Below are 71,747 nucleotides of genomic sequence, written 5' to 3'. Positions count from 1 at the left end.
ACCTAAAATATAAAGATTTATTCATAAAAAGAAAGAAAGAAAGTTAAAATTGGCTAAATTAAATCAAGTAATGGCAAAGTTCTTGGTTCACGTTTGTAGCAGTGATGGAATAAACTTCAGGTTCAAATCAAGTCTCTGGAGTCCATCCACAGCTGGGACTAGATCATTCAGTCCTTTGTTCAGGGCTTCAGTCTGTAGCAAACTTCCTCCACAGGTAAGAAGCAGGATCAAAGACTCATTGTTCCACCTGGGCTGACCTCAGCACTGGGGCTGGAGGGTGAAGGACTGATGGGCTTTGTGAGCCCTCTGCAGCCTCCCCAGTTCCATCCGCATGAGAGACTGGAGGGCAGCTCTGGTTTGAATCAGGATCTGCCTCCCAGCAGCTAGTTGGGGATCCCACCACATCTCCCATAGCTAGATGGGGCTCATACTCCCTGTCAGAGAATAACAGAGTTCTCACTTTTTGTTTGGGTACAGCAAGTCAGATTTTCTCTCTATCAATTGCATAGAGGGAGGGAGCTAAACAGGACTCTCTACAGGTAAACAATTACAGCAAACCTTTGTACCTTTCATTACAGACAATAATAAGCAACAGATGCATTTTGTTTATACATAGGCCATCTTGATATCTTATTTTTCTCACTTGTTTTGACTCTAGTCTACATACAATATTTTCTACACATTATCTACACAAGGTCGCAACAATTTCTCACACAGTTCTTTCCCACTCGCCTCACACAATCCTCGCTTCTACAAATCTCGCATTATTAGGGTAAAGTTAGCCTGACTCTTGCTAACGAACTGTCATGCATTGCATCCCCTTCCTGTCAGTTCTTTCTCTGCTTCCACAACCCCCCCTTTTGTACTACTAGTACAACAAACATTTTCAAATCTCTATTTGCATTAAATCTCGGAATTCAGATTCTACATCAGATGCTTCAACCTTAGGGGTTTTGATTGGATGTAATGACAATGCATGATGAGCATGGACATGAAAGGTATTACTATTATTACGTCCTTTACAACAACAATAACATATTCCTACACTAGCTAACAACAACACAAGCAATAACATTCCCATAGCGATAATATGATGGGGTTGTTGTACAATCTTAGTCATATAACACAATACATCATACTTAGTACATAAGGTGGATACTCTATAAGCTGTCTGAAAGGCATACTTTTCAACTTCATATATATTTTGAAGCATGTGAATTTGCCCTTGTATTTCAGAGATTTTCTGAACCTCTGGTAACAATGAAAGCAAATTTTGAAATCGATCAGGTACTAAACTAGCATTAAAGGGTATCTGGAACCTAAGGACTACTTGCAAAATTCTATCTGCAGGCCAGTAAATAATATGATTGCCTGCAGTGGTAGTGAGATTAAAATGTATGTCTTGCGATGTGGTGGCATTAACATACACACAGCTATCATTAGCTTGAAAAAGTAAGTGTCCTGTCAGGGTAGTTCCTTGTCCCCTACCCTCCCAGCAAACGTAGTCATGAAGAGTAACAACTTCTCCTGGCTTCAGTTTACGGATACACTGAAGCTGTGGGGGTTCTAACGGCCAAAATGTCCATTGACTCCCTAACCCCATCCAAATGTCAGATGTAATCCCAGGAGCACTGACTAAAAATCGATTGGGCATACCAGGAGGTCTAATTTCCCAGATGTCTCGGTGAATTACCCAATCCCACATGCATCCTCCCCATGGACCCGGCAGGATTCGGTATGTGGGAGCCCACAACCCCCCAACCGGTCCATATGCTTGGAAGGAGCACTGAGAATGTCTGCACTTCCACCCAGACAGTCACCAAGTATGTCTCCATGGCCACAGATCAGATGGTACTCCTGATGTGTCTGTAAGGGCAGTGGGCCAAGCCTGATGCTCTAGATCATTCTGAATGGCCATTAGCTGGTCATTCAGGAAATCCTGAATTTCTGAACATGCTAGATCCCACTGCAATGCCTTCCCAGCCTCAGTGATATTCAATGCCATCTCTGTCAGCAACTTCTGGGTCATAGAACTAAGGGCGGAAATAACATGTAACTCACCAACTCCAGCCTGTACCTGGGTTAGTTGTACTCCAGAAACAAGGCCAATGGTCTTCTCTAGTTGCCCCAATTTCTCATCATGTTCTTGGTTCTTAAAAATATTCCAAACTGCTGCTGCACTATTGGCCCATCCCATAGGGATCCAGTCAAGTCTCTCTTCTTTCTAGAAGAAATAACCCAAGCCCTCTGTTGTGCTAATCTAATGGCAGCCCCCTGTGAGCAATTTGGGTATGTAGAGGTAATCTGGAAACTGGATAAGGGCAATGAAAATTTAACAGTCCCTAGTGTAGCGTTAATCACAGTCCATTGATATCCTAATACATCTCTCTTTGGTGTAGTACTATACCACATCTGTTGGTTGAACACCTTTATGTACTTCCGGGAGGCATTGATATTAATGGCATAAGAAGGGGTGTATTGCAATAAGGTACAGGTCACATTATTAGTCACTGGAATAATTTCTATGCAGGTAAAATTTCCAGTGGCAAAACAAACTCTGGGTATTGGTTTAATTGTTCACTAATTGGGTGACCAAATAACAATAAGGGCCTCTCTCATTTAATACAGTGCAAATTCCAGGAACATTCGCTATAGAACCCATCAATTGCAATTACAGATTCTTGGGGTTCACTGATAGTGATATCATATACTTTTATCTCCACTGATCCATTCAATTGTTCGCTTATATGGGATATCCTGAACCTTAAAAATATTTTTTTCAAACAATATTTAAATAAATCACTAAAGTGTGAAGGCCTTAGTCATTGGTTTTATCAAATATATGGCATTGTCTGTATTTGGATGTGTTACAGGGGTAATAGTGTAATGGAGGAGATGGCAGGAGCAATGGCAACAAGGTGCCTTTGGTACTTATCATTTAAAATCCAATTAGGGAGGGCAATACATGCTGAAGGACTTATCCAAAACACAGGGCGCAGCCTGTAGAATAAACCCCAAAATCCAATCAATACCACGTTCCCAAGCATGGGTCCCACAAGTTTCTTCCTGCCAGCATGTAATTCTTTGTTTCTTCACCAGGGTCAGTTCTTAATGTCTCTTGTAGTCAGGAATCCCTGGACTTTGTGGTTTCAATGAAGCAAGTATTCCTTCTTCTCTTTTCCTGAAACAGTGTGGTTTAGCATCATGCAGGGGAGAGGTTACTAGCACATCACCCTGTAATGGTTTTGCTTCTTCTAGAAAAATCCAAAGGCACAGTAGGTCTGTCAGTGGACAAAGGTTACTAGCACTTCACCTTGTCTTTTTTTTTTCTTTTTCCTGCTGTCCAGAAGACACAGCAGAGCTAGAAGGAGAAATAGGCTTATCATCAGTCGGAGAGTCCTCCCGAGGTGGAGGGGTCTTTTTACAGTGAGAAGCATGGGTCCACATAGGCAGTCCTTGGCACTTCACAGCAGTGTTGGTGGTTAACAGGACTTGGAAAGGGCCTTTCCAGCATGGAGCCAAAGCAGTCTTTCGTAGACTCAGTCTCCTGGTTTCAATGAATGGCAGCGCTGCTAGGGTCTTTGGGTAGCACTTCTTTTATCTGTGAGAAAAGAAACCTAACACATTTCATTAATGCCTGGCAGTGTTTTGCAGATCTAATAGTTGCTTGGGCACATTCAGGCCCCCCTTTTCTTGGCTGTCAGCCAAGTCTTAGCTGTGGGAGGTGTCCTTGGATGGCGCCTGCGTCTTATCTTTGGACTGAGCTTGCTAGCTTTTTTTTCCAGTTAACTCGTTCTGTTCTTTTTTCTTTTTCCCTTCTTGGCTTCTTTTAACCTACAAAGGAAACTTCCACTCTTCACTCATACATCTTTTCCCAACAATGAACACATACACATTGCCATTATACAGTACATTAGTCTTATTATTCAATGTTTGCCATGTACACCCTTCCAGTAAAATAACTTTATTACAGAGCTTTGGAGCAACAAACCAGGACAAGCATACCCACTTTTGAGGAGTCCACTCGGTACAACCTCTGGTGTCCAATAGCTTTCCTCCCTCTCCAGCCCACTGGCTAGAAATCTGAGGTAGCCAGAAGGATCCCATGTGCAATATGGGGAGTGGGTTAACCTTCCATGTCCTTGCTTCCAAAGACTGTTGGTATGCAAATTTTAACAACAATTTTTTTCAATTAAAAAAAATCTGGCCAATGAAGTTTCTTTTTCTTACTTAAGCAAATGTATTAGACTTTAGTATATCACATTTTCCTGATTTATCCAAACACTTTATACTCCAAGTTGAATAAAACAAGTATCTGCTTTTTGATTTAACCCTTCTATTTAATTTTGAACTAGACTGTCTTATGAAAATATTAAACCCAACAATTCTGGCCACAAGACAAACACCACAAGACAGGACAAAGAACACAAAAATAATTCCTATTGTACCAGTAAATGCATGGTACATTGAATGCTGTTCAGCTGGCATCCGTTTTCTCTGATGATCTGAAAGACAAAAGAACAGAGGTCTACCCCTTCTGGGTAGTCAGTCATTGCTTAGAATATTTCCTTTATATACACATACTCTTGTTGATTTTAGACAAAACAGAGGAATTACCACATATTTCCTTGTACTTGTTTCATAGGCAGCCCAGGTTTCAGTGGCTTCTACCTTATTAGTTAGAAAATTGCATTAATACAGATGCTTTCTGGCTTGCTTCCAGATCCAAAGCTATCCACAGCTTAAAAATTCTTATGTAAAAAGGGACACAATTAACTTTCCCAGACTTTTGATTGCCTTTTACTTCTAACTCCTGCTTTCAAACACCCAGTGATCTGAAAGAGACAACACAACCTATATTGGTAGGTTTGCATTTCTTTTACCTCTGCTACAATATACACTGCACATGTTCTGGGGAAAATGCACATCCTATCCACAATTCAATTTCCACAACACTAGCCACATCAATTTCTACACAAGGTGTAACTGTTTCTTTTGTGCTTACAAAATCTCCATGCACCCCTAGTAAAGTGACAGCTCGACCACACAGAGCCAGGGGCACTGTCCTTCTCTCTCTTTTTACCAGATCTTTTATCTGCTATTTTGTTACCCAAAAACAAATTCAAATCTTTTATTCTCCTGGCTTTGACTACCCTGCTGCAGCCACAACCTTTGGTCTTTAGTTAAAACATTTTAAATCTTGTAAAGCATTAAGTCACCTTAAGGATTAAATGCTAAATACCATATTAAACAACACTAGTTTCCTGTGTCTGGCAAAAGTATTCTCGGTTTTTGCAACTTTAAACAATACCAATTCATCTCAAACTTATAAAACACAAATCCCACAAAAACCAATCATCTATTTGTCCCGGTGCCTGGTTTTCCAGTACCAGGCGCAAGGGAGTTAAGTAAGTCGGAATGTCAAAAGATCCGGATTCGGGCCAATCAGTGCCCAGGGCTGGTCAATCCTGGGTGCAAAGCTGCAACAAGCGTCTCTTCCACATTCTTTCCTGAACACCGGGTAAAGGCCATTTACTTAACATATAATTCAAAGGGCTATCCTTAAAGGGTTTTACCAGAGACCCACCCATCTGCCTGCTGACACTCGAACAGAGAATTACACAGAGAACAGAGGGAATTATGGCCTAATAGGATCCTATTACAGGAATTTCTACTAATACTGACCGCTACAGGGGACGGGACAGAAGGATCCCAATTCAACCTCAGAGCTTCATCGCATGCGATGGCTTCCACTCTGAGGAATAACGAATGAGAGGCTCAGTTCCATCCACACACCTAACGCCCAAATGTATAAGACAGAAATTCATTAACCGGAGTCGCCAGTAACTGTCACCGAAATATCGGGTCCACCTAGCTGAGAGCCAATAACTGCCAGACAGGGATAAGGAAGAGTTGCTTTATTCTGCAGAAGAAAGGAGAGCCTTGCACCTTGGTACAAAGACTCTGTCTTACACACATTTTACCATTCCAATTATTATCCTGGGGATTTGAAATCCCCATGCTTATAATTACTTACTCCTTTCCTTCCACTATGCCCTCAAAGTTTCCAACCTGTTTTCCAATCTATCTGTTGCCTGCCCGCTTGGGCCCGATCCTGCTTTTCTCGCTGAACCATCCCTTCCATGGGCACCAGCTTTTTCACTACCAATTTAGCTAGGAGGGTGGGCTTCTCAACTAGCCCCCACCCTTCCTGGTCTCTTCTCTTAAACATTCTTACTCACAAGGCTACCCAAGTCCTCCCTCATGAGACTTGCCACTTGGGCAAAACGCATGGCCCATTGGCATTTAACTATTCAATTTTCTCTTGTGGCAAACACACTGCTGTTACAGCATATGCAAACACAAATGGTTAAATTCTGACAAGTCCCTGACGGACCGGTACTTGCTTAGCCAGTGCTTCCTTTTCTGCCTGGAAGTCCTGTCTCAAGGCTTGCAACTTGCCCTGGGTGTAGGTTTGAGTTGCTGCCTGGTTCATGATCTATGCTCTTAATTGCTCAATTCTAGTTATCAAGTACACAACTCTTCCCTTTTCTCCAACTTCTCTATTGCCCAGTCCTGCTACGACTGGGGTAGATCCACCTGACACCCTTCCCGGTCAACCGGGGTGGAGAGAGGAATGCTAAACCCCTCTCCGGTTCTCAGACTTACTGCGGCTGAGAGTAGGCACACTTTCATACTCACACACGTACGTCCAGACTGGCCACGTCTGTGTATAATGTTCAGAGAAGGTGCTGTGCAATCTCCAACTTGCTTCCTCTCTTGGGAGGGCAGTTCTTTTACACCCTGAGGTCTCCTGGGGCGTCTTTTCAGTGATTCCAGTCCAGGCCGGCTGCCTGTGGCTTCTTCAGCGTCCCCAAACCACGCCGGCTCCAGGGTCGCAAAGGCAGACTGTTGGATCTCACTGGACAGTTAAGCTTTGCAAATGTAATCTCAGTCCTGTAACTTGTATTGCCTTTGGTTTGACTATGTCTGTATTTTTTCACAGCCAGCTGGGGCCGAAAGCAGTTTTTCTTTGTACTTAGCCTGGTCTGCATTGATTCTTGACCTTGAACGCAGATTAACTTTCTCTTTATCTCTGGACCAAGCTGAATTTCAAATTAACCCGTTCCTTTCCTCAATAGATAAATTGCTCCCATTGTGTGTCAGAGGCTTTTTGGTGATTAAAAGCTCCTCTGAGATGTATGATCTTATCTAGATTGAAGGTACCTTCTAGTGGGCATTGTTTAGATGAATTTTCACGCATGTAATGATTCCAATTCTCTAAATACCTGCAGGTTTTAGGACCATAATGTACGTACATGAAATAAGCTGGGGTACCCTTAGGGGGTGAGAGGGAATCCTTAGACTGTCCCCCACCCATTTTCCAATCACACACACAGGGAGGATGCCCTGTCCGCTCTAGCGGCACATAAACTAAGGATCTCTCCCTACAGGGTACTCACACAGGAGAGACTAACGAGGATGGCCACGACCCTCCTACACCTCCCTTCAGCAAAGAGCGTCGGCTAGTCTCAGAGAGACGGCGCCGCTTACTCTCGTTGCATCCAGTGAGATGATCAGACTGTCAGTGGCTCACACAGAGAGGAAAAGGGGAGGGAAGATGGGTTCACACACTCCTAGACCCAGGTAGCCTCCTCGCCGGACGATGCCAGGCCGAGTTAGCGTACCGTGGGTCGGATCTCCTAAAAGATCCTCTAGTTACCAGGCTTGCGTTAGAGTAGTTCTGGTCATGAGCCAAAAGACTTCGCAGAGTACTCTGGGCGTCTTCCGGTAACTCTCAATTCACACTGGTGTACACACACACACACACACACACACACACACCAAGGCCTCTATTTCCAGGTACTATTCCCAAGTACCACTATGCATCTAAACTATGAGGCGGTAACAACCCCTCTTGAGGCAGTAAACAACCCCTCTGTCCGGACTCAACACACTATGAGTCGGTAACAACCCCTCTTGAGGCAGTAAAAACCCCTCAGCACCGGTGCATACCCATGCATCTCTCATATGCATATATGGGGGTGGCCAAACTAACAGTTCCCCAGAACTGCATACAACTACCTTATTGGGGGCGGCAAAACAATTCCCCAGAACTGCTCTGCATCTGACCTTGCTGCACAGTCAATAAGTTCGGATGGCATGAGCCCAACAGGGACAGACGGCCCCACGGACAGTCGTCCTCCGACACCCCAATAGAGATTTCAAAAGGCCTCCTACCTCTATTGTGGCGCCATGGGGTTCGAAGGGAAATGATCTGTAGCAGCTGCCGGTACCTCTGCGGGCGTTGCCATCCCGGACGAGCCCCCAAATTGTCGGAGAATAACAGAGTTCTCACTTTTTGTTTGGGTACAGCAAGTCAGATACTTTATTTTCTCTCTATCAATTGCATAGAGGGAGAGAGTTAAACAGGTCTCTCTACAGGTAAACAATTACAGCAAACCTTTATACCTTTCATTACAGACAATAATAAGCAACAGCTGCATTTTGTTTATACATAGGCCATCTTGATATCTTATTTTTCTCACTTGTTTTGACTCTAGTCTACATACAATATTTTCTACACATTATCTACACAAGGTCGCAACAACTTCTCACACAGTTCTTTCCCACTCGCCTCACACTCACTTCTACAAATCTCGCGTTATTAGGGTTACAGTTAGCCTGACTCTTGCTAACGAACTGTCATGCATTGCATCCCCTTCCTGTCAGTTCTTTCTCTGCTTCCACATCCCCCATCTATTGATTCCAGTGGAGAGATGCCCATTGACACCATAGAATCACAGAATCATAGAATATCAGGGTTGGTAGGGACCTGAGGAGGTTCGCTAGTTCAACCCCCTGCTCAAAGCGGGACCAATTCCCAACTAAATCATGCCGCCCTGGGCTTTCGCAAGCCTGACCTAAAAAACCTCTAAGGAAGGAGATTCGACCACCTCCCTAAAACCAGGTGAGTGGGTGATGAAATGGCAGATGAATTTCAATGTTGATAAATGCAAAGTAATGCATGTTGGAAAACACAATCCCAACTATACATTCAAAATGATGGGGGCTAACTTAGCTGTTACCACTCAAGAAAGAGATCTTGGAGTCATTGTGCATAGTTCTCTGAAAACATCCACTCAATGTGCAGTGGCAATCAAAAAAGTGAAAAGAATGTTAGGAACCATTAGGAAAGGGATAGATAATAAGAAAATATCATATTGCCTCTATATAAATCCATGGTATGCCCACACCTTGAATACTACATGCAGGTCTGGTTGCGCCATCTCAAAAAAGATATATTGGAATTGGAAAAGGTACACAAAAGGGCAACAAAGATCATAGAATCATAGAAAATTAGGGTTGGAAGAGACCTCAGGAGGTCATCTAGTCCAACCCCCTGCTCAAAGCAGGACCAACCCCAACTAAATCATCCCAGCCAGGGCTTTGTCAAGCCTGACCTTAAAAACCTCTAAGGATGGAGCTTCCACCACCTCCCTAGGGAACCCATTCCAGTGTGTCACCACCCTCCTAGTGAAAAAGTTTTTCCTAATATCCAACCTAAACCTCCCCCACTGCAACTTGAGACCATTACTCCTTGTTCTGTCATCTGCCACCACTGAGAACAGCCAAGCTCCATCCTCTTTGGAACCCCCTTTCAGGTAGTTGAAAGCAGCTATCAAATCCCCCCTCATTCTTCTCTTCTGCAGACTAAACAATCCCAGTTCCCTCAGCCTCTCCTCATGAGTCATGTGCTCCAGCCCCCTAATCATTTTTGTTGCCCTCCGCTGGACTCTTTCCAATTTTTCCACATCCTTCTTGTAGTGTGGGGCCCAAAACTGGACACAGTACTCCAGCTGAGGCCTCACCAATGTCGAATAGAGGGGAACGATCACGTTCCTCGATCTGCTGGCAATACCCCTACTTATACAGCCCAAACTGCCGTTAGCCTTCTTGGCAACAAGAGCACACTGTCGACTCATATCCAGCTTCTCATCCACTGTAACCCCTAGGTCCTTTTCTGCAGAACTGCTGCCTAGCTATTCGGTCCCTAGTCTGTAGTGGTGCATGGGATACTTCCGTCCTAAGTGCAGGACTCTGCACTTGTCCATGTTGAACCTCATCAGGTTTCTCATCAGGTCTGGCCCCATTGACTCCAATGGAGAGACACCCATTGACACCAGCTGGGGAACTGGCACCATTGACTACAATGGGAGATACCCATTGATACTGATTGTTTCCAGGGCATTTTATAGCTTCTGCCATGTGGAGGGCATCCCATTGTTCTTACTGTGTAAAATTACAGCAACAAGATGGAATTTGAAGTCACATGGGCAAGTCACATGTTCATGCACAATTTCCCTCAGTCATTGCAGGAAGCCATTACCTACACTAAAGACAGGACCTTTACAGGACAGTCCACTCAGTGTAGATGGGCATCTCCCATGGGCCATTGTCAACCAAGTGTTTCTTGATGAGCCACTTAATTTGAACAGTCCCTCTAAGATGTGCTGGGCATTACCTTGTGGGCGTTACCCCAGGAGCAAACATTTGAAATCCAGGTATAGAGCCAATATTTATAACTTCACATACAAAAATGATACATGCATCCAGATAGCATAATCATAACCAGCAAAACATAACCTTTCCATAAACACCTCACTCGACAACCTTTGTACAAGATTTCATGCAAATGTATTACAGTGGTTGCAACAATTATCTATATCATCATATTTTAATCAGATACCATCACACATACCCAGCTATTCCACTCGTTCTCTATGTTATGCCAGGGACTGGCAACCCACAGTGAGAGAGCGTGCATGCCCCAAAGTCCTCCTGGTCTAAACAGAGTTTGGGAAGGGAAACTAAGTCACAGAGGAGGGAAGAGACTCTCCTCACGTCACCTAGATGCACAGTGGTAGGAGAAGAAATCATGGCTTCCAAGTGACCAACCAACTGAAAATCTATCTATCTATCCATCTATCTAGCTAGCTATCTAATCTAGACTGGGGGCATGCTCAGATAGCTTTGCACTGTGGCTATTCCCTGCCCCCCACTGCCCACAGGGGGTGGATCGGGGCCATGACAGGCACACACTGTGCTGTGGTTATGGGGCCCTGGCAATGCCCTCCCTTCAACTGGGTATCTGGCCACGCCCCCTTTCTCTTGACTGGCCGGGTCCATCGGTCTCTCCTCCAAGGGTCTCTCTGGTCCCCAGGGAGCTGGAGCTGAAGATGAAGGGTTTCTTCTTATGCACGGGCTCCTGGGAGAAGCTGGAAGACATCTGGAAGATATTCTGGTGTAACAAGAACCCCACTTCAGGTACATACCCCACCCCGTCTCACGGTGCATGGGCATGTCCTACCCCGGGCTCCTGGCACAATCTGACCCTGTGCCCACAGACATGGGGTGAGATGTCCCTGCAGGCCCCACCACACCCGCTGGGCAGGTCTAAGTGCTAAGACTCATTGTTCCACCTGTGCTGACCTGAGCACTGGGGCTGGAGGGTGAAGGACAAACGGGCTTTGTGAGCCCTCTGCAGCCTCCCCAGTTCCATCCGCATGGGGGACTGGAGGGCAGCTCTGGCTTGAATCAGGATCTGCCCCCCAGCAGCTAGTCGGGGATCCCACCACATCTCCCATGGCTAGATGAGGCTCATGCTCCCCCATCTATTGACTCCAATGGAGAGACACCCATTGACACCAGACATGGAACTGGCCCTATTAACTCCACTGGAGAGATGCCCATTGACACCAGCTGGGGGTCTGTCCCCATTGATTCCCATGTCGAGATGCGCATTGACACTGGCTGGGGGTCTGGCACCATTGACTCCAATGGAGAGATGCCCATTGACACCGGCTAGGGACTGGCCCCATTGATTCCCGTGGAGAGACTCCCATTGACACGAGCTGGGGGTCTGTCCCCATTAACTCCAATGGAGAGATGCCCATTGACACGAGCTGGGTGTCTGTCCCCATTGACTCCAATGGAGAGATGCCCATTGACACCAGCTGGGGTCTGGCCCCATTGATTCCAATGGAGAGATGCCCATTGACACCAGCTGGGGGTCGTCCCCATTGACTCTAATGGAGAGACTCCCATTGACACTGGCTGGTGTCTGGCCCCATTGATTCCCATGCCGAGATGCCCATTGACACCAGCTAGGGCTCTGTCTCCATTGACTCCAATGAAGAGATGCCCTTTGACACCAGCTTGGGGTCTGACTCCATTGACTCCAATTGCGAGACACCCATTGGCACCAGCTGTGGAACTGGCCCTATTGACTACAATGGGAGATGCCCATTGACACCAGCTGGGGGGTCTGTCCCCATTGACTCCAATGGAGAGATTCCCATTGACACCAGCTTGGAGACTGACCCCATTGACTCACATGTTGTTATCGGTGTCCCCAGAGTACGTCTCCGAGCACTGGCAGGAAGATTCTTTCTTCAGGTACCAGTTCCTGAATGGGATCAACCCGGTGGTGATCCGGAAGTACACGGTGCTCCCAGAGAACTTCCCCGTGATGGAGGAGATGGTGGCCGGCTCCCTGGGGGAGGGCACCACCCTGCGGGAAGAGCTCAAGATAAGACGATCCTGCCAGCCTCCCGAAAGCCGTCTGCGGGGCTGAGTTCTGTGGGTCCCTTTCCCTCGAACAAAACCCAGCAGCCTGCTTCATGTGAGAGATGAACCCCTCTCTCTGCCTTGCAGAAAGGGAACATCTTCCTGATGGATTACAAGATCCTGGAGAGGATTCCCACCACCCAGCTGAACGGGGAACAGCAGTACCTGGCTGCGCCACTCTGCCTGCTGTACCTGACACCTGGCGGGCAGATCGTCCCCTTGGCCATCCAGGTAATGAGTGTGCCCGGCCTCTGCCTGGTGCTCACAACAGCCCAGGGAGCCCTTTGGCGCTGGTAATCCAGAACAGAGGAATTGCCCCTGATCCAGACCAGTGGGCCCTTCCTAGTGAGCAGTTCTGCAATAGCCTGTCCACTAGGGTACGTCAAAATTTGGGCGGTGAAACAGTTTCCCATTAGAAACCCCCTGACGTGGATCCTCCCATGCAGGGTAATTTTGACAGAGCGTTTTTCTTACTGGATCCAAACAGGAAGTTGATTGGACTCAAAAGGTTGAGTTGGTGGGGGGTTCAGAAAGTGAAAAATGTTGGATTGGGGGGGTTGCTCCCCCAATTTCCTTTCCTCTTTATTCTTCTTTTTCCTCTTTTCCCTTCTTCTGCATTTTTCACCACTGAAAGATTAAAAAAAAAAAGAAAAGGAAAAGAAAAGAAAGCATCTGAAAGTGGGGCCAGGAAAGGAGAAAATCCACTTTTCACCCTTTAAAAAAAAACTGTTTTACAACTGGGCAGGAACGCCAGACAGTCGGACAGCAGGATGGATGGGCTGAGGAGACCAGAGGGACAGGAGGACGGATGGGACGGTGGATGGGCCGAGCAGACCAGAGCGACGGGAGAACTGACAGGAAGGTGGATGGGCTGAGGAGAAGAGAGGGACGGGAAGGTGGATGGGCCGAGGAGACCAGAGGGACGGGAGGATGGACGGGAGAGTGGATGGGCCGAGGAGACCAGAGGGACTGGAGGACAGACGGGAGGGTGAATGGCCCAAGAAGACCAGAGGGATGGGAGGATGGACAGGAGGGTGAATGGGCCGAGGAGACCAGAGGGACAGGAGGATGGATGGGAGGGATGGACAGATGGGTGGGAGGGAGGGATGGCAGGGACAGATGGATGCAAAGTCACTGAATTCTATTTTTCCCGGTGGCTGCTCCACCCCTGTTCTGTCCTAAGGCCCTGCCCTCACTCCACCTCTTCTCATGAGACCCCGCCCTTGCTCCACCTCTTTCCAGCCCTGCTCCACCCCCTCCCCCAAGGTTCCCTACCTGCCCACCACTCGTTGCTCTCTGCTCTCCCCAAGTGCCTCCCACCAGCCGCCAACCAGCTGATCTGCTGCCCCACCAACCAGCTGTGGCTGGAGGGTGCTGAGCACCCCCTATTTTTTTCTTTGGGTGCTTGAGCCCCAGAGTACCCATAAAGTCCACACCTATGGATCGATGGACTGAGGGACCTGACAGGAGGGATGGATGGACAGATGGAGCGGAAGTCAAATTGGAGGGCTCTGATTTCCTCTTTCCAGCTCCAAGTATTCATTCAGGAGTGGGGCCCTCCTGGGTGGGTGTGACGTTCTCCTCTGGTGTTATCTGGACCGGTGATGTGCTAGGTCACTCCAATCCTCGACTCTGGGAGCCAGCCTTACCCTGCTCTGCTGTGAGAACCCCGACTCCTGGGCTGTTCACGCACAGCCTCTGGCATGTAAGCTGCTCCTTGGATTGTATAACCGAATGACACCTGCCAATATTTCCAGTCCCAGACACAACCCTAGGAACATCTATCTTGCAGTGTTGAGTTATGCCCGCTGGATGCTGCAAGCTTATATGAGTTTGTCAATTTAACAAAGAAATTGATATGTACCAGGCTTGTTATCCCAAGGGGAGTCTCTGACACGCTTCAAACCAAATGCACTGCTTCAGGTAGACTAAACAAACAGATTTATTAACTACAAAGATAGATTTTAAGTGTTTATAAGTCAAAGCATAACAAGTCATATTTAGTCAAATGAAATAAAAGCAAAAGGCATTCTAAGCTGATCTGAACACTTTCAATGCCCTTACAAACTTAGATGCTTCTCCCCACAGGCTGGCTGGTTGCTCTTCAGCCAGGCTCTCCCCTTTGATCAGCATTTCAGTTGCGTGGTGTTGTGTCTGTAGATGGAGGTGGAAGAGAGAGAGGGCATGGCAAAAGTTTCTCTCTTTCATCATGTTCTTTCTTCCCTCTTGACTTTGTTCCCTCCACCCCCGTTCAGAGTCAGGTGAGCATTAGCTCATCGCAGTCCCAAACTGACCAAAGGAAGGGGGTGACTTATTCAAGAGTCCAACAGATCCTTTGTTGTTGCGTAGGCCAGTGTCCTTTGTTCCTGTGAGGCTGGGTTGGGTTTGTCCCATACCTGCCCTGATGAGGTGTGAACTGCACCTCTGCTCTTGGGGAGTTTTTGCCTGGGCTTGCTTTAAGCCATGAGGACACATTTTCAGCCTCATAACTATATACATGAAATTACAACCTATAACATTACTGTAATAACAATTACTATAACATTAGTATAACAACAATGCTCAGTACATCATGAGTCTTCCAAAGACATCCAACATGACAAACTTTGCATTAGATACCACAAAATCATATTATAAGGATGAACGTGGGGGTGTAGGGTGTTCCGATGAGGTACAGAACGTCACAGTGGGGCCCTCCTGGGTGGGGCCCTCCTGGGTGGGGCTGCACACACCCCTCCCCACGGTTCCCACCCACTGGGTGTCTCCGGATGTCACAGCCCACAAGCCTTAGCTCCACCTCCAGCTTCAGGGCTCTCTGTCCAGTCCTGCGCTGCCCCCTGCTGGCAACTATCAGCATGTGGGCCATGCAGGAGGCTGTTTCCTTCTCATCTCCTTTCCCTACCCTCACAGCTCAACCAGCACCCGGGCCCCGACAGCCCCATCTTCCTGTCCAGTGACTCCGAGTGGGATTGGACCCTGGCCAAGATCTGGGTGTGCCTGGCCAACTTCCATGTCCATGAGGTCAACACCCACCTGCTGGAGGCACATTTCTCTGCGAGGTCTATTGCATGGCCACACTGCGCCAGCTGCCCATGTGCCATCCTGTCTACAAGGTGAGGGGGGCGAGGGACTGAGCGGGAAGAGAGAGTCACTCCCTCATGTCCTTCCTGTGCCTTTGGCCATCAGATAGCTGTGCACCAGCTGTGCCCCAGATGTGCCCAGCTGCATCCGTGCCCAGATGTGCCCAACTCTGTTTGGGCCAGTGGCAGAGGCATCTGATAGCATTTCAAAATGTGCCCAGATGTCCGTGCCATGGCCCATCAGTGTCTGTACAGTACGGGGCAGCCCCTGCCCAGATGTGCCCCGCTGTGCCTGTTCCCCAGCTGGGTGTGAAGGTGCCATCTGCAGCCAGAGGTGCCCACTTCCTGCCTGGATCCATGCCCCAGTTATGCCCAGCTGCTTCTGCGGGTGCCGTCTGCACCCAGCCATGCCAAGCTGTCTAGGCCATGTCCCGGACACACCCAGATGTGCCCTGTCCCAGCTATGTCCGGCTAAGCCTGTGCCCAGCTGTGTGTGGGCATGTCTCTGTTTCACGCAGCCGCGTGGGGTCCAGTCGCCCCTCGATGTGCCCTGTTTCCCACAAGGGCTGTGTTGCTGTGCTGCTGTGTTGCTGGGGGTGGGAAGGTTGGATTTAGAGTTAGCACCCAGCTTAGCCCCATGTCTCTCTGCTCCCCACAGCTCCTGATCCCCCACACCTAATATCCAAAATACACCTCCCCCACTGCAACTTGAGACCATTGATCCTTGTACTGTCATCTGCCACCACTGAGAACAGCTGAGCTCCATCCTCTTTGGACTCCCCCTTCAGGTAGCTGAAGGCTGCTATCAAATGCCCCCTCATTCTTCTCTTCTGCAGACTAAATAATCCCAGTTCCCTCAGCCTCTCCTCATAAATCATGTGCCCCAGCCCCCTAATTATTTTTGTTGCCCTCCGCTGGACTCTCTCCAATATGGCAACATCTTTTCTGTAGTGGGGGGACTAAAACTGGACTCAGTACTCCAGATGTGGCCTCCGCAGTGCCGAATAGAGAGGAATAATCACTTCCCTCAATCTGCTGGCAATGCTCTTACTAATGCAGCCCAATATGCCATTAGCCTTTTTAATGTCTGGGTTGGGCAGGGGGGTCAGTATAGGTGACTGGAGTGGGGTTAACTTCCAGGAATCACTGAAATCACATCAGTGCTGTTAGCAGCATCCTGCCACCGAAACAAATATCTCTGTGTGGAATCAACGTGTGTGGCAAACGGCTTACAACTGAAACTCTGTTAGGAAATTTACAATATGTATTCCTAGTCCTGTGGCGCCATCTAGTGACTTTCCCATAACATTTCATTCTCTGTAATTTATTATCTCATTGGGATTTGATTCCTTTCTCACTGCCCCCTTGTGTAAATCAGGAGTAACTCCGCTGGAGTCTCCGGGGCTGGTTCCCTTCTCGCTCACCCCGGTGTGACTCCGGAGTAACCCCATTGCATATGACCTGGCTCACTGGTTTCTCCTTTAACCCTCACAGCTTTGTCTCTGGCATCATTGGGCTGTACTACCTACCAGAGCAACGCCAATGTCGAGAAGGACTCCGAGCTGCAGGCCTGGGTGGCAGAGATCTTCACCGAAGGGTTTATGGGCAGGAAGTCGTCCGGTACTGTCCTCCAAACCCTTTCTCACCCTCTCCAGTGTAGCCAGTGGGGTCTGGTTAGAACTCACTTAGGGCTGGGTGCGGCCTAAAGGGTACCAGGGTGTGGCCGCATTGCCCGGGGAAGGAACCGTGCAGGCCTCTCCTTGTGGCCTCGCTGCTCCGGGTAGAGGCCAAACCAGTGTATAAGGCGCCACGTGGGGAACAACAATTTGATGACGGGCTCTTCTATCTAGCAGAGAAAGCTCCAATGGCTGGAAATTGAAACCAAACCAATTTCCACTGGAATGAAAGTGTAAATGAAGGTGTAAGTGAGTAAAAGATTAAAAAAAAATGTTTGAAATCAAAAGACTTTTTAATGACCTTTCAGTTCCTGAAAAATTTCAGTTTTGGGTGGACCCGAAATAATTTTTTCCCCCTTGTATGGCCAGTGAACCAAAAACTCCATTATTTGCCCCATTCCTCATAGTGGGGAATCATAGAATCATAGATTACGATTGGAAGAGACCTCAGGAGGTCATCTAGTCCAACCCCCTGCTCAAAGCAGGACCAAGACTACCTAAATCATCCCAGCCTGCTGAGCCTTAAAAACCTCTAAGGATGGAGATTCCACCATCGCCCTAGGGAACCCATTCCAGTGCTTCACCACCCTCCTAGTGAAACAGTGTTTCCTAATATCCAACCTAGACCTCCCCCACTGCAACTTGAGACCATTTTTCCTTGTTCTGTCATCTGCCACCACCGAGAACATCCGAGATCCATCCTCTTCGGAACCCCCCTTCAGGTAAATGAAGGCTGCTATCAAATCCCCCCTCACTCTTCTCTTCTGCAGACTAAACAAGCTCAGTTCCCTCAGCCTCTCCTCATAAATCATGTGCTCCAGCCCCCTGATAATTTTTGTTGCCCTCTGCTGGACTCTCTCCAATTTGTCCACATCCCTTCTGTAGTGGGGGGACCAAAACTGGATGCAATACTCCAGGTGTGGCCTCACCAGTGCCGAATAGAGGGAAATAATCACTTCCCTAGGTGTGCTAGCAATGCTCCTACTAATGGAGGCCAATATCCTGTTGGCCTTCTTGGCAACAAGGGCACACTGCTGACTCATAATCAGCTTCTCCTCCACTGTAATCCCCAGGTTCTTTTCTGCAGAACTGCTGCTTAACCAATCAGTCCCCAGCCTGTAGCAGTGCTTGACAAGGGGGGATTGAGGCAGCTGTGTGCGCGTGTGTGTGTAGAGGTGTGTTGTTCCCCAAGGCAGAGATGACTCTTGGTGTTAGCTCAGTGCCTTTCTCAGGTGTCCCCTCCACATTGCAGACCAGAGCTGAGCTTATCAAGTTCCTCACCATGATCGTTTACTGCAGCTCGGCCCGGCATGCCGCTGTCAACAGCGGGCAGGTAGGAGAGAGTTGGGGGGAGCTGGGTTTGAATAGCCCTGAAATATGCTGCTTTGCAGGTGCCCACCCCTCTTTGGCACTGTGGGAAGCTCAGCTGATTTGGTGGGTGGATCTCTGCACTGGTCCAGAGGGTGTCTCCATGGCAAGGGAAATCAGTGTCACTCCATTGACACCAGCTGGGATCTGGCCCCATTGACTCCAATGGAGAGATGCCCATTGACACGAACTGGAATCTTACTCTGGCCCTATTGACTCTAAACTGGAAGTAAAGTGCCCAGGTTTAGCAGGGTGGATAATTCAGTATTGGACCCTAAAGACCTTTACGCAGGGTCGTGCATCTGGTTCTAGCCCCTCCAGAGGTTGTTGGCCTCCATTCAGGGATCACTGTGCTAGGCAGGTCAGACTAGGGGCTCATAATTGTTCCTCCTGGCCTTAAAAACCTACCAGCCCAATCTGCTTGGGGTGACCCCTGTGGGAAACAGACCGACCCAGCCCCCGGCTGAGTGATTTCCCAGGCCGTGTAGAGTGGCTGAGCGCACCCAAGTGATTTAGCCTGTGTCCTCAATGCAAAGTGTGTGTGTGTGGGGAGCTGGGGTTACCAGCCCCTGGATTCTCACCCCCGAGGCAGGCCAGCCAGTTGGGTTTAAAGCCACACCAAGCCCAGCTGGGAGCATCTTATCTGTGGACAGGACGGGGGTTAGAGACAACACCCAGGTGAGAACCTGGACTAAGTCTGCTGTGAAGATATACTACCACCTAAATGCTGTATCTTTAAGGTCTAATCAGGATCCACAGCCCGGCTTTGTAGCCACTAGGGTCCCTTTCTCAGGACTCCTGGGTGCTCTGGGGTAGCTTTCCCTCCCGCAAGGCGAGGCTCTGACCCACCGGGTGTGTCTGTACCACAGTACGATTTCGCCGCCTGGATGCCCAACACACCAGCAACCTTGAGAGCTCCCCCACCCACCACCAAGGGCACCGCGACCTTGCGCAGCATCCTGGACACCCTGCCCGCAGTGAACGCCACTTGCGCCCTCCTCTCCCTCCTTGCCGTTGTGAGCTACGAGCCAGGAGACCTGGTGAGTGGGGCAGCCCCATGGATGCTGACTGAGAGCTCTGGGCATGGCTGGGGGAGACAGAGGGACAGATGGAGTGGGTAGGTCAGCTTTTGTGGCCTGCATCATGCGGGAGGTCAGACTAGATGATCATAATGGTCCCTTCTGACCTTAAACTCTATGAGTCTACGTCTGTGGGGGGTAGAGACAATGGCTGGGGAATGCTGGGAGAAAGATGGCAAACAGAGCTGTAAACAGGGGAGTTTCAGTGGGAGTTCTGTTGGAGGAGAAGGGTTTTGTATTTTGTGTATTGTATTTTGTAGTTTATATGTGTGGAGGCTGGTAGGGGCAGTGTGCTGGGAGAGAAGCTGAGCCCTGATTAGGGGGCGGGGCTTCTCTGCTTAGGGGTCCTATAAAGGTAGCCAGCCAGTCAGGCAGTGGTATAGACAGCTGGAGCGGCACAGGAGCCAGCAAACAGAGCTGTAAACAGGGGAGTTTCAGTGGGAGTTTACGGGGAAGAGTAAGAGACCTAGGCAGAGGAATTGACAGGCCAGTGAAGGGAGGGGTGGTGTCCTGCCGGTGTTCTGGTGCCTGTTGGGGGTTTGTTTTGCTGTAGGTGGTGGTGGTTTGCTTTGGCTTGTGTTTCCTGGACTAACAGGTTTTAGGTGAGAAGGCTATGACCGATACAGAGGCAGCAGTGAAAAACACAATGAGGATGACTGGATGTGGAAGCTGCGGCATGTACGTGATCCTGGAGGGGGTACCTGAAAAGAGTTTTGTCTGCATGAAGTGCCGCCTGATAGAGCTGATGGAAGAAAAGATCCGAGGACTGGAGATGTAGGTGGAAACTCTGGTCGAGTTTAGAAGGGGGTTCGAGCAGATGATGGAGCAAAGACATGAGGAGGCTGAAGGGAAAAGCTCAGACTTGCAGATGGAAGCAGGACCAAAGAATTCTGAGGGGAGACTGCTGGGTGAGGAAAGTGGACGGTGGAAGCATGTGACTAAGAGAACCAGGCAGAGGAAAAGACGGGCCAGTGAAGGAGAAATAGAACTCAAGAACAGGTTTGCAGAGTTGGAAGGTGAAGAAGGTGCACAGCAGGTGGTTGCTGAAGGTGAGAGGGCAAGGAAGAAGAGAAGAGCAGCTAGTCCTATAGGAAGAGGCGAAGAGTCAATGGAGACAACACCAAATATGAGCCCCAGGAGGATATGGGATGGGTTGCGGAGGATTGCAAGGGACAATAGAAATCGAGAGGACTTGAAGCCAGAGGGAACAGGGGATAGACCGGAGAATCGCACTGTCACCAGGAAAAGGCAGGTCTATGTGATTGGGGACTCCTTACTGAGAAGAATAGACAGGCCTGTAACTAGAGTTGATCCGGAGAACAGAAGGGTGTGCTGTCTGCCGGGTGCTAAGATACGGGATGTGGACCTGAGGCTGAAAAAGATCCTAATGGGAGCGGGAAAGAATCCACTGATTGTCCTTCATGTGGGAACGAATGATACAGCTAGATTCTCGCTGGAACATATCAAGGGAGACTATACCAGACTGGGGAAGACGCTTAAGGAAATCGAGGCTCAGGTGATCTTCAGTGGGATTCTGCCTGTTCCTAGAGAAGGGCGACAAAGGTGTGACAAGATTATGGCGGTCAACAGATGGCTAAGACAGTGGTGATATAAGGAGGGCTTTGGGATGTATGGCCACTGGGAAGCATTCATGGACAGAGGACTGTTCTCTCGGGATGGACTTCACCTGAGTTAGGAGGGAAATAGACTTCTAGGATGGAGGCTGGCACAACTGATTAAGAGAGCTTTAAACTAGGAATTTGGGGGAGATGGTTGGGAGATGTCCAGGTAATCTCCACGCCGGAATTTAACATTGAGAGGGAAGAAAACAAAGCAAGAAAGGATACTGTCGTGTGTAGGAGAATGGACATAAGGAAGAAGGGTAGTGTGGATACCAATCTAATAGGTGATACTGGTGGTAGAATGTCTGTGCCTAATTGGATAAATGTCAGTGAAGCCAAATGGCAAAAATTAAGATGTTTATACACTAATGCGAGGAGCCTAGGAAACAAAATGGAGGAACTAGAGCTAGTGCAGGAAGTGAAACCGGATATTATAGGGATAACAGAAACATGGTGGAATAGTAGTCATGACTGGAGTACAGGTATTGAAGGCTATGTGCTGTTTAGGAAAGACAGAAATAAAGGCAAAGGTGGTGGAGTAGCATTGTATATCAATGATGAGGTAGACTGTAAAGAAATAAGAAGTGATGGAATGGATAAGACAGAGTCTGTCTGGGCAAAAATCACATTGGGAAAGAAAGCTACTAGAGCCTCCCCTGAGATAGTGCTTGGGGTGTGCTACAGACTGCTGGGATCTAATTTGGACATGGATAGAGACCTCTTTAATGTTTTTAATGAAGTAAACACTAATGTGAATTGTGTGATCATGGGAGACTAACTTCCCAGATATAGACTGGAGAACAAGTGCTAGTAAGAATAATAGGGCTCAGATTTTTCTGGATGCCATAGCTGATGGATTCCTTCACCAAGTAGTTGAAGAACCAACAAGAGGGGATGCCATTTTAGATTTGGTTTTGGTGAGCAGTGAGGACCTCATAGAAGACATGGTTGTGGGGGACAACCTTGGTTTGAGTGATCATGAGCTAATTCAGTTCAAACTAGATGGAAGGATAAACAAAAATAGATCTGGGACTAGGGTTTTTGATTCCAAAAGAGCTAACTTTAAAGAATTAACGAAATTAGTTAGGGAAGTGGATTGGACTGAAGAATTTGTGGATCTAAAGGCAGAGGAGGCCTGGAATTACTTCAAGTCAAAGTTGCAGAAACTATCAGAAGCCTGCATCCCAAGAAAGGGGCAAAAAATCATAGGCAGGAGTTGTAGACCAAGCATCTCAGAGAGGTGATTAAGAAAAAGCAGAAAGCCTACAAGGAGTGGAAGATGGGAGGGATTAGCAAGGAAAGCTACATTATTGAGGTCAGAACATGTAGGGATAAAGTGAGAAAGGCCAAAAGCCATGTAGAGTTGGACCTTGCAAAGGGAATTAAAACCAATAGTAAAAGGTTCTATAGCCATATAAATAAGAAGAAAACAAAGAAAGAAGAAGTGGGACCGCTAAACACTGAGGATGGAGTGGAGGTTAAGGATAATCTTGGCATGGCCCAATATCTAAACAAATACTTTGCCTCAGTCTTTAATGAGGCTAATAAGGAGTTTACGGATAATGGTAGGATGACAAATGGGAATGAGGCTATGGAGGTAGATATTACCACATCCGAGGTAGAAGCCAAACTCAAACAGCTTAATGGGACGAAATCGGAGGGCCCAGATAATCTTCATCCAAGAATATTAAAGGAACTGGCACATGAAATTGCAAGCCTATTAGCAAGAATTTTTAATGAATCAGTAAACTCAGGGATTGTACCGTACGACTGGAGAATTGCTAACATAGTTCCTATTTTTAAGAAAGGGGAAAAAAGTGATCAGAGTAACTATAGGCCTGTTAGTTTAACATCTGTAGTATGCAAAGTCCTGGAAAAATTTTTGAAGGAGAAAGTAGTTAAGGACATTGAGGTCAATGGTAACTGGGACAAAATACAACATGGTTTTACAAAAGGTAGATCGTGCCAAACCAACCTGATCTCCTTCTTTGAGAAGGTAACAGATCTTTTAGACAAAGGAAACGCAGTGGATCTAATTTACCTCGATTTCAGTAAGGCATTTGATACGGTTCCACATGCGGAATTATTAGTTAAATTGGAAAAGATGGGGATCAATATGAAAATTGAAAGGTGGATAAGGAACTGGTTAAAGGGGAGACTACAACGGGTCATACTAAAAGGTGAACTGTCAGGCTGGAAGGAAGTTACTAGTGGAGTTCCTCAGGGATCGGTTTTGGGACCAATCTTATTTAATCTTTTTATTACTGACCTTGGCACAAAAAGTGGGAATGTGCTAATAAAGTTTGCGGATGACACAAAGCTGGGAGGTATTGCTAACACAGAGAAGGACCGGGATATCCTACAGGAAGATCTGGATGACCTTGTAAACTGGAGTAATAGTAATAGGATGAAATTTAATAGTGAAAAGTGCAAGGTCATGCATTTAGGGATTAATAACAAGAATTTTGGTTATAAATTGGGGACACATCAGTTGGAAGTAACAGAGGAGGAGAAGGACCTTGGACTATTGGTTGATCACAGGATGACTATGAGCCGCCATTGTGATATGGCCATTAAAAAAGCTAATGCGGTTTTAGGATGCATCAGGCAAGGTATTTCCAGTAAAGATAAGGTGGTGTTAGTACCGTTATACAAGGCACTGGTGAGACCTCATCCGGAATACTGTGTGCAGTTCTGGTCTCCCATGTTTAAGAGGGATGAATTCAAACTGGAACAGGTACAGAGAAGGGCTACTAGGATGATCCGAGGAATGGAAAACCTGTCTTATGAAAGGAGGCTGAAAGAGCTTGGCTTGTTTAGCCTAACCAAAAGAAGGCTGAGGGGAGATATGATTGCTCCCTATAAATATATCCGAGGGATAAATACCAGGGAGGGAGAGGAATTATTTAAGCTTAGTACCAATGTGGACACAAGAACAAATGGATATAAACTGGACACTAGGAAGTTTAGACTTGAAATTAGACGAAGGTTTCTAACCATTAGAGGAGTGAAGTTCTGGAACAGCCTTCCAAGGGGAGTAGTGGGGGCAAAAGACATATCTGGCTTCAAAATTAAGCTTGATAAGTTTATGGAGCGGATGGTATGATGGGATAGCCTAATTTTGCCAATTAACTGATCTTTGATTATTAGCAGGTAATTAGGCCCAATGGTCTGTGATGGGATGTTAGATGGGGTGGGATCTGAGTTACTACAGAGAATTCTTTCCTGGGTGCTGGCTGGTGAGACTTGCCCACATGCTCAGGGTTTAACTGATCAGTCAGTGTAGACACTCACTACAGCAACGGGAAAGGTTCTCCCATTAGCGCAGGTCATCCATCTCCACAAGAGGCAGTAGCTAGCTCGACAGAAGCATTATTTTCTGTTTAAAAACCTCCTATTCTAACTTCCCTACATTCCACATGTTTATTTGGATTCTCTTGAAATTAGCAGGGCACATTTTTCATAGACATTCAGGGAAGGGGTAGTGGGTCAAATATGGGGAGATTTGTTAAAGGGGTTCCTAAGATACAGCCCCCCTACCCCCTTTGGCAGCTTTTTACAAAATCATCTTCCTCTTGTCATATTTTCTTACACACAGCTGGGGCTGAAACTCTCATTGTCCCCGGACTGATTTCCATCACTTGGCATTTCTCTCAGGTAGTACGTAGCCCCCACTGCCTCTTTGGGTTGGCTCAAGAGGGTCTATGCTGCGGCCCCTGAACCTAAACCACACCCATGAATTTGAGATGGAGCCCAACTGCTGATAGTTTCAGGCAATGTGTGTTGTGCCTTTTTATTGCATTCTGCAGAAGTTCCTCTTGGAAGTTTTCCCCTCTGAAAACTTTGTCCAGCCCCTCCCTCTGGAGCTTGCCTTGAGCCCCGGGGTTACAGGAACTGGCCACAACCATCCCTGCCCCCAGAGCTGCATTCTTTACTGCTACACAGGAATCTAAGCCCTGGTCTACACTACGAGTTTAGGTCAAATTTAACAGCCTTACATCGATTTAACCCTGCACCCGTCCACACGACGAAGCCATTTTTGTCAACTTAAAGGGCTCTTAAAATCGATTACTGTACCCCACCCCGATGAGGGTACTAGTGTTGAAATCGACATCGCTGGGTCGAATTTGGGGTAGTGTAGACGCAATTCGATGGTATTGGCCTCCGGGAGCTATCCCAGAGTGCTCCATTGTGACCGCTCTGGACAGCGCTCTCAATTTAGATGCACTAGCCAGGTACACAGGAAACTCCCCGGGAACTTTTGAATTTCATTTCCTGTTTGGTCAGCGTGGCAAGCTCATCAGCACAGGTGACTGTGCAGATCTCACCAGCAGAGGTGACCATGGAGTCCCAGAATCGCAAAAGAGCTCCAGCATGGACCGAATGGGAGGTACTGGATCTGATCGCTGTATGCGGGGGGGGGGGGGCAAATCTGTGCTATCAGAACTCCGTTCCAAAGGACAAAATGCAAAAATATTTGAAAAATCTCCAAGCGTATGAAGGATAGAGGCTGTAACAGGGACCCGCAGGAGTGCCGCATGAAACTTAAGGAGCTGAGGCAAGCCTACCAAAAAACCAAAGAGGCAAATGGCCGCTCCAGGTCAGACCCCCAGACATGCCGCTTCTATGATGAGCTGCATGCAATTCCAGGGGGTGCCCCCACCACTACCCCACCCCTGTTCGGAGACTTCTGTAAGGGGGGAGTTTCATGCAACAGGGATGAGGATTTGGGGGATGAGGATGATGATGATGAGGAGGAGGTTGAAGATAGCACACAGCAAGCAAGCGGAGAAACCATGCTCCCCGACAGCCAGGAACTGTTTATCACCCTGGAGCCAATACCCTCCCAACCCTCCCAAGGCGGGCTCCCAGACCTTGAATGTGGAGAAGGGATCTCTGGTGAGTGTACCTTTGTAAATATAATACATGGTTTAAAAGCAAGTGTTTTTAGTTATTAATTTGCCCTGAAGACTTAAAGAAGCCAAAAGACTGTGGATTACCATGGCTGCCTGCAAGCCGAATTCTGTTGCCCGGCTCTGTGTGTGTGATCTCTCACACCAAACTGGCAGGTCTTCACTATAAGAGGCAAAATGCGACCTTGTACTCTAAAATGTGTCTTTTTAAAGACTACTCTCCCTTTTTTTTCCCTTCCACAGCTGCAAATGTTTCAACACTCCCCCTATCATCTCAGTCACAGAGGCTAGCGCAGATAAGATGGCGGAAAAAAACACACTCGCGATGAAATGTTCTCTGAGCTCATGCAGCTGAGGCTACTGGAGGATCATACTGATATGCTCTGGCGTAAGGTTGAGCTGCAGGAAAGGCAGCAGGAGCACAGACCGCCGCTTCTTGTTTCTTGATTGGGCACTTATTTGCACATTCCTTTCTCAAGAAGCTGACCAAATGCTTTACTAAGGCTACTTAGAAATCAAGCAAGTACACAGCCAATATTCATAACTTCGAATACAAAGATGATGCATGCATACAAATAGGATGAATAGATTCAGTAGACCATAAGCTTTACAGGGATATGTTACATGGCATATGTAGCATAAAACATATTCCAGTTATGTCATATATATATATATATTCATAAGCATATTTCCATGAAGCCTTATGGGGTGCACCATCACACTACGATTCTATGAAGACAGGACACTGGGCTAGATGGACCTTTGGTCTGACCCAGTCTGGACATTCTTATGTTCTTATGACAGTCCATCACGGCATGCTATGCAAGGTCTCTTCAAGACCTGTTGGCCTCCAGCTGTGGAATCCCTTCATTTCTGTTCTCCCTGTCACAAGACCTTGTTACGTAGGGCTGAGCTGCATCTGTACCTTCTATTTCGGGTGCTTCCACTCTGCGGTCAAGCATCCTGATATTCACGCTATTTGGTGTCCTGTCCTTTTATACACCTTTTAATAACAATATCCAATTCCATCAGGTTCCCTTTTCGACAACGGTATCTGGGACATCGCATCACATCCGTGTTTGATGTTCATTTCATGGGCTTTTGAATTCATGTACATGTTCGCAGCCAGGGAAAAAGCAGAAATCTCTTGAGCTGCACTAAAAGGCAGCAGCGGCTTTGAGGTAGATGGAAGAAATCTAGCCATTAGACCGGGGTGGTCAGGGGTTTATTTTCTTAGCCCTCTGTTCCAGCTTTCTCAAAGGCCTTGGAGCCGGGGCAGTTCTTCAATCGCAATACCTCATAATGCCCAGGCCTTAATTGCTGATCAGGGTTAATTAAAGCCACAGCTGGCCTTTAACTCCTTCCTGTCCAGTGCAGGGTTTGGACACAGGTTTGTTGCTACCCATTACCTATAGACACATGACTTGGTGTTGGCTGGATGATTTCACTTGAAACTGGTGCCTCTCTAACCCACGAGACCCCTGCTCCTCTCCCAGGGCCGGGGAGAGAACCCAGGAGTCCTGGCTCCCAGCCCCCCTGGCTCTAACCACCAGTCCCTGTGTAAGAATGCTGGTTCTTGTGGGACACTTCTGAGAGTGTCAATTCAGGACAAATTGCTTAAAGCAATGCAGTTACAGCCCAAGGCTGGGTTTCCTTTAATAATAAGGCAAACCAAACTCGCCAAACAGAGAAGACTTTGGTTTTACCCCACTGGCTGACCACAAGTCACACAAGCAATTCCCTTAGACACTCCAGTTTCCCAATATCACCACCAGTGCCACTCATTATGGGGACGAATGGTTATGAAAACCAATACCCCAGTAAAAGAAAAAAATTTCTTCCTATCCCAAAGGACCAAGCCCCAGACCCAGATCAATATACAAATCAGATCTTACCCACAAATCACACTGTTGCCACTCCTTTCAACCTTTAGATTCTATTCATAAAAGAAAGAAATACAGAGGAGAGTGAAAACTGGTTAAAGAAATCAATTACATACACTAATGGCAAAGTTCTTGGTTCAGGCTTGTAGCAGTGATGGATTAAACTGCACATTCAAATCAAGTCTCTGGAGTATATCCACAGCGGGATGGGTCATTCAGTCCTTTGTTCAAAGCTTCAGTTTGTAGCAAAGTCCCTCCAGAGGAATTAAGCAGGATTGAAGACAAGATGGAGATGAGGCAGCTGCCTTTTATAGTCTCCTCCAGGTGTAAGGACACCTCTTTGTTCTTACTGTGGAACATTACAGCAATATGGAGTTTGGCGTCACATGGGCAAGTCCCATGTCCATGCATGACTCAGTTCTTTACAGACGGCAGCCATTGCCCACATACTATCTTGAACGTCCCCAGGAAGGCTTCTTATGTGGATTGGAGTCTTCCAAGGTCCATTGTCAATTAAGTGTTTCTTGACTGGGCACTTAACTTGCAAATTCCTTTCTCAAGCAGCTGACCAAATGCTTTACCAAGGCTACTTCAGAATTAAAACACATTGATATACAAGTACATAGTCAATATTCATAACTTCAACTAAAAAATGATGCATGCATACAGATAGCATAATCATAATCAGCAAACCATAACCTTTTCATAGACACCTTACTGGACAACCTTTCTACAACATTTGCTGCAAATATATAACAGTGGTTGTAACAATGATCTATACGGTTACATGAGTAACGTCACAACTCCCCTGCCCTAACCACTAAACCCCACTCCCCTCCCAGAGCCAGGGAGAGAACCCAGGAGTCCTGGCTCCCAGCCCCCCGTGCTGTACCCCACTAGACAGAATCAGCCATTCAGAGTGGAACCAGTCTGTGGTTTATTGCACCCAGGACAGGATCTCAGGGACAGCGTTGCCAGCAGCTGCATGGGGCCCGTCCCTGGGGCTCGTCGGTCGGGCTCAGATGGATGTGCTGTTCTCAATTTGGTGGGGATCCAGGTAGCGGTAGGGGATGGGCAGGGATTTGTTCCTCTCTTGAATCTCCTGGGAGATCTGGGCCAGGTGCCCCTGGAAGGCTGTGATCAGCTGCTTGGGCTCCTCCTCCGTGAAGTGCTCATCAGGGTACGTGCCCAGGGATCTCTGCAAGGGAAAGGGAGAGCGGTGAGGGACAGCACGGAAGGGCTGCCTCGCCCAGCGCTGAGATGCAGCCACCTCTGGGGCAGGGCAGTGGTTACACACGGATCCCTCACATGCCCTGGAGCATGGGGCAGGTGTTTAACAGCTGTGTAGCAACACTGGGAGGAGCTCAGGCCAGGGAGAGAAGGAGAATCCTGCGGCCGGTTGAAACAACACAGTGGAATTTATGGGTGTTTGAATGGAATCCCCCAAAGTGCAGCTGGGCTGGGACACCTGGGTTCATGCCCCGGCTCAGGTGAAATGTCAGCAGGTCCTTTATTGTTACCACAAGGTGGGGGAAGAACTCAGCTGAACAGCTCATTAAAGGGACACCCCCAGCCGCAGCCCAGTGCCCCCTAGCGCCACCCTGGGGCCAGCCCTGCCAGCCAGGGAAAGTGCCCCTGCTGCTCGCACCCCGCTCCCTGGCCCACAGCTCCCCCTAGCTCCCGTGTCCTCACCGAGTCCCCCGGTTCGCAGCAGAGGACCCATAGGGTGTAGATGGCGATGCTGGTGCTGTTGACCTCTGGGATGGTGTCCAGGTAGCTCTCCAGGGAGGTGGTGCCCTTGGCCTGGGGTGGGGGGTTCCTCATGGAGCCCGGGAAGTTGGGCATCCAAGCTCCGAGCTCGTACTGCGGGCCAGAGAGACCCCCGCAGTCAGAGGAGCCGGGGACCCCCCAAGCCCAGCAAGGGATCCCGCAGCCCAGATGGGGACTGGCCTAGCCCAGACGGGGATCCCCCCCTGCCCTGACAGGGACTCCTCAGAGCCCAGCTGGGGATCCCCTTGTCACACTGCCCAGGAGACACCAGCACAGGGAAGGTCTGGCTCAACCAAGAGACCTGGGCACCCGGGGCTTGGTCAGAATGTCTCCCACGGGGAACGGTTAGGAAAGTCAAGGTGGGGGTTGGGGTGCTGAGTGCGGCAATGGGGGAGGGTCCTGGGGGGCTGGGGCACGGTCCTGAGGTGTCCTGGGTCTCACTGGGGTTGGGTGCTGGGTCGGGGATTGGCTGCTAGAGCAGGGTACTGGAGAATGAGGTGTCAGTGGGGTGGGGGGCAGGGTGGGGGTGTTGGTGGCTGGACCCCAGGGCCCCGTGTGGGGTGCAGGGTGGGGATGTTGGTAGCGGAATCCCAGGGCCCCATGTGGGGTGCGGGGATGTCGGTGGCTGGACCCCTGGGCCCCATGTGGGGTGCAGGGTGGGGTGTCTGTGGCTTGACCCCAGATCCCAGTAGGGGTCAGGGAATGAGTCCCCAAGTGCCCAGGCTGGCCTCTCCCTACCTGCCCATTATTAAGGGCGGCATGCCGGGCCGAGCAGCAGTAGATCCACATGGTCAGGTACTTGATGAGCTCAGGGATGCTCTGAAGGGATGAGGGGAAGCCTGCGGGATGGAGAACAGGCGTCACAGACCTGGCCCGGCTCTGCCCTGCTCCATGGCCTTGAGCTGGGACCCCTAGAGCTGGTTTGATGCCTCCCTCTGCTGGAGCCTCCCCTGGAGAGTCGCTCCCCTGCTCTGGGCCTCAGCTCGGCCATGCGCCATCTCCCCACCCTGCCTGTTATCACGGCAGGGATGTTCCCAGTCACCCCACAACCCCATCCCACTACCATGACCCAGGCCACCCTGTCCCTCCAGGATTGGATATCTTGCTCCCCGTCTGGGGGTCATGACGCCCATGGACAACTGCTGGGATCTGGCCCCATTGACTCCAATGGAGAGAAACCCATTGACACCAGCTGGGATCTGGCTGACAGTCATGAAGTCTGGAGATGCCCCCCAGTGACCCTGCATGGAGCCCAGTGACCAACGGCTGCAGGACTCTGCGTTCACATGGCCCCTACCGGATGCCTCGTTCCCGAGGAAGCCTTCATGGAAGATCTCGTCTGCCCAGGCCTGCAGCTCGCAGTCGGCCAGGACATGGGCATCGTTGCGGTAATAGTGTCTGATGATGCCGGAGATGAAGCTGGAAAGAGAAGAGATATATATAATCTTGGTGGGGCAATGCAGGCCTCATCACTCCCCAGTCCGCCAGCATCAGTCAGCCAGCATCTGCAAATAGCCCAGTGCTACCACGGACCCTTGCCGGTACCTAGTGTCCTCTCCACTTCGGCCATTCCTAGCTGTGGGAGCATGACCTGGTGGCTAACCCTCTGGCCTGAACTCCAGTTGATCCTAGATCTCATCTGAGGCAGAGTTGAACTTTTCATTTCAAATTGGCCTTGCTCTTCTGGAAGTTAATATGTTAAACAAGAGTTGCCATTGACACAAAACATCTTGGCTTGACTGAAACCAAGTGTTTCCATTCACCCCCAATGAGACCTTTTCCAGGAATTTGGTTTTGGGCAAAATTCCCAAAAGTTTGACTTTTCCTCTCCATTTTTGCGTATTTACAAGTTTTCATTCATTTTTCCAAAGCCAACCAATCTACCACACTAAGTAAGTAACGGGGGTTAGGATAAAGGCAGGGGAGGGGATGTGACGTATCTATCTTCAGGGTCTACATTGATAATAGACCTCTAATAAGTCAGCCCAAATTGCTTTGAATTTTTCGAGCATTCCCTTTCTCTGGAATGCCAGGCATTCGTTAGCTGAGTGATCAGCCAGATCACCAAGCCAGGCATCAATGTTTGATGGGGGTTGACTTTTCCATTGTGGTAGGGTTAATTTTTCAGTGCCCAAAGCTGCCTGTTGGCACCACGCTGCCTTGTTACCAGGGAACCTCCAGGTATCAGGAATGTAATCTGTGACACACTGTACCTCAAAATAGCTCCCTGTAAAACCCATATGTGTCATTCATATATAGTTGTCATATTTCATACAAAGCATGCCATGAACGATATCATATGAAAGGTCATGATCTTCTGAAACCCCTTGTTCTTTCCAAATATGTATATCGTTAGTGTGTATGAAGTAATGAGATTTTGCTGGGTGGTTGTCACTGAAATATGCTGTAAATTTGCTAGTGACGTACAAAGAACTTCCCCCCACCCAGGAGAGTGTTCAACGATCATGAATAAGCAGGGGAGTTGTAATCAAGGGATTTACACTTCAATGAGGGCGGCCCAAGCACCACACAATGGGGACTGTTCCACTCTATGACTCAGTTGCACAAGACCACCAGGGGGATTGCTCAACCTGATGACTCAGCAAAGCCCACCAGGAAGACAAAAACTTTAACTGAGGAGACTGGTCCCAGGCTTCTGGGAGAAGCCTGTGTATTAAGAACTGTAACATCCAGTGGGATGAGAAAATTGCTTGATCTAAATGCTGCCTAGGTAATAAGGTTTATGATTTAGACTGTGCACTTACCTTTTATTTTCTTTGGTAACTATCTCTAACCACTTATGCCTACCACACATTACACTGGTCTACAATTTTTGAGAAGTCGTCTGCTTCAGAGATAAAATGTGCTATTTATTATGTATTTTGATGTGCTGAATTCAAATATGACAATTAAAACAACTGATTGGCTACTGTTTCTAAGATATTTAAGTTTTTACATTTTATGTCTATGTATATTGTGCAGATAGTAGAGTTTTAATCATAAATTGTAAACCTAGGTCTTTTCATGTGTTTATGGTTGCTTTACATGATAATATTTCATCTGTCCTGTTTATGTAACACTTTAAAAATCAGCAAAAGGGTTATATAAATAAAATTTATTATGAAACAAAAGGCAAAAAACTAATCTGTACATAGTTTAGTCCTATTCAGTGTCTACTCGGCGCTTCTTGGCTTGTCTCTTGTATTCATTAAATGGAGCTTCTCTTGTCACTGTCCAGCAATAGTCTGCAAGCATTGATGGGCTCCATTTGCCCTGATAGCGTTTCTCCATTGTTGCAATGTCCTGGTGAAATTGCTCGCCGTGCTCGTCGCTCACTGCTCCGCAGTTCGGTGGAAAAAAATCTAGATGAGAGTGCAAAAAATGTATCTTTAGTGACATGTTGCAACCAAGGCTTTTGTATGCCTTGAGGGGGTTTTCCACCAACAACCTGTAGTTGTCTGCCTTGTTGTTTCCGAGAAAATTTATTGCCACTAACTGGAAGGCTTTCCATGCCGTCTTTTCCTTGCCATGCAGTGCATGGTCAAATGCATCATCTCGAAGAAGTTCACGAATCTGAGGACCAACAAAGACACCTTCCTTTATCTTAGCTTCACTTAACCTTGGAAATTTTCCACGGAGGTACTTGAAAGCTGCTTGTGTTTTGTCAATGGCCTTGACAAAGTTCTTCATCAGACCCAGCTTGATGTGTAAGGGTGGTAACAAAATCTTCCTTGATTCAACAAGTGGTGGATGCTGAACACTTTTCCTCCCAGGCTCCAATGACTGTCGGAGTGGCCAATCTTTCTTGATGTAGTGGGAATCTCTTGCACGACTATCCCATTCGCAGAGAAAACAGCAGTACTTTTTGTATCCAGTCTGCAGACCAAGCAAGAGAGCAACAACCTTCAAATCGCCACAAAGCTGCCACTGATGTTGGTCATAGTTTATGCACCTCAAAAGTTGTTTCATGTTGTCATAGGTTTCCTTCATATGGACTGCATGACCAACTGGAATTGATGGCAAAACATTGCCATTATGCAGTAAAACAGCTTTAAGACTCGTCTTCGATGAATCAATGAACAGTCTCCACTCATCTGGATCGTGAACGATGTTGAGGGCTGCCATCACACCATCGATGTTGTTGCAGGCTACAAGATCACCTTCCATGAAGAAGAATGGGACAAGATCCTTCTGACGGTCATGGAACATGGAAACCGTAACATCACCTGCCAGGAGATTCCACTGCTGTAGTCTGGAGCCCAACAGCTCTGCCTTACTCTTGGGTAGTTCCAAATCCCTGACAAGGTCATTCAGTTCACCTTGTGTTATGAGGTGTGGTTCAGAAGAGGAGGATGGGAGAAAATGTGGATCCTGTGACACTGATGGTTCAGGACCAGAAGTTTCATCCTCTTCCTCTTCCTCGTCTGACTCAAGTGAGAATGATTCTGGTGCATCAGGAACCGGCAGTCCTTCTCCGTGGGGTACTGGGCGTATAGCTGATGGAATGTTTGGATAATGCACAGTCCACTTTTTCTTCTTTGACACATCTTTCCCAACTGGAGGCACCAGGCAGAAGTAACAATTGTTGGTATGATCTGTTGGCTCTCTCCAAATCATTGGCACTGCAAAAGGCATAGATTTCCTTTTCCTGTTCAACCACTGGCGAAGATTTGTTGCACAAGTGTTGCAGCATATGTGTGGGGCCCACCTCTTGTCCTGATCTCCAATTTTGCAGCCAAAATAAAGGTGATAGGCTTTCTTAACAATAGTGGTTATACTGCGCTTTTGTGATGCAAAAGTCACTTCACCACAAACATAGCAGAAGTTATCTGCACTGTTCACACAAGTACGAGGCATCTCTGCTCACTTTGGCTAAACAGAAATGTGTCCCTTTGCAAAATCAAACAAGACAAATAAGAGAGCACGACACTGTATGATTTCTAGAGCTGATATAGGGCAATTTGTTCAGCAGAGTGATGTAAGCTTCGTTATGATTGGATCATCCATGACTTCTAGGAATAACATGATGCAATTCATATCATGTATGACGCAATACCAGCTTCAGATTGCATCATTCATTGTTTTGCCTAAAAAGCAAGTACTGTCCAAACCCAGTCATAGATTTATTCATAGATCCAGTCAAAGATGTATTTTAGTCATTTCTGGTTTAAATTGAGATCCCTTTATAACTCACTTATCCTCCGCCATTCCCAGGTCAAGGGTCGTATATACTGACCCAATAGCATATCTTGAAAACTAGAGCCAATCAACAATTTTAAGCATCATTTTCGTTCTCAGTGACCCAGAATTAGTAAAGTTTGACTACATTTATTTCAGAAGCATTTTGGCTGTAGAGCAGTGTTATCACTAAAAAATCTAGATCTTTCTGTAGTTAATAAATCTGTTTTATATTTTACCTAAAACAATTTGGTTTGGTTGAAGTGCTCAGGAAATCTCAGCTCAGGTACAAGACTGGTGCATGTCCCCTCCACATTGAGGGAGGGGTGGACTAGGTAACAAACTGAAACTGGACGGATTCTGACCAGGGCAAGATGGTATAGTTCTGGTGTGCAAAGCTGGCGAGAATTGGCTGGTGCCCTTCTCTGTGTGATTCATGAGTGGCTCAAGGAGCATTCATGCAATCTAGCTGGGTGTGGGGGGGGGGGGCAGGTGTCTTTGAAAATGTGCCTTTTGGGGAATTACACTTTTTTTAAAAACTCAGAATTTTTTATGTGGCAGGAAAGCCGTGTTTCCAAGCAACTCTGAGCCAGTGGGAATTTTCCACATGCCATCTGCTTCCTCACCATCCTCTGCCCTGGCTCCTGCTCCTTACCTTTCAATGGCCAACCAGATCTTCAACCCATCATCCCTGTAGTAGTAATTGGGAATGCAGTCAACCCCACGCTCTTGGATGTCATCAGGGAAGCAGAGGGATGCATAGGAGAGGCAGGACATGCCCTTGGCCATCAGCACCTTCGTCCCCTCAATCCCCGAGCCCATACTCTGGGAAGGAACCAGAGACAGATCCTTCAACCTCTGAGCCACCAGGCCCAGGGCAGGTTAGAATGAAATACCGCCACGATCTATTTCAGCGCAACGAGACAACTGACAATATGCCCCATGACAAATATGCCTCCCCTATGTTTCGCTTTGCATTGTACCCCAAAAATGACCGATCACTCACAACCTCCAGTGTATGTCCAACCAGTTCTTAGAAACCTCCAATGCTGGGAATTCCACAACCTCTATACTTGCTCCAGAGTTAATTATTTTTAGAGATGTTTCAGAGTAGCAGCTGTGTTAGTCTGTATCTGCAAAAGAACAGGAGTACTTGTGGCACCTTAGAGACTAACAAATTTCACTTATGCTCAAATAAATTTGTTAGTCTCTAAGCTGCCACAAGTACTCCTGTTCTTTTTATCTTTAGAGAGAGAAAGCTTTTCCTAATATCTAACCTAAATCTCCCTTGTTGAAGATTAATCCCATTACTTCTTCTCCTGCCTTCAGCAGGACCAGATAACAATTGATCATTGTCCTCTTTGTAACATATTTGAAGACTATCAGATCCCCCCTCTCAGTCTTCTTCTCTCAGGACTAAATGTGCCCAGTTTTTTTTTTAACCTGGCTTCATAGATCAGGGTTTCTAAACCTTTTATCATGTTTGTTACTCTTTTCCGGACTCTCTCCAATTTGGCCACTTCTTTCCAAAGTGTCACACACACACACACCAACCAGTTCTCCAGCTGAGGTATCATCAGGGCCAGACAATGACCTCTTGGGTTTTACACATGACACTCCTGTTAATACAGCTTAGAATAATATTAGCCTTTTTTCCAAATGCGTTGCATTGTTGTCTTATATTCCACTATAACTCCCAGATCCTGTTGAGCAGTACGACCCCCCCGGCAGCCAGTTATGTCCCATTGTGCAGTTGAGCATTGGAGTTTTCCTTCCTTGGTGGTGCACTTTGCACTTGTCTTCACTAAATTTCAGCTTGTCAATTTCAGCCCAATTTTTGGAGCTGTCGCAGTGGCTTTGAGTTCTAATCCTGCCTGTTGAAGTGCTTGCAACCCCTCCTGGCTTGGTGTCAGCATAAATTTTATCAACAAACTCTCCACTCCGTTATCCAAGTCATTCATGACAATATTGAATAGTGCCGAACCAGGCCTGACCTCTTGTGGGACCCCACTAGATTCCCTGTTTGACCTCGGACCATTGAGAACCATTCTTGGCATCTGGTCTTTCAACCACCCATAGTAATTCCATCCAGCCCAAATTTCCCTAGTTGGCACGTGGGATGTGTCAAAAGACTAAAATCAAGATATATCACATCTACTGCTTTTCCCCAGCCACAAGGCCAGCAACGCTGTCCAAGAAGGAAATTAGGTTGGTTAGGCATGATTTGTTCTTGACAAATCCATGTGGGCCATTCCTTCTAACCCTATGGGAACATATTGATTGTTTAATAATTTGATCCAGTATCTTCCAGTTAGACTGACTGGTTTATAATTCCCTGGGTCCTCTTTGTTCTTCTTTTCAAAGACAGATGTCATGTTTGCACTTCTCCAGCCTGCTGGGACCTCACCCGTCCTCCAGGAGTTCTGGAAGTTAATTGCTAACAGTTCCAATGAGCTGAAAGGAGAGCCATATGGTGCAAACACCGGGACTAACTGAGATGGAGGCTGGCCCGAAGTACCTGCTCTCCAGGAGGTTCCCGATGCAGTTTTCACGGAGAGACAATATGGGAAGACAGATTCAGGGGTTCCAGGTGAGCTCGGTACTCCCAAGTATGTGGCTCTGGGAGGGGAATGGGGGCTAGTGGTTAGAGCTGGGGGGAGCAGGGAGCCAGGACTCCTGGGTTCTGTCCCCAGCTATGGGAGGTGAGTGGGGTCTAATGGCTAGAGAAGAAGGGGCCGAGAGCCAGGACTCCTGGATTGTCTTCCCAGCTCTGGGACAGGAGTGGGGGCCTAGTGGTTAAAGTGGGGGGGCTGGGAGCCAGGACTCCTGGGTTCTTGCCCCGGCCCTGGGAGGGCAGTGGGGTCCAGTGCCCCGACTGTGGTGTCCTCTCACCCTTTTGATGTTCCCTCCGCGTCCGAGTAGCAGGGTCCTGCCCACGACGTTGATGTGCAGCGTGTAGCGGGTGTGGGGCAGCAGCAGCTAGGGAGGGGAAGAGCCACAGGGATGGGTGAGGGCAAGTAGGGAGCCACCCCCAAGCCCCAGCCCTGCACATATCCGGGGGGCAAGGACACAGCCCCTCCAAGAAACCAGCAGCGGCTCCTTCTCCCCCTTCATCCACGAGGTCGGGAGGGTGCTGGACCATGATGGGTAGAATGTGGCGAGCGTGGGCCACGCCCAGCCTGGCATAAGCACCTGCCAGGCACACGCATGTGCAGCTGGGCACAGCTGGATGCCGGCAGTGGGGAACATCTGGCACGCTTCCCCTGCAGGGCTCTTCTCTCCTGCACATCTGGGCACAGCTGGCCCCCGGGGTGCCTATTGGCCCTGCCCCCTCTGGGAGGGTGGCCCGCCCCTCTCTCACCTTAAACAGTGGGTGGCACATGGGCAGCTGACGCAGGGTGGCCAGGGCAAAGGCCTCGTTGATCAGGTGGGTGAGCAGCAGGTGGCTCACGGCCTCGTGCACCAGGACGTCAGCGTAGCGCACCCAGGTCTTGGCCAGGATCCAGTCCCACTCGGAGTCGCTGGGCAGGAAGATGGGGCTGTTGGGGCCTGGGCACTGGCTGAGCTGTGGGGGGAGAGACACAGGAGGGCTGGGGGGGCGGGTTTGCACAGGCCGGGGTGGGGGGGGTGAATCCTGCTGCTTCCCCTGGGGAGCCGAGGGGCTGGGACCTGGCTGCCAGGATGAGGGGACATGACGGTGCAGCAAATCGAGTGTTAGAAAGAGGAGACACACACAGCTGGGGTGTGCACACACACACACACACACACACACACGCAGCTTGGGTGTGTGTATACACAGAGCTGGAGTGTGCATATACACACACAACTGGGGTGTGCATACCCTACCTCTAGCTCCCTACTCTATACCCTTACCCTACTCTATAACCTAACCTAACCCTTATCCCTAACCCGAATCTTTACCCTCACCCTAACCTTACCTGGCCCCGCTGTGGAAGGGACAGACAGTGCAGGCGCCTGCATCGGGATTCAGCTCCAGGGAGAAAGGGCTGGAGTTCAGAGCCAGGTGCCAGTGAGTCTGCAGAGACCCACTCGCTGCCAGCGGAGATGGGGGTGGCCCAGAATAGTGTCTGTCGGGGGTGCTGGGAGCGAGGACTCCTGGGTTCTCTCCCCAGCTCTGGGAGGGGAGTGGGGGCTGGTGGTTAGAACAGGGGGGGTTGGGAGCCAGGACTCCTGGGTTCTCTCCCCGGCTCTGGGAGGGGAGTGGGGGCTGGTGGTTAGAGCAGGGGGACTAGGAGCCAGGACTCCTGGGTTCTCTCCCTGGGCCAGTCCTTTAGACAGCAATGCCCAGCCCTGGGACTGTGTAGGGGTGGGGGCTGCATGGGGGTCCTGCTGGGAAGTGTGTGGGGGCGCCGGGGGCTGTTACCTGGATGGCCACGGGGATGAGCTCCCCAGAGGGCTGCAGGTGCAGCAGGCAGAGGGGCGCGGCGATGTACTGCTGGTAGCCGTTGATCGTGTTGGCCGGGACGCCCTCCAGGATTTTATAGTCAGCGAGGAAGATGTTCCCCTTCTGCAAGACACAGGGAGAGCAGAGCAGAGTGTGGGGGCTGGTGGGGGCCAGCGCATCCGGGGGTGCAAAGAGGGGACCCCAGGGCATGGGGGAACGCTGGAATGCCAGTGCTGTGAGCTTCCCCGCAGCAGTGCCCTCTCCCAGCGCCGTGAGCTTCCCCGCAGCAGTGCCTCTCCCAGCGCCGTGAGCTTCCCCGCAGCAGTGCCCTGGGACTAGCCCCTGGAGTCGAGTGGCCAGTGTGAGCGTGGCCACTGGCTCTGGAGTTGGGCCAGCTGGACACCTCTGACCCGTGGCTGCTTGTGCCCGGAGCGACACTGGGGAGGAAGCCGGAGTGCAGCCAAGTCCCCCCAGGGGTGTCCCTGGCGCCCCACTTACCTCCAGCTCGTCCTGCAGGCTGGTGCTCTCCCCCAGGGAGGAGGCCACCATGGCCGGTGTGACAGGGAAGTTGCAGGGGAGCTCCGTGCAGCGCTGGATCACCACCGGGTGGACCCCGTTCAGGAACTGGTACCCAAAGAACGTGTCCTCTCGCCAGTGCGCACGCACGTACTCTGGGGGGACACGGGCAGGGCAGCCGCGGGGTTAATGTGCCCTGTCGGGACTCAGGGGAGCCGGGTTCAAGTCCTACCCTGGGTGCCTGGGGCAGCTTTCGGCAACTCTCGGGGCCACGGCCTCCCCCTGCTGGAGAACAGGGCTAACGGTCCAGCATAAGGGGGCCTGATCTCAGTGGGGGTCTGGGCAGCACCTGGCACAAGGCTGGGGGGGGTCCCTGATCACAGTCGGGGGGGTGGTCTGGGCAGGTGTCATAACTATAAAGGGAAGGGTAACAGCTCTCCTGTGTACAGTACTATAAAATCCCTCCTGGCCAGAGACTCCAAAATCCTTTTACCTGTAAAGGGTTAAGAAGCTCGGGTAACCTGGCTGACACCTGACCCAAAGGACCAATAAGGGGACAAGATACTTTCAAATCTTGGGGTGGGGGGGAAGGCTTTTGTTTTGTGCTCTTTGTTTAAGTTGTTGTTCACTCTTGGGACTGAGAGGGACCAGACATCAATCCAGGTTCTCCCCATCTTTCTAAACAAGTCTCTCATATTTCAAACTTGTAAGTAAAAAGCCAGGCAAGGCGTCTTAGTTTTACTTTGTTTTCTCAACTTGTAAATGTACCTTTTACTAGAGTGTTTATCTTTGTTTGCTGTACTTTGAACCTGAGACTAGAGGGGGGTCCTCTGAGCTCTTTAAGTTTGATTACCCTGTAAAGTTATTTTCCATCCTGATTTTACAGAGATGATTTTTACCTTTTTCTTTAATTAAAAGCCTTCTTTCTAAGAATCTGATTGATTTTTCCTTGTTTTTAGATCCAAGGGAGTTGGATCTGTATTCACCAGGGAATTGGTGAAAGGTTTCTCAAAGCTTCCCAGGGAAGGGAATGGTGGCAGCGGACCAGAACTAAGCTGGTAGTTAAGCTTAGAAGTCCTCATGCAGGCCCCCACACTTGTACCCTAAAGTTCAAAGTGGGGATACAGCCTTGACAGCAGGGCCTGGCACAAGCAGTGCTGGGGTCTCTAGCGGCTTGCGTCACACTTCCCAATCACCCTGCTCTGTGCGTGGGGGCTCTGGTGGGCCCAGGCGAGCTGGGCTCAGGGTGGGGGTGGGGGGGTCACCTACCTGTGATCGGGGTCTTGTTGAAACAGAAAACCTTATTGATGTCATCCAGCTTCGCCCAGGAGTTGGTGCAGCTCAGGAAACCCTTCAGCCGCAGCTCCACCTGCCTGGGGGGAGGGAGGGGCAGGGTGAGCGTGAGAGAGCCCCGAGGGGGGGCTTGGGAAGGGGATAGCCTTTCCTCCCCCCGAGAACCAGGCATAACAAATAGGGTTCCCCTTTTCTCCCCCCCAGAGACGCACTGGTGGCAAAGTGGAGCCACGCAAGGGGCAGCTGCCCCCTGTCGGAGTGATGAGCTCAGGCTCTCGGCAGACTCAGGCAGCAAGGCTGCGTTGGTTACACCTGGGTTTTCAAGCTCTTCTCCCCTACTACAAGGACTAGAGGGAGTAGTATGGGATGACGGGGTGTATGGGGATGGATAGAAAGCCAGGTAGATTGATGGGTGGGGATGGAGAGAATGAGAGAGAGAGAGAGAGAGAATGGATGTGTATGGGAATAGATAGAGTTAGGGTATAGAGTAGGACTAGGGATAAGGGTTAGGTTTTAGAGCAGGGTTAGGGGTTAGTCCCTGGGGCTGGGCCTTGGGGGCTGGGCTGCACACACACATCCCTCCTGCACCGCAGGAAGGTGGATGACTTGGGGAAGGGTCAGAGTTAAGGTTACGGAAAGATGTCAGGCTACACGGTCGGGTTAGGGCTAGAGAAGGACTATAGGGCATAGGCAGAATGAGAGAAAGGGTATAGGATATGGGTTAGGGTAGGATTAGGGTAGGATTAGGGAAAGGAGAGAGTACAGGGTTAGGGTTAGGGCTAGGGTTTGGGTTTAGTCTCTGGGAATGACCTGGGCTGTGGGGGCCGGCAGTCACACATTGACCCCGTGCTCAAGGAAGGGGGAGGTCTTGATGAAGGGTTAGGGTTACTGTGTAGGGTTAAGTATCAGAGGGGTAGCCGTGTTAGTCTGAATCTGTAAAAAGCAACAGAGGGTCCTGTGGCACCTTTAAGACTAACAGAAGTATTGGGAGCATAAGCTTTCGTGGGTAAGAACCTCACTTCTTCAGATGCCTGCAAGTTTCTTCATGAGGTTGATAGATTTCCATTCCATACGGCTAAATGCAGTGCCTTGCATGGTGTCAAGTATCAGAGGGGTAGCCGTGTTAGTCTGAATCTGTAAAAAGCAACAGAGGGTCCTGTGGCACCTTTAAGACTAACAGAAGTATTGGGAGCATAAGCTTTCGTGGGTAAGAACCTCACTTCTTCAGATGCCATCTGAAGAAGTGAGGTTCTTACCCACGAAAGCTTATGCTCCCAATACTTCTGTTAGTCTTAAAGGTGCCACAGGACCTTTTGTGTAGGGTTAGTGTATAGAGTTAGGGTTAGTGTATAGGGTTGTGTATAGGGTTATGATTAATGTATAGGCTTAGGGTTACTATATAGGGTTGTGTATAGGGGTAGGGTTACAGTGTAGGGCTGTGTATAGATTATGGTTAGTGTACAGGGTTAGGGTTACAGTATAAGGTTGTGTATAGGGTTAGTGTATAGGGTTGTGTATAGGGTTAGTGTACAGGATTAGGGTTAGTGTATGTACAGGGTTGTGTACAGGGTTAGGGTTAGGGTTAGTGTACAGGGTTAGGGGTAGTTTCTAGGGGCAGGCCTAGGGGCAGGCGCTGGGAACAGGTCTGGCTGTGGGGAAGCAGCACTCACGCGCTCGCCCCACGCAGCAGGAAGTTGGTGCTCTTGGTGAAGGAGTACATGCTGTTACAGTCCAGCTCAATGACGTTGTCCACTGCCAGACACCGGGGCAGTCCGGCGGCGTACTCCTTCCACCTGGGCAGGGAGAGATCGCAGGGGACGTTAGCCCTGGCCTGCCCCTGTGTCACGTTATTGACATGAACTGTGACCGTATAGACCATTGTTGCAACCAAGATCCTTTAGTGGCACCAAATGTTGTACAAAGGAGGTCAAATAAGGTGTCTATAAGGAGGTTATGGTTTACTGTGTGGCAAAGTACCTTCTTCTCCTCAGCAGGCTCAGTCCTTTTTAGCCTTGGAGACACAGGCTTGGGCAAGGCAAAACCTTGCAGGTAGCACAGGGTTTGGCTATTCCTTCCCTCAGTCAGCCCCTTGTGCTTGGTTAGCTTTCCTTCTGGGGACAGAGTGCGGCCTTCCTTGCGGGAAGGGTTCAGAACCTTGCTGCTCCTAGCTTACTGGCAGCTTCCCTGGTTCTCTCACTCTCTCCCCCCCCCCTTCCACGCCGGGGAGGGTTTAAAAAGGTCCCAAGCAGTTGGAGCCAGTTGAACCTAATTAGTTCCCTGGTAACCCCTTGTCCAGCTGAACCTTATTTCCCCATGGTTCTCTCTCCTCAGTGGCTTGGGAGAGGCCTTTTTAACCCCCTGGGACTGATTACTACCCCCCCCCCTTTGTAGCTGTTTGTCCTGGGTTTGCTACATATCCCGCCCCCCCGCCCGCTCAACACTACGGGGTTGGGCTACTTGGGTCGGAAAGCAGTGCACTCTCGACAGGCCATCCGCATTGCCATGTCGGGTCCCAGACCTATGTCGTACTGTGAAGTGGAAGGGTTGAAGCGACAGGAACCATCTTGTTATTCTCGCGTTTTTGTCCTTGTTTTGGTGCATCCACTGCACAGGGGCATGGTCCGTGACAAGGGTAAACCTCCGTCCAAGTAAATAGTAGCGGAGGTTCTCTATGGCCCATTTCACCGCCAGGCATTCCTTCTCCACCACGGCGTATTTCCGTTCCCTAGGTAGGAGCTTCCTACTAAGGAAGAGGACGGGGTGTTCATCATCTCCGACCATTTGGGAAAGCACCACTCCCAGCCCTACTTCAGAGGCGTCGGTTTGTAGGATAAACTCCTTCCCCCAGTCTGGGGCTACTAGTACGGGGTCTGTGCAGAGGGCCGTCCTCAGATCCACAAAAGCGCCCTCGGCTGCAGCAGACCATTTTACTATGTCAGGGCCCCGAGCTTTTGTTAGGTCCGTTAATGGGCATGCCCTGGTGGCGAAGTGGGGAATGAACCGCCTATAGTACCCCACTAGTTCCAGGAATGCTCTGACCTGTTTCTTCCGGAGTGGTCGGGGCCACTTCTGTATAGCTTCTAACTTGTTGAGCTGGGGCTTCACCACGCCCCTCCCCACTATATACCCAAGGTATTTGGCCTCAGCTAACCCGATTGAACATTTGGAGGGATTGGCAGTCAGCCCTGCCTTCCTCAGGGTGTCCAGGACCGCTTCCACCTTTTCCACGTGGGTCTCCCAGTCTGGGCTATATATGATGACGTCATCGAGATAGGCTGCCGCGTACTTTCCATGGGGTCGCAACAGTTTGTCCATTAGCCATTGGAAAGTAGCGGGGGCCCCATGCAACCCAAAGGGGAGAACAGTGTACTGATATAGACCTTCTGGAGTTGCAAAGGCTGTCTTCTCCTTGTCGGCCTTGGCCAGGGGGATCTGCCAATAGCCCTTGGTAAGGTCAAGGGTAGACATAAACCGTGCCTTTCCCAATCTGTCAATCAGCTCATCTATCCTGGGTATAGGGTAGGCATCAAATTGGGACACCTCATTGAGTTTGCGGAAGTCATTGCAGAACCTCATACTGCCGTCCGGCTTAGGCACTAAAACCACGGGACTGGACCATTGGCTATGAGATTCTTCAATGACTCCTAAGGCCAGCATTTTCCTGACCTCCGTCCTAATCTCTTCTCTCTTGGCCTCTGGGATCCGGTATGGCTTAACGCTCACCTTCACTCCAGGCTCCGTGAGGATGTGATGGTGAACCTCCGTAGTCCTGCCCGGCTTTTCGGAGAACACATCCTGGTTGCGTTTGATCAGGCTGATCACTTCTGATCGTTGTTCCGGAGTCAACTCCGGGGATATCCCCACCAGGTCAGGCTGGTTGCTTTTAGGGGATGGCGCCCCCAGCGCAGCCACCGGAGCTTCTCTATCCTGCCAAGGTTTCAGCAGTTTTATATGGTAGATCTGCTCCAGCTTCCGGCGGCCCGACTGTCGGACCTTATAGTCGACTTCTCCTATCGCTTCTATTACCTCGTACGGCCCCTGCCACCTGGCCAGGAGCTTGCTCTCGGCCGTGGGTATGAGCTCCATCACCCGGTCCCCCACCTGGAACTTCTGGGTCGTTGCTCGGCGATCGTAGTTTGTCCGTTGTGCCCCTTGGGCCTTCTCCATGTGTTCGCGCACAAGGGGGGCGACTTGGGCTATTCTGTCTTTCATCTGCAACACATGTTCAACAACGTTTCTCCCAGGGTTCGGCTGTTCTTCCCAGTCTTCTTTAGCCAGGTCCAGTATGCCCCTGGGGTGGCGACCGTATAACAGCTCGAAGGGGGAGAATCCAGTGGAAGCCTGAGGAACCTCCCGTATGGCAAACAGCAAGTAAGACAGCAGGGCGTCCCAGTCTTTCCCGTCACGACTAATCACTTTCAGTAACAGGTTCTTCAATGTCCTATTAAAGCGTTCGACCAGGCCATCGGTCCGGGGATGGTAGACCGATGTTGTAAGGGTCTGTATGTGGAGCATTGTACACAGGTCCTTCATCAGCTTAGACACAAAGGGGGTCCCTTGGTCCGTCAGGATCTCCTTAGGTATTCCTACTCTGGAAAAAATCTGGACTAGTTCTTTGGCTATGATCTTGGACATGGTATTCCGTAGGGGTACGGCCTCAGGGTACCAGGTGGCATAATCTAGTACTACCAGAATGTATTGATGGCCCCGGGCTGACTTTTCCAATGGCCCTACTATGTCCATAGCTATACGCTCAAATGGGACCTCGATAATTGGCAGAGGTACCAGAGGGGCCCTTAAGTGTGGTCGGGGCCCATGTATCTGGCATTCCGGACAGGATGTGCAATATCGTCGGACCGCTGCATAAACGCCAGGCCAAAAAAACCTCTCTAGAATTCGATCCAGGGTCTTATCTATCCCTAGATGGCCCCCGAACAGATGGCTGTGGGCCAGCTCCATTACGGCTCTTTGATGCTTCCGTGGGACCAAGAGTTGTAGTATGATTTGCTCTTGGACCCGGACTACTCTGTATAGCAAGTCATTCTTAATCATATAATATGGCCCCGCACCCTTAACTCTCCCCTCCACGGGTACCCCATTTACCTCGACTACTTCTTCGAGAATATTGTGGTATATGGGATCATTGGCCTGATCCTGACCAAAATTCCCGCGTGCGGTCCCCATTTGTCTAAACTCGGGTGGGGGTCTACCTCCGTCTCCCCCTCGGAGAAAGCCCCTGGGGAACCAGGTCCGGCGGTAGGGTTGTTGATCACCGACCCAGTCCCACTGTCAGTCGAGCCCCTTCTTTCCCCTACAAGGGTAGACTTCTGGCACTGGGTCAGGACCCCCGTCCCCCTCCTTTTCTCCGCCCTCCGTTCCCTCCTAGTCTTCCTGGACTTCCCCGGCGGGGAGAACAAATCCTGGCTAAATTCATGGAAGGCCGGGGGAGGGTTAACGATCTGTACCACACCCTGGGTCCCAGGGTCATTATTTTCTTCCACCTCCTCCCCGGGGAGTAGGCTATCAAACCCCGGGAAGTCTCGTCTGATAAGGACAGGGTAGGGGAGTTTTGGAACTACTCCCACCGTCAACCTAGTGGGGTTTCCGAGAACTTCTATTTTTACGGGGATAGTTGGATAATAGTTGACATCCCCATGCACACAGGATATCCCCGAGCGTTTGGCCCGGGATAGTTGGTCTTGCCCGACCAGCTTCCCCGAGACTAACGTGATTACAGTTCCCGAGTCTACTAAGGCTGTGGTCTTTATACCATTCATCTGAACTGGCCTAGTGTATCTATGAGGGACCATCGCAACCCCAACTAGACTTATTAGATCACATGGTCCCCCTATATCTCCCAGTTCGCATTGCATAGGCTCTCCTAGATTCGGGCATTGGGCAGCGATATGCCCCATTTCACCACAGGCATAACATCGGTACCCCGCTCGGGGCAGCCCCCTATTTTTCGGGCTGCTGGGCTTTATCTCTCGAGTCTTTCTCCCCCAGTCCTCAAGTCTCTCCGGGACAGCAGGCTGCTCTTCTGCCTCCTTCCTCCCCTCCATTGTCCGGCCTGGCGCTAGGGCAAACCGGGGCCTCGGTGCAGAGACTGGTCTCCGATTCTGGCGCCTTCCGTCCCCGGGGGTCCAAGAAAGTTCTTGAGCTGCTAAGTGTCTCTCTATGAGGGCAACTAGTTCATCATACGAGGAGGGATCATTTTGGTGGACCCACCCTCGTACGCCCGGCGGCAACCCCCTCATGTACCTGTCCAACACCAGGATTTCCACCACCTTCTCCGGCCCATGGGTCTCAGGGCGGAGCCACTTCCGGGCGAGGTGGATCAAGTCAAATAGCTGGGACCTCGGCGCTTTGTCGTCCTGGTACTTCCACTCGTGGAAGCGCTGGGCCCTTATGGCCGGCATCACCCCTGACCTCGCCAGGATTTCCGCCTTCAGCTGGGGGTAATCCATAGCTGCTTCTATGGTCATATCGAAATAGGCCTTCTGAGCCTCCCCACACAGAAATGGAGCCAGGAGGCCTGCCCACTGATCTTGGGGCCAAGCCTCCCGCAGTGCCGTCCTCTCGAATGCAAGGAGATACGCCTCTATATCGTCATCCGTTGTCATCTTCTGTAAATAGTTGCTTGCGCGTAGCGGCCGGGTCCCCTGGGGCTCATGCATCAGCGTGGTCAGGGCTTTCAACTGGTTCACTACTTCATTCAGGTGGCTCGATCTTGGACCGCCTGGTTCACCAGCAATTGGTTTGTCTCCTGTTGGACACGCACTGACTCTTGCTGGGCTGTCATCTGTACTCTGGTAGCCTCTTGTTGGGCCGCAGTGGCCTGAATCAACGCCTTCACTACGTCCTCCATATTTTTATTTATTTATTTTTTTATTTTTTTGTGATTTACCATGCCCTGAGATGGCTTGCCACAGCGCCTCACTATTATCCCACCCCTGACACCACGTGTGGCAAAGTACCTTCTCCTCAGCAGGCTCAGTCCTTTTTAGCCTTGGAGACACAGGCTTGGGCAAGGCAAAACCTTGCAGGTAGCACAGGGTTTGGCTATTCCTTCCCTCAGTCAGCCCCTTGTGCTTGGTTAGCTTTCCTTCTAGGGACAGAGTGCAGCCTTCCTTGCGGGAAGGGTTCAGAGCCTTGCTGCTCCTAGCTTACTGGCAGCTTCCCTGGTTCTCTCCCTCTCTCCCCCCCCCTTCCACGCCGGGGAGGGTTTAAAAAGGTCCCAAGCAGTTGGAGCCAGCTGAACCTAATTAGTTCCCTGGTAACCCCTTGTCCAGCTGAACCTTATTTCCCCATGGTTCTCTCTCCTCAGTGGCTTGGGAGAGGCCTTTTTAACCCCCTGGGACGGATTACTACCCCCGCCCCCTTTGTAGCTGTTTGTCCTGGGTTTGCTACAACTGGTTATGATTATGCTATCTGTATGCAAGTATCATTTGTGTATTTAAAGTTATAAGTATTGGCTCTATACTGTCTGTAGTTCAAACTTGTGCTGTGCTTCTGGGTGACACCCCAGACAACTTGGCATCAGCACTGCCTAACCTGCTTGATGGCCCATTAAGGACCATCAGCTGTACAACTGACCCATTGAGAGAAGGCAGATACGCCTTGTGACTCTGCAAGGCATGCAGGGACCTGCCTACGGAGAGAACTCGGAGGTTATTCCAAGCCATGTGCTGGGCAGCTTGTGTTTGGAACAACGAAAGCAGAGGCCACATGGCAAGAGAGACTATAACAGGCTGCTGCATCTCCTTCATCTTGTCTTCAATCCTGCTTCTTACTTCTGGAGGAACCTTGCTACCAACTGAAGCTCTGAACAAAGGACTGAATGACCCATCCCAGCTGTGGATGGACTCCAGAGACTTGATTTGAACCTGCAGCTTATTTCATCACTGCTACAAGCCTGAACCAAGAACTCTGCCATTAGTGTATGTAATTGATTCCATTTAACCACTTCTAGCTCTCATCTCTATTTCTTTCTTTTATGAATAAACCTTTGGATTTTAGATTCTAAAGGATTGGCAACACCATGATTTGTGGGTAAGATTTTACTTGTATATTGAGCTGGGTCTGGGGCTTGGTCCTTTGGGATCAGGAGCACCTTTTTTCTTTTACTGGGGTCTTGGTTTTCATAACCATTTGTCCCCATAACGAATGGCACTGGTGGGGATACTGGAAAACTGGAGTGTCTAAGGGAATTGCTTGTGTGACTTGTGGTTAGCCAGTGGGGTGAGACCGAAGTCTTCTCAGTTTGGCTGGTTTGGTTTGCCTTGGTGTGCAAAGGAACCCCAGCCTTGGGCTGTGACTGCCCTGCTCTAAGCAATTTGTGCTGAATTGATACTCTCAATTGTGTCCCGCCAGAGGCAGCATCGATACACCCTGCAAACCCAGCCACCCTCAGCCACAGTCCTGGGCCTACCTGTCCTGCAGTTCTTATCGCCCCCTCCATCCCCAGGACCCCACGCAGGCCTGAGCCCCGGGGAGCTCCCCCAACCCCCACAGGGTCTCACTCACCCATAGCACTTGCGTCGGTGCGTCAGCTCAGCCTGCCGCTGCTCCAGCAGCAACGGGGAATCGGCATCATCACAAACTGTCTGGCCTGGGGGAGAGGAGAGAACGTGAGAGACAGAGAGAGAGAGGGGGGTGTATGGGATAGATAGATAGATTAGATAGTGGGTGTGTATGGGGATGGATAGACAGACAGGGATGTAGACGGGGATGGGTGGATGGGGACTGATAGAGGGGTGTGTACGGGGATGGATAGACAGAGGGGGGGTGGATGGGGACAATTAGACAGAGGGGTATATATGGGGATGGATAGACAGAGGGGGGTGTACGGGGATGGACAGACAGAGGGGGGTGTACGGGGACAGCTAGCTCGCTATGACCCCAAGCAGCACCAGGCCAACTCCCATGTCCTGCTCGCAGCCCCCTACCTTTGCCCTCCCGCAGCTCCAGGGTGCGGTAGCCCTCGATCCACTGGTAGCAGGGGAAGCGGTAGCGCTGGCCGTGGGGGGAGACGACCTCCACGAAGCTGCAGTACCAGTTGTCGGTGGGGTAGAAGGAGTAGGGCTCCTTGTGGAGCCGCACCAGGACGATGTCCCCCAGCCAGCGCCGGCTGCACAGCTGGAACTCCTCCACCTGCAATGGGGGGGGGGGGACCGGAGCGTGAGGGTGTGACTCAGGGATTAATCCAGCAACTCAGGGGTGAACCGTCAGCATCTGTTTCCTCCCCCCCTCAAAATAAAACACATGTTGGCCTCCTGTGCCCCCATTGTGTGGAAGTCTCCAAGGAAACACAGATCGGCCAAGTCACTGTTGCAACTACTGTTCTACTCAGCACCCGCCTTTCATTACCCTGGAGGTAGAGGCCAAGGTTTACCGGTTTGGCTACATCTTGAGGTACCTCAGCATAGCCGAGCAGTGTATAGGAGAAGGGCACAATCTCTTTAAAGCCTTTGTGAGCCCTCTAGCGGTGCCCACCATGTTTTAGGAGCTGCCAGAAATTGGTCAGAGCAGCCGTGTGCATCTAAGCTTGGCCTCAGTTAAAGCGCAGGCTGAGGTCCTGCCCCTCACCCATCCAGCCCTCTACCGTGGGCTCAGCCCGCCCCATCCATGCCTTGTGGTTTAATGAGAGGGGCACCCTGTGTGACGTTGCGCTCCATACGTTTTATAAAAATATGCTTATAAGTGTGGATATGATGTAACTGGAATATGCTTTATGCAAAAGGTCTCTTGTAGGGTATCATTACAAAGCTTATAATCTACTGTGTGGTCATCCTATTTGTATGAATGTATCACTCTTGTATCTGAAACTAGGAATATGAAATATAACTCTGAGGTCCTATTGTAATTATGCAAAGTGTGGGCCATTATCGGTGGTTTGGAATCTTGATGGCTCCCATTAATCAGGACAATTGGTTGTAAATGGCTCTGTTTACTTGTAAGCTTCCTGTATACGTGTATGCCAGCAAGTGGGTAATGAAGTCTGACAGTGACATGTGATCATGTCACCTGAACTGGAATCCATATTAAACCTGGTGCTTTTCCATTTAGAAGGAGGGGTGGAGACCCAGAGAGACAAAGGATTCCTGCCTTGGGCCAAAGCTATAAAAGGGGGTGGAAGAGAACAAAGGAGGCTGCCAGTCATGAGAAATCCTCCAGTTACCACCTGAGCTGTAACTAACAAGGGCTGTACCAGGGGAAAAGATTGTACCAGGGGAAAGGATTGGGCCCAGACTAGGAAGGAGTCTAGTCTGTGAAAGAAGCTTATTGGAACATCTCCGAGGGTGAGATTTACCTGTATTCAGTTTCTTAATGTATTAGGCTTAGACTTGTTTTTTTGTTTTATTTTGCTTGGTAACTTACTTTGTTCTGTCTGTTATTACTTGGAACCACTTAAATCCTCCTTCTTATACTTAATAAAATCACTTTTGTTTATTAACTAACCCAGAGTAAGTAAGTAATACCTGGGGGAGCAAACAGCTGTGCATATCTCTCTATCAGTGTTACAGAGGGCGGACAATTTATGAGTTTACCCTGCATAAGCTTTATACAGAGTAAAACGGATTTATTTGGGATTTGGACCCATTTGGAGCTGGGTGTCTGGGTGCTGGAGACAGGAGCACTTGCTGAGTTGTTTTCAGTTAAGTCTGCAGCTTTGGGGGACGTGGTTCAGACCTGGGTCTGTGTTTGCCCCAGGCTAGCGTGTCTGGCTCAACAAGGCAGGGTTCTGGAGTCCCAAGCTGGCAGGGAAAACAGGCTCAGAGGTAGTTTCAGCACGTCAGGTGACAGTCCCAAGGGGGTCTCTGTGACTGAACCCGTCACACCCCACTCCCCAGGGCCCCGCCAGGGCCCCAGTATTGAACCCCAGCCTGCCAGGTCCTCGGGTGCCCTCCTGAGCTGCTGCCCCTCCTTGAACCTGCAGCCCCGGGGCAGCCGCAGCCCAGGCCCCCGATGGGCTGGGCTGGCCACGCTCTCTGTGGGTATCCGGACTATATAAAGACCCCAAGAGCCAAAGGAAGCTGGCTGAGCAACAGACCGATGCCTGTTGCCTCGCTCAGCCCTGCCCCATGGCTTTGCCCGGCCCTGTCCCACTGCCTCACCTGATCTCCAACCAACCCGCTGACCCGGCCCCATGCACCAGATCTTCCGGCCCTCCATGAAAACTCCAAGCATTGCCCCAGATATCTCCGATACTGATCGACCTCCCGGCTATCCAATCCCTTGAGTCTTGCTCTAGGCCCCCCCCCTTAGCCTGCCCTGTCCCCCAGGCATTACAGTCTCTGCGAACTGTTCCCTTGTGATCTCCAGCCCCTGATGCTGGCTACTCACCAAAACACCAGGCCTGCCATCCCAAAGGAGCAGCAGCTCGGGGCTGGCATGGCACTTAACGCTGCTGCAGTGAGCTCTAGTGCTAGCGTAAGGGAGACAGAGTTCGTTTTCTGAGTAGATGCAGAACGTGAGTCCGGGTGTTGGCCTCTAGGGCCTACCGTGAAACATATCAATGGCAGTTTGGTAGCTTCTCTTCTGTCTCTTTAGAGACCAGGCTGTGACTCCACAAAGGAATACAGCAACTTCTGCACTTGGATGGGTCCAATGGGCCCATCTAGCCCAATATACCGTCTCCCACTGCGTTGCGAAAAGCCGCTCAGTTTGAGTAAGACAACCCACAGAAACATTTTGCAATAACCTTCCCATGAGTGAGGCGTCTCCCTCTCTTAAGGCACTTGGGAACTGGCTGGGGACCAGGAACCGCAGGGCAGACAACCCTTGTTTATTGCAGCAGATGGAAATCTGGATGATATTACAATGATTTATTGAATTATTTAATCCCTCTGCTCAGCCCTGCTAAGGTCTTCCAATTAGTAGCAGTGAATCCTGGGGTGAATGTAAAGCCCTTTAATCCGATTACATGTTTGCTGCTTTTGTTGAATGTCCTGTTATTTATTTTTCAATTATTATTATTATTATTATTATTAATATAAAAAGAAGTCACATTTTCCAGATTTTTTCTGCCCCGCAAACAGAAAAAATTCAGTAAAAAAAAAAAACAACCAAAAACCCTAGAGTCTCACAGATTCACATGACTCCAGGTGCTTGGGGCTTTAAGATATATCCCAAAGATCACATGATGTGCAAAAAAGTCAGGCGAGTTAGCAATGCTGTAGAAATGCCAGCACTGTTAACTATTTCAGTGCCATGTGCAAGTATTCACACACCATCAGTGTATAGGCTTGTTTGTCAGCCTGAGATTGAATTTGGGGTGTGACTTTTCCATATGCTTAGATCTTATACTAATATGTGTAAACAAAAGACAAAGACTAGGGGCATGCACAGCAGGTATATTTGGGCCTGCTAAGGAGGAGGAAGGGGGAATAGGGAAGGGGGACACAGGCCGGGCTCTGCAGCATCAGAGCAGGGTACGGGGGACAGTGGGGAACAGACACTGCTGGCGTGTAGAGCGATGGATATGCCTACTTGGAACTAACTTTGATAAACATCGCCTGCACTTTGGACGGCTGGCCGCCTGCTTTCTGTCCACATGACGAGAATCCTCTACACGCTCCCATCGGGACTAGGGTGCATGACTGGATCTGTGGAACTCATTGCTGTGTGCAATCGAACTAGTGCACACTACCCAGTTCCATACCAAGTGCTCAAGCCGGTGTGGACAATACCCCATTTGCCTGTGACTATCCAGTGGACTCATAAACATGGACAACAGCACGCGAAACCTGCAGGAGCAGCTCGCTGCCACTGCCAACAACCGGACAGATTTAAAATATACACCCCAGAATGGTGTTAAAAGACTTTGACCCTGTCAAAGGAAGAGAAGCAATTCTGGTGGTGGCCCAGATGTTGGACTATATTACAATGATCAGGGCTCCAGATGTTACTGTGGATTATTATGGCTATTGGCCTGTTGTTAAGTATGCTAATTTTGCAATGTCTACTGTGGTGTTTAAGGGGGGCACAGACCCACAAGGTACAACCACTAAATGTCATGGAAGAGCCCTACACCACAGTGTGACAGATAACCCGGACCCAACCTCTCAGGCACACCATAATGGGGCGTCTGGCACACTCATTGGAATATGGATGTCCGTACGAGGGAAGGTGCAGGGCACAGGGGGCAGTGGGGCAAATGGAGCATCAGCACATTCCACCTTGATGCCTGGCCCTATCAGGAAATGTGTTGCCATATGTCCTAGGCTTTTCCTGGGATACCTGGGCCAGCGGATCCCAGAAGAAAAGAAAAAGAAGGGGGTGGAGTGTGAGGATATAGGCTTGTTTGTCAGCCTGAAATAGAATTTTGGGTGTGACTTTTTTATCCTTATACTAATATGTGGGAAGGAAAGACAAAGATACGGCATGTTACATCTGCCCACAACCAGATGGGGTGATAAGAGATGGAACTAAAATGTTACAGGGCGTGCTGGGAGTGTAATCTATGAGCATGCCTGGCTCCTCTTTCCAGCCAAGATCAAGCAACCAGTTAGGAGGGACAAGAGCGGCTGGGGGGGGGGGGGGGAGGAACACAACACACTAAAAGCCGGAGAAGAGCCTGGCCTTGCCCAGGACACAACCTCACTCCTTACCCCTCTGTAGTAGTGCAGGTGGCCCACTCCAGCCGGGGGTGGGACAGAAGCAGCCAGGGAGGCTGTGGAAACCTGCAGCTAATTAGGGCGAGGCTAGTTAGGAGCCAGATGGGAGGCAGCTGCTGGGGCAGAGCAGATATAAAGAGTGGCCCAGCAGAGCGGAGGGGAGTATCTCCCCAACAAGCAAGGGAGGAGGACTGGCTCCCAGGGATAGCACTGGAGATAGAGCAGTGCTGGGCAGGCTCAGGGGAGCGGAGGGGGAGCTCTGGCCTGTTGCCTGCTAGGCTGGGCAAGGAGGCTGCCACTAGAGGGTCCCTGGGTAGGGACCCAGAGTAGCGGATCGGTCTGGGTCCCCCCTTGCACTGCACCTGGCCATGGAGGAGCAGGGCCGATACAGACTGCAACTTGGCCCTGAAGTGAGGAGCTAGACTTTGGGTTGTGGTTGGCCCCTGTGGCGGGTGCAAGCCACAGGACTGCCATGACCCCCGGAAGGGAGGTGAGGAAGAAGTAGTGGGCACTGCCACAGGGAAGTGTCCTGTAGAGGACTCTGCTGAGTGGGGGAGCAACGCGGGTCTGAAATAGTGGAGTAGAGCAGACAATGGACACCCCCTGCAGAGGGCACTTCGGAGGTGGACTGAGCTAATCCCCGGAGCAACCAGCAGCTGGTGAGTCCTCCGGACCGTTACACCCTCCCGTGGGGTACAAAAGCGGTAGGATGAAGACCCCAGACTCACGCCTCTCCAAAACGGAATATGACCATAAGCTGTAAGGGGTGGAACCAGGGGTGTGCACGGCTGGTATATTTGGGGCTGATAAGAAGGAGGGGGGAAATTGGGGAACAGGGACACAGGCCGGGCTCTGCAGCATCAGAGCTGGGAACAGAACTCTGGGAAATAGACTTTGCCAGCGTGTAGAGCGATGGATGTTTGCTTGGAACTAACCCCAATAAACATCATGTTACCTGCACTTTGGACTTCTGGTCTTCTGCTTACTGTCCATGTGGCAAGAACCAGGGGAGGGGGTGAAGGGAAAGCCCCCAACATGCACCATCCCTCAGCGTCCCTCCCAAACCATCATGAGTTTGGTTTACAAATCATGAGATTAAAAAAAAAAGCAGTAACCCGTGTGGTTTGTATTTTTGAGGCATTTCTACAGCTAGTCTATTTTAGGTACTTATCTGGCACCCATCACTGCTGTATGGAGGCACCTTGAATCTTTAACACATTTACCCTCACAACACTTTTGTGAAGTAGTACAGTGCTGTTATCCCCATTATATAAATGGGGAAACAGAGTCACAGAAAGGCTTTCACACAGTGAGACTGGAGTAGCACAGGGAATAGAACCAGGATTTATCATAGCCCTGGCAATGGCTCTAACCACTGGACCATCCTCCCCACGTAGTATAATGAGGACATAGAACGGATTTTTCAGTTAAGGCAATTCAACAAAGTTCTCGTCAAACCGAAAAAATTAAATTTTTGGCGAATCAAAAAGTCTGGGGACATCATTTCAGGTTAAACACAATATTTCATTCGACCTGAAACAAAATGTTTTGTTTTGATCTCGAGCATTTTTTTTAACATTTTAAACAAAATGAAACATAAAAAAAATGTTTATTGCCTAGAAAAATTGAACACTTTCATTTTGAAAATGAGAAGACCGAAACATTCTGATTTTTTTTTGTTTTGGAACTCAGTTCAGTGGAATCAGTGCAAATTTGTAAAAGGTCATACCAAATAGCCATTTTTCACCACACAAAAAATTACCGTTGAAAATTTGCACCCCTTTCTCCTCTCTAGCATAAGCAGTAACATTCTCACAATAAAAGCTGCCAGTCTTCTGTCATAATCACGTGACTCCAGGCACTTGAAATTTAAGAAAAAAACACCAACTATTTGGAGATCTTTTAAGCTGCACTTAGTTCAGGTTTTCTACGCAACCACAAGGACTAGAAACTTCAATATTTTTTTCAAATGAACTTAGAGTCGCCCAGCGTAACCCCATGACTCCAGAACCTGGGGATTGATGATCAAACAGCCCCAAGTCACAAGCGTTTGTGATCCCCCCACTTTCTACTGGGAGGTTCTGTCCACAGAGCTTGGCCCCGTTCTACTAGTACTCACCGCCCCGGGGTTGAAGTTCTTCCCCCAATTGTCGAGGGGCTTCTTGTCGCGCTCCTCATAGGTCCCTACCAGGGTGATGGAGATGGAGCTGAACGTCCCGGCTAGCAGGAAGTTCCCGGTGGCAACACGGACTTTGTAGGTGCCCATTGTAGTTTGTGAGGCAGGGAGGAGCGTACCTGGCGGGATCCCTTGTCTGGCTGGCTGTCCTTGCCAGATATCCGGTGTTATCTCCCAGTCGTGCCCGACTGTTGGTTTTTATATTGCCCTCATTAAGCAGCTGGTGATGTGAGTGGTGAGTTCTTCCATGAATCAGCCACCCCCAGCACTGGGGGTTGGACACAGGCAAAGGGCAGTGAGGCTGACTTGGCTAGTTTTCATTTCTAATGAATGCTTAAGGACGCCTCCAACTGCTGCCTGCATAGGGTGATAAAACAAAGCAGTGACAGCCCAGATGTTGGACTAGATTGATAACTGGTATATTTCTGATATGGGAAATGTAAGAAAGAGTGACTCCACAGCAGAACCCAGGATTTGGACTGACCATTAGAAAGAAATATGTCTCTCAGCCGGCTCTCTCAACCAGCTGAGTTTGTGCTAATTGAAACAGGCCTGCCAGTTTGCAAGGTCTGTGCTAATTGTAGAAAAACATCCAGAGACAAAGAGTTTGCTGGTACAACTTTGTTTTCCTGAACTCTGGAATAAGATGAACCCCCCACTCTTGCATGCTTATCTTGTTCATTTCCTTTTAGATATAACAAGTGGGATGAATAGACTTATTGAAGTCTGCCATGTCCCACTGATTTTAGAATGGTTTTGTTAAAGGATGGGTAGATTATTAAAATGCAGATGTGACAGGATATACATTGAAGTGTGATTGTATGTATGTATGATTGAATGAGGAATGACAGATTAAAGGTTGAGGTGCCAGCCTTAAAATAAGTTCGTCTGGCTGAAGAAAGCAGTGGACGAGATAGCCCAATAACCCTGAGGGCATACTTGCCCCAAGGACAGGAGGGCCGAAGAACAAGATAACAACCTACTGTCATTCCATCATTGCTGTGCCATCTGCATGATTGACTATCACCTCAAATGTGAGAACAGCATGATGAAGCAAACCCTATAAACTTGTCTGAGGATAAATCCCTATAAGAACAGACCCTGAAGACTGAGGACTTTGGGTCTGATTCTGCAAACCAACCTCCAGAAGCATCGGAAGTGCATCTCACAAGACCCTGCTCCACCCTTGTGTCCAGGCCACCTGGCCAGTGACTTGGCACGAGCAACTCCTAGGCTGGGAACTATAACAACTTTGCAGAACTTGTGTCTGTCTGTCTGTCTCTCTGTGTGAGTGCGTGAATGAGATGTTAAAGCTATAACGGATTGCTTACTCTGATTCTTTCTGTACTCACAATAAACGTGGCATTTTGCCTTATCCCCTTTAAGATCCTGCTGGTTTTTATTTTCTTGGTATAACATTTTGGTGGAGAATTGCAAAAGGGGGAATATTGGCATATGTTTTGGTTATTGTGAAAATTGGTGTGCACACCGCCAGCTCTAGAGAGCTTGGCACTTCTATCTTACTAACCAGACAAACTCTGAAGGATATAGAAGTTTGTCAACTCCCTAGGTCTTGAAGGAGATATATACAGACGGGGTAAATCAACCTCCTTGCCTTAAAGGATATATATCGGCAGAGGTAAATACTATTCAGCTATGATTTCAGAATCCAGGCTGTGTCCCTCGCTGACCTGTGTCAGGGGTGATGGGAAAATTTGATAATCTACGATTTCAAAATCTAGGCTGTGTCACTCGCTGAACTGTGTCAGGGGTGACGGAAAAGTTTGAACAAGCTTTTAAAAAATGTTCAAGAGAAGGCAGGGTAAGCTTTTGCCTGAAGGGGAAGTAGAACTGGAGGTGGTCCCAACCTCACCTGTTGTTAAGAAAATCACTCCTTTTAAACAGATCTTGTTCTGTTAACCCAAACTCTGAAGGATATGGGAGTTTGGGCAGTGTAGTATTTTTTGTGAGTGATATTGTGGTGATTTAACAATTTGGAAAGAAATGTCCAAGGAAAGGCAGCAGGAGGGGTGGGGGCTAGTTAAGGAGCCCACTCTCCCTGCTAAACTGGTAGTGGAACAAAGCCTCTGCCCATGAAAAGGGACGGTTCAGTGAGGAAAGCAGGATTCGGCCCAGACAAGCAGGCAGGCAACAGATAAAGAAATTAGAAAACAGGTTGGAAGCCCTGAGGGCAGAGTGGCAGGAGTAAGGAAAGGAGTAAGTGAGTCCAGGCCTGGGGAATTCAGATCCCTGGGACAATGCTTGAAATGGTAAAATCTGAGTTGATGAAAGTGTCATTTTGGGAGATAAGCAAGTGATTTAAGGAAAGAGAATGAGACGTTAACTCTGCAGAGGCTGGAGGGAATTAAGCAGTTAAACTTTGTGAAAATGTTAAAAAGGAAAATTGTTAGAGAAAAAGGATTCTTGGTTTCTTTGCAGCCGTTCTGAAGGGGAAATGGGCCCTTTTCCAAAGGAATGTCTGTAAATAAGCCAGGCAAAGAGACAAGCTGATTGAAATCATTTGACTATGGACAATTTAGTCAAATTCGCTAAAAGAACATAAGGGGTTTCTATTGGAACTTAACTTCCCCCAAATGTATACAAATGTAATCTATGGACAGCTGTGTAAAAATTAAAGCAGTGTAAAGGATGTTAAAAAAAATAAAGAATATGTGGGAGTATTGATATATTGAATAAAATATGTAAGGTTCTAAGGACCAATTGGTTTTGTTTTCTTTTGAATAATGCCCCACAACATGTGCAGTATATATTGTAGAAGGGGTAAAAGAAATGCAAACATACCATGCTACTTAATTAAAATCCTATGAGGGCTCCAAAGAGAGCCACAATAGGTTGTGTTTTCTCTTTCAGATGACTGTGTGGTTTGGAAGCTGGAGTTAAAAGTAAAAAGTAATCAGCTCTGGTGAAAGTTGATTGTGTCCCTTTTAAGTCAGAGTCTCTGAGCTGCTGATGGCTTTGGATCCAAAAGCAAGCCAGAAAGCATCTGTGTTAATGCAAATTACCTAACTAATAAAGATAGAAGCCATTGAAACCTGGCCTGCCTATAGAACAAACACAGGAAAATATGGGGGTAATTCCTCTGTTTTGCCTGCAATCAGCAAGGGTATTTGTAAAAGAAAGGAATATTTTAAGCAATAATCTGCCACCCCAAAAGGGGTAGAAACAAGTTCTTTTTGTCTTTCTGAAAATCAGGAAAAACTGATACCAGCTGAAGAGCAACCCAAAATACCATGAATTTGCTGTCACAATCAAAATTGTGTTTTGTGTTCTATGTTTTGTCTTGTGGTGTTTATCTTGTTGCTAGCACTGTTGTGTATGAAAAACTGCTGCATTAGGCAGAAAAGAATTAAGCATTTTAACTGTATTTACAGAAGCCAATGTTGCAGATGGGTGGAGGTCAAGGGATGCCAGTCGGTTAACAGGGAAACATCCTCAGGTAGGTATCAGAGGGGTAGCCGTGTTAGTCTGAATCTGTAAAAAGCAACAGAGGGTCCTGTGGCACCTTTAAGACTAACAGAAGTATTGGGAGCATAAGCTTTCGTGGGTAAGAACCTCACTTCTTCAGGTAGCAGACACCATATTAGGAGGAATTGGTTTTGGAGCAGGAATTCTAAATACTGTAGACCTGAAGGTAACTAAGAATACATTAAGCTCTCTGTCCCAGCTACAGGACAGCCTAATACAGAAACAAATAGAAATGAAAAACCATACTGCTATGTCTATGGGATGTACTGAAATGCAAATACTTGCGTTGTCCACCTTGGAACACAAAATGTTTTGGGTAATATCAGGAAACACCAAGGTTTTGATACACTTGCTAAAGCAAAGAAAAAGGTCACTGTTTGACACTTATCAGTATGAATAGATGCAGTATGTTTCTAGCATAGTAAGGCCAGACCTTTTAATTGGAGAAATTGTTGTTAAAATCGCACACCAACAGGCTCTGGAAGCAAAGATATGGAAAGTTAGCCCACTCCTCATATTGCACGTGGGATCCTTCTGGCTACCCCAGACCTCGAGCCAGTGGGCTGGGGAGGGAGGGAAGCTATTGGACACCAGAGGTTGTACAGAGTGGACTCTGTGAGGGGTTGGATCACAGAAACTCCCTTGGGAGCTGCCACCCGATGTGCAAAGACTACCCCTGCTTCTGTTTTCCTTGCCAGCTCAGGACTCCAGCACCTTGTCTTGCTGAGCCAGACACTCCCGTCTGCTCCAACACAGACCCAGGGTCTGAATCACTTGTCCCAAAGCTGCAAGTTTACCTGAAAACAGCTCACAGAAGTGTGCTTGTCTTTAGCACTCAGATGCCCAAGTCCCAATGGGGTCTAAACACAAATAAATCCGTTTTACCCTGCATAAAGCTTATGCAGTGCAAACTCATAAATTGTTCGCCCTCTATAACACTGATAGAGAGATATGCACAGTTGTTTGCTCCCCCAGGTATTAATACATACTCTGAGTAAATTACTAAATAAAACGTGATTTTATTAAATACAGACAGTAGGATTTGAGTGGTTCCAAGTAGTAACAGACAGAACAAAGTAAGCCACCAAGCAAAATAAAATAAAATGCACAAATCTATGCCTAATCAAACTGAATACAAATAATCTCACCCTCAGAGATGCTTCAGTAAGTTTTTTCCCAGACTGGACACCTTCCAGGCCTGGGCACAATTCTTTCCCCTGGTACAGCTCTTGTTCCAGCTCAGGTGATAGCTAGGGGATTCTTCATGATGGCTCCTCTCCCCCCTTTGTTCTGTTCCACCCCTTTATATATCTTTTGCATAAGGCGGGAACCCTTTGTCCCTCTGGGTTTCCACCCCCCCTCACTGGAAAAGCACCAGGTTAAAGATGGATTCCAGTTCAGGTGACATGATCACATGTCACTGCAAGACTTCATTGCCCACTTGCCAGCACACACATATACAGGAAGACTCACAGGTAAACACAGCCATCTGCAGACAATGGTCCTGGTTAATGGGAGTCATCAAGATTCCAAACCACCATTAATGGCCCACACTTTGCACAATTACACTAGGCCCTCAGAGTTATGTTTTATATTTCTAGTTTTAGATACAAGAGTGGTACATTTATACAAATCGGATGATCAAACTCAGTAGATTATAAGCTTTGTAATAATACCTTACAAGAGACCTTTTGCATGAAGCATATCCCAGTTACGTTATATTCACTTATTACCATATTTTTCTAAAACTATCCCAGTTACATTATATTCACGTATTATCATGTTTTTATAAAACCATATAGACTGCACAACATCACAGACTCCTCAAAAGGTGGGTGTGCTTGTCCTTGCCTGTTGCTCCAGAGCCCTGTAGTAAAGACATATCACTAGGATCATGTATGTGGGATGAGTTAGATAATGAGACCAAAGTATTGTATAATGGGCAATGTGTATGTGTTAATTCTTGGGAAAAGGTGTTTTGGGAAGATGGAAGTGTTAGCAAACCACCAGTAGACAAATGTAAATGCAATGTGAGTACTGTGTTTACCAATAAGCACACTTATTATTTGCCACAGCCAGAAAAGTCCCAGCTTACTGTGGGCACTGATCTGACCAAGTTTTCTGTCAATCTTGATATTGAGTGGCAGGAACTCACCAATTACCTACTAAAAGGTAAAAAAGTAACACAGTTCTTAAAACAGACAAAAGGCAATAGAGGAAACCGAACCATCCATATTATACATGTAACCCTTCTGCCCATCAGAGTTGGCAGCAAGAAGGGCCGGGTTCAGTATCTAGGGGTTCCGTTTTAATAACACAATGCAAAACCGGCTTGAGCCCCCACCCAGTGTCCTGGTACAATTACATACCACCCCCCTGGGCGCCTTTAAGAGGCAATACTTCCCCTCTCGCAAGCACGGAGTCTGAGTGTAGCAAAAACCTTTTAATAAAGGAGGGAAACAATGCAGCATTATGTTGGGGAAACACCACAAACAGGATTCATAACACAAACCATGAGGAAAAGACACACCCCAAGTTAGTTTGACAGTGTCCTTTTCCCCTCAGGAACTTAACAAAAGGTAATAACAAAATGTTTTTTAAGTACATCAGAAGCAGGAAGCCTGCTAAACAACCAGTGGGGCCCCTCGATGATCGAGATAGAAAAGGAGCGCTTAAAGACAATAAAGTCATTGCGGAGAAACTAAACGAATTCTTTGTTTCAGTCTTCACGGCCGAGGTTGTTAGGGAGATTCCCAAACCTGAGCCGGCTTTTGAAGGTGACAAATCTGAGGAACTGTCACAGATTGAAGTGTCACTACAGGAGGTTTTGGAATTAATTGATAATCTTAACATTAACAAGTCACCAGAACCAGATGGCATTCAGCCAAGAGTTCTGAAAGAACTCAAATGTGAAATTGCGGAACTATTAACTAGGGTTTGTAACCTGTCCTTTAAATCGGCTTCTGTACCCAACGACTGGAAGATAGCAAATGTAACGCCAATATTTAAAAAGGGCTAGACCGGTAAGTCTAATGTCAGTACCAAATTAGTCAAAACAATAGTAAAGAATAAAATTGTCAGACACATAGAAGAACATAAATTGTTGGGCAAAAGTCAACATGGTTTCTGTAAAGGGAAATCGTGTCTTACTAATCTATTAGAGTTCTTTGAAGGGTCAACAAACATGTGGACAAGGGGGATCCAGTGGACATAGTGTACTTAAATTTCCAGAAAGCCTTTGACAAGGTCCCTCACCAAAGGCTCTTACGTAAATTAAGCTGTCATGGGATAAAAGGGAAGGTCTTTTCATGGACTGAGAACTGGTTAAAAGACAGGGAACAAAGTGTAGGAATAAATGGTAAATTCTCAGAATGGAGAGGGGTAACTAGTGGTGTTCTTCAAGGGTCAGTCCTAGGACCAATCCTATTCAACTTATTCATAAATGATCTGGAGAAAGGGGTAAAAAGTGAGGTGGCAAAGTTTGCAGATGTACTAAACTACTCAAGATAGTTAAGACCGAAGCAGACTGTGAAGAACTTCAAAAAGATCTCACAAAACTAAGTGCTTGGGCAACAAAATGGCAAATGAAATTTAATGTGGATAAATGTAAAGTAATGCACATTGGAAAAAATAACCCCAACTATACATACAATATGATGGGGGCTAATTTAGCTACAACAAATCAGGAAAAAGATCTTGGAGTCATCGTGGATAGTTCTCTGAAGATGTCCACACAGTGTGCAGAGGCAGTCAAAAAAGCAAACAGGATGTTAGGAATCATTAAAAAGGGGATAGAGAATAAGATGGAGAAAATATTATTGCACTTATATAAATCGATGGTACACACACATCTTGAATACTGCGTACAGATGTGGTCTCCTCATCTCAAAAAAGATATACTGGCACTAGAAAAGGTTCAGAGAAGGGCAACTAAAATGATTAGGGGTTTGGAGAGGGTCCCATATGAGGAGAGATTAAAGAGGCTAGGACTTTTCAGCTTGGAAAAGAGGAGACTAAGGGGGGATATGATAGAGGTATATAAAATTATGAGTGATGTGAAGAAAGTAGATAAGGAAAAGTTATTTACTTATTCCCATAATACAAGAACTAGGGGCCACCAAATGAAATTAATAGGCAGCAGGTTTAAAACAAATAAAAGGAAGTTCTTCTTCACACAGCGCACAGCCACCTTGTGGAACTCCTTACCTGAGGAGGCTGTGAAGGCTAGGACTATAACAGTGTTTAAAAGAGAACTGGATAAATTCATGGAGGTTAAGTCCATTAATGGCTATTAGCCAGGATGGGTAAGGAATGGTGTCCCTAGCCTCTGTTTTTCAGAGGGTGGAGATGGATGGCAGGAGAGAGATCACTTGATCATTACCTGTTAGGTTCACTCCTTCTGGGGCACCTGGCATTGGCCACTGTCGGTAGACAGGATACTGGGCTAGATGGACCTTTGGTCTGACCCAGTACGGCCGTTCTTATGTCTTAAGTCCAGCAACCCAAAAAATCACCCCACCCACAGTTTCCGACCTTGGTCAGTGCAGTCCCCAGAGTTCAGAAGTTCATCTGCAGAGTTTACCTCCCAGCCTGGGTGGAAGCGGGAGGAGGTATGGGGGACATCTTACATGCTCCGCTGCTCGGGTTGATGGCCAAGTGCCACGCCTCTCCATGGGGTTCTGCTACAATCTTCACCACCAGCTGTGCCTCTTCGCCAGCCATCCTGCTGGCCGCTCCTCTTTGCTCCGCTCTCCGCCAGCCACCCGGCTATCCGCACCGCCCTGCCAGCCGCCCGGCTATCCGCTCCGTCAACTTGTCTTCAGGCCCCCCCCCACCTAACACAGCTCTCAGTGAGTTTAGCTGGTAGTAGGAGAGTCTCAGTGCTGGTACACCACTAGCCCAAAGTAGGTCTAATGCTTAGATCTAGGTATCAGTGATTTCAGCTCTGCAGCATATAACAAGACTCCTAATGGAGTCAGAATTAGCTCTGTTATTACACAATGGAGATAGGAGAGGTCAAAGTGGTGTTTAGGGCCCTCAGAAGGGGCCCAGACATACACATACCTGTCCCCAGCCTCTCTCAGTTCATTGGGCTTTGGAACCCATGTCCCTTGCCTAGTGAGTGCTGCTTAGTTGAGAGCGAATCCCTCCATCATAAAATGACAAGTACAATTCTACTGTCCTTGATTCACATAACCAGGATAATAACCCTTTATTACTCCTGCCCCAATAACAAAGAGACTGGGGATCCCACAGCAGACAAGGGACCATTTGGGCAAGCAGTCCATCATGTTAGGCAGGGTGGGTGTGCCCATGCAAACGAGATCAGCCCCTGAAGTTCTTTTCCACAGCTCACCACCAGATGTCAGAGTAGTGCTCATTCTGACTCTGCTTACATCCATGCAAATGGGGATATTCTAATGTGACAAGATGGCCCATGTTCGTCCGGAGGGTCCTGCACTTTTCTTGGTGGAGGGGCTAACACGCCACCCCTTGCCCCTGCTCTTGGGCGCTGAGGGCCCCGCTAGTGGCCCGGGAAGGTGTTAGAGGAGGGAAGCGGGGGAGGGATCTGGGTGTGCTCCTCGCTCTGAGTCCCAGCCCCTCTCAACCCCTGCGGGTTTCTTACTCTCTTCCCCCTTGGGTGGGGTTACCCTTGGTCCTTAGACGCTGTGGGGGGAAGTCTCCCTGCCCTGCTGGGGCAGGGTCTCCCTTACTTCGGTTCTCTGGTCTCTCAAATCTCACACACCTCCAAGCTCCAGTCCTCTCTCCTTCCTCCCCCCTCCCTGACTGCCTGAAGCAGGGGGGTTTATTAGGTTTCTGTCCGGGCCTTAATTGACTCCAGGTGCTCCAATTAACCTGTAGCAACCCTCCCTAGTCTATAGGTAACCACGCCTTAATTAGCCTAGGGCTTATATCAGGGGTAGGCAACCTATGGCATGTGTGCCAAAGGTGGCACACGAGCTGATTTTCAGTGGCACTCACAGTCACCTCCTGGCCACCGGTCCAGGGGGCTCTGCATTTTAATTTAATTTTAAATGAAGCTTCTTAAACATTTTAAAAACCTTATTTACTTACTAAACAATAGTTTAGTTCTATATTATAGACTTCTAGAAAGAGTCTTTCTAAAAACGTTAAAATGTATTACTGGCACGCGAAACCTTAAATTAGAGTGATTAAATGAAGACTCGGCACACCACTTCTGAAAGGTTGCTGACCCTGGTTTATATATTTCCCCTCTACCACTCTACCACTGCTCCCTAGCACTCCTGTATCACATATCCCCACCCCTGCTCAACACCATGGGGTTGAGCTACTTGGAACAAGAGACAGTGTTGTCATGATAGGCTGTCCGTGTTGCCGTGTTGGCTTCTGGCTCTATGCTGTATCCGGAGCATAGGCGCCGACTCCGTGGGTGCTCTGGGGCTGGAGCACCCACGGCAGCTCCCCGCTCCGCCCCACCACCCGAGCTCACCTCCACCTCCGCTCTGCCTCCTCCCCTGGGTGCACCGCATGCCTGCTTTTTTCCCCTGGCTCCCAGCGCTTGCGCCATGAAACAGCTGATTTGTGCGGCAAGTGCTGGGAGGGAGGGGGAGGAGGGGGAATGCGGCGTGCTCGGGGAACAGGTGGGGCCGGGGTGGGGATTTGGGGAAGGGGACAATAGGGGCAGGGAGGGGGCAGAGTTGGGGCGGGGACTTTGGGGAAGGGATTGGAATGGGGGCGGGGAAAGGGTGGAGTCAGGGCAGGGCCAGAGTGGGGGGGCACGAGCACCCACCATTGCTGGGGAAAGTTGGCACCTATGTCTGGAAGTGGAAAGGTTGTAAGGTTGTAGGGGGGAGGGATAGCTCAGTGGTTTGAGCATTGGCCTGCTAAACCCAGGGTTGTGAGCTCAATCCTTGAGGGGGCCACTTAGGGATCTGGGGCAAAATCAGTACTTGGTCCTGTTAGTGAAGGCAGGGGGCTGGACTCGATGACCTTTCAAGGTCCCTTCCAGTTCTAGGAGATAGGATATCTCCATATATTATTATAGGAACCATCGAGTCACTCGTGCATTCCTCTCCTTGTTTGTGTGCATCCATTGGAGTGGGGCGTGGTCTCTCACAAGGGTGAACTGCTGCCCAAGCAGGTAATACCGTAGAATCTCCATGGCTCATTTAACTGCTAGGCATTCCTTTTCTACTATGGCGTACCATTTCTCCCTCGGCAGGAGCTTTCGGCTAAGGTAAAGGATCGGGTGCTCCTCATCCCCCACCATCTGTGAAAGGACGGCCCCAAGTCCTACCTCCGAGGTGTCTGTCTGTAGGATGAATTCCTTTTTGAAATCTGGGGCTATGAGCACTGGATGGCTGCAAAGGGCCGTCCTTAGGTCTGTGAAAGCTTCTTCTGTCACCTTGGTCCACTTAACTATCTCCAGGCCCCAAGCTCTTATCAGGTCCATCAGAGGCGCTGCCCTTGTGGCGAAGTGAGGGATGAACCGGCGATAGTACCCCACTATCCCTAAGAATGCTCTGACTTGCTTCTTGGAGATCGGGCGGGGCCATTCCTGTATTGCCTTTACTTTGTTCCATTGGGGCTTCACCAGGCCCCTTCCGACTACATACCCGAGGTGTCTGGCCTCGGCTAGCCCTATTGCACATTTGGATGGGTTAGCGGTGAGGCCAGCCTGTCTAAGAGTATCTAGTACCACTTCCACTTCCCCAGGTGTGTCTCCCAGTCAGGGCTATGGATTACCACATCATCTAAATAGGCAGAAGCATACTTGGCATGGGGTCAAAGTAATCTGTCCATCAATCATTGGAAAGTCACAGGGGCCCCAGGGAGCCCAAAAGGGAGGACGGTATATTGGAAGAGGCCATCGGGTGTAGAGAAAGTGGGTTTTTTCCTTGGCGTCCTCAGCCAGGGGGATCTGCCAGTAGCCTTTTGCCAAGTCCAGGGTGGTCAAGTATCGAGCCTTGCCTAACTGATCCACCAGCTCATCAACATGTGGTATCGGATAGGCATCAAATTGGGATACCTCGTTTAACTTCCAGAAGACATTACAAAACCTCAGGATGCCATCAGGCTTGGGGACCATGACAATAGGGCTGGACCACTGGCTGTGTGATTTCTCAATCACCCCAAGTTCCAGCATCTTCCTTACTTCTGCCATAATTTCTTCTCTTTTTGCCTCTGGTATGCACTATGGTTTTATCGTCACCCTTGCTCCGGGACAGGTGACAATGTGGTGTTGGATCAGTGTCGTACAGCCTGGTTGTGTGGAGAACACGTCTTCATTCCGCTGGATCATTTCGATGACCTCTGTTCATTGTTCTGGGGCTAATTTGGGGGATATCTTTACCAGCCCTTGTGGGTCATCTGCCTGGGATGGAGCCGGCAGGACGGCCAGGCACGTCTCCCGATCAATCCAGGGTTTCAGTAAGTTGATGTGGTATATCTGCTCTGGCCTTCGGCAGTCTGGCTGTTTCACCTTATAATTCACATCCCCAAAGGCTTCCACAATCTCATAGGGTCCACGCCAACTGGCCAGGAGCTTGCTTTCTGTTCTTGGTACCAGCACCAGCACCCGTTCTCCTGGTTGAAATTTCTGTGGTTTTGCCCGATGATTGTAGTAGGTTCATTGGGACTCTTGTGCTTCTCCAAATGCTCTCGTACTATGGGGGTCACTTGGGCTATTCGTTCTCTCATCTGGGCCACGTGTGCAATAACATTCTTCCTGGGTTCGGTTGTTCCTCCCATTCCTCTGTAGCCTGATTTAGGGTGTACTGATAATATTAATTTGGATAATATGGGAATTTAATTTATTCCTTTATTTTTATTTGATCTTAATAATAATATTAATAATTATTATCATCATTATTAATTAGTATGGGTTTTAGGCTTGCCAATCTGTTTGATCAGAAGATAAAAGTTTTTGTCCTGAATCAGGCTCCACAGAATTTATAAAGGACCCTCAGGGGTATGACAGGACGCTCACACTGAGACAGATATACCCTTAAAGACTTTTTAATAAATTTAATAATAGTAAGTAAATGGTAAAATACCCAGAGTTACAAAGTTACAGTTGCATTACTGCTATTCAAAAGATACATATGATAATATAGTATTACATGCAACAAAGCTTTGGTTAACGTACTCACACCCTTCCTTGATAACCTGGTGGTAAGAGACACAGGACCAGCCTTGCGGTTCAGGTTTCTCAATTCTTGAGTGAGGGATGCAGTGCTTAGAAAATGCTAAGTGCTATCAAAGCTGACTAGGGTTTACTTGACTAACTTAAACTTAAATCAAAACCTAATAAACAAACTAAGAATAAAACTTAGGGAAACCAAGCTTAGCCTAGTTCCCTTGAAACTTAAAGTTTAAGAAGAACAAGTACAGCCTACAAATAGTAGCAGTCATCGTAGATAGATAGAGTGGAGGAAGTAAATGAGAATAGAGTAAAGTGAGAACAGAGATAGTGAGAAATGGAGATCAGAGAGAGAGAAATGGAGATACTCTACTGAGGTGGGTTACCTCTTTTATAGGGCAAATGCCGGACATCCTTCCTCTTATGCCCAAATTTCATTCCTCACCCACAGAAATGTTAGGGTACACTTACCCCATAGGCTAGTAGGTTTGTGCATATTGATGACAGGTATGTACACACATCAGTCTCTTATGGTGTACTTGTTAAGTCTGTGGGAAAACCCCCCTATGCCATTTTCCATTGTCTATTGGTCTAGATAAAAGGTCATAGACATAGGCGTGGGTACTCATCTATTTAGGTAACAAGCTATAGGTCAACTTTGCTTTTTGAGTAAAAGGTCTTAATATAGATATGCTAACTTTGCCTTAGCTTAACATACAGGATATGGCCTGTAGGTCTCTTGCATTACAGCCAAACTTACTTTAATATAAATCTATAAACCTATTACAATAAACCAAATACTTAAACTATAAGAAAATATATATATATATATATACAAGCAAGCAGGTTAGTCCTATAGGCTACACCTCCTTCGTGATGTCTAATATGCCACGTGGGTGGTGTCTGTACAGTAGCTCGAAGGGGGAGAAACCAGTAGATGCTTGGGGAACTTCTCATATTGCAAACATCAGGTATGGTAGGAGGGTATCCCAGTTTTTTCTATCTTGGGCCACCACCTTTCAGATCATGCTCTTGAGAGTGCGGTTAAATCGCTCAACCAGACCATCTGTTTGGGGATGATAGACCGAGGTCCGCAAGGGTTGGATGCAGAGCAGGGTACATAAGTCTGTCATTACTCTTGACATGAAGGGAGTCCCTTGGTTTGTCAGGATCTCCTTAGGGATGCCTACCCTAGAAAAAACTTGTACCAGTTCTTTTGAGATTGCCTTGGATGTGGGGTTTCTTAAAGGAATGGCTTCGGGGTACTGTGTAGCGTAGTCCAGGATAACGAGAATGCTTCGGTGGCCCCGGGCCGTTCTTTCTAGTGGGCCCACTAGATCCATTGCTTTCCTTTCAAAAGGAACTTCAATTATAGGCAAGGGTACCAACGGGGCCCTTAACTGAGGTCAGGGACTATGCAGCTGGCACTCTGGGCAGGAAGTGCAATAGTGCTGGACTTCTGCCTGTACCCCCAGCCAGTAGAACCTCCTGGACTCTATCCAGGGTCTTGTCTGCTCCTAAATGTCCCCCAAATAGATAACTGTGAGCTAACTCTAATACAGCCCTTGTGTGCTTCCGTGGCACCAAGAGCTGTTCTACTACTTCCCCCGCATATTGGCACTACCCGGTACAGCAGATCCTGCTGGATTACACTGGTCTACAATTTTTGAGAAGTCGTCTGCTTCAGAGATAAAATGTGCTATTTATTATGTATTTTGATGTGCTGAATTCAAATATGACAATTAAAACAACTGATTGGCTACTGTTTCTAAGATATTTAAGTTTTTACATTTTATGTCTATGTATATTGTGCAGATAGTAGAGTTTTAATCATAAATTGTAAACCTAGGTCTTTTCATGTGTTTATGCTTGCTTTACATGATAATATTTCACCTGTCCTGTTTATGTAACACTTTAAAAATCAACAAA

The 71,747-nt window shown here is 48.5% G+C and overlaps 1 protein-coding gene across 1 annotated transcript; it reads right to left on the bottom strand.

Annotated features, from left to right (window-relative positions):
- Positions 1–29,269: 29,269 nt before the first annotated feature.
- LOC135889190 (arachidonate 12-lipoxygenase, 12R-type-like) lies at positions 29,270–57,298 on the bottom strand. The gene is made up of 14 exons (XM_065417017.1): positions 57,152–57,298; positions 50,362–50,566; positions 49,940–50,024; positions 43,084–43,206; positions 41,390–41,493; positions 40,103–40,275; positions 39,584–39,727; positions 38,561–38,764; positions 38,092–38,178; positions 35,855–36,024; positions 31,319–31,440; positions 30,760–30,860; positions 29,944–30,114; positions 29,270–29,449 (listed from the first exon to the last, which is right to left on the bottom strand). Exons 1-14 carry the CDS (start codon positions 57,296–57,298, stop codon positions 29,270–29,272), a joined length of 2,016 nt encoding a protein of 671 aa, XP_065273089.1.
- Between the last annotated feature and the right edge of the window lie 14,449 nt (positions 57,299–71,747).

Source organism: Emys orbicularis, chromosome 15, assembly GCF_028017835.1.
Source record: "Emys orbicularis isolate rEmyOrb1 chromosome 15, rEmyOrb1.hap1, whole genome shotgun sequence".
Lineage (NCBI taxonomy): Eukaryota > Metazoa > Chordata > Testudines > Emydidae > Emys > Emys orbicularis.
The sequence above is the reverse complement of the archived record's forward strand: the minus strand, read 5'-3'. Positions and strand labels throughout refer to the sequence as shown.

Excerpts from the sequence above, each read along its gene's own strand:
- LOC135889190 (XM_065417017.1), bottom strand. The coding sequence starts at position 57,298 with ATGGGCACCTACAAAGTCCGTGTTGCCACCGGGAACTTCCTGCTAGCC. Across the intron at positions 36,025-38,091 it reads GCGGAGGGAACATCAAAAGG|AGTATGGGCTCGGGGATTGA; the intron begins GTGAGAGGACAC and ends GTTCCTTCCCAG. Across the intron at positions 30,115-30,759 it reads CCGCCCTTAATAATGGGCAG|TACGAGCTCGGAGCTTGGAT; the intron begins GTAGGGAGAGGC and ends TCTGGCCCGCAG.